Consider the following 72,089-nt stretch of genomic DNA (forward strand, 5'->3'; position numbering starts at 1 on the left):
TATTGCGACTGAAACAAAAATGGCCGCCGAACAAAACAAGATGGCGGCGGGGACAGGACGGTCACTCACGGGAGACTATGAGGGGCAATGGGAGGCTAGGAATGATCGGTGTGTGTGTGATAGTTACTTGATTCACAAATAAGCTTCTATGGGGATGGGTGAAGGACGCGTCATACCGAGGCAGCGGGACGATAAACACAGCAATATTGTGACTTAAACTAAGATGGCCACTGAGCAAAACAAGATGGCGGCGGGGACAGGACGGTCACTCACGGGAGACTATGAGGGGCAACGGGAGGCTAGGAATGATCGTGTGTGTGTGATAGTTACTCGATTCACAAATAAGCCTCTACGGGGATGGGTGAAGGACGGGGCATACCGAGGCAGTGGGACGATAAACACAGCAATATTGTGACTGAAACTAAAATGGCCGCCGAGCAAAACAAAACGGTACCGTATATGCATTGAAACCTCGCTACGCAAATCAGCGTCTAACACAGCAAACTGCAAAATGACCGTGAACCTTAACATAGCAAGCTACCGTACATACAGTACCAGCGAGTTGATACTGTAGGAAACAGCTGTAGAAGCTCAGGGTACAGCAACAAAGGTGACTCGGAAGTCAGGCAGAGTTGCAGAGGTAGATCATGGTAATGAGCAGCAACAACAGAAAAAAACAGAATGTTCCTGTTATACAAGTACAGTAGAGATAGAATTACAGTAGGGCCTGATTCAGATCCGCGCACAACCGGGTTGATTGTCCGGCAGTGCGTACGCGAGCCCCGGAGCAAGTGAGATGGGTCTTTGTAGTACGGAAGGGAGAGAGAGACACTGTGAAAGTAAAAAAAAGGAGTTCGATACAGTATAAGACAATGTATAGTAGTGTACGGTACAGTACTTACACAAAATGGACTGCCTCCTTTTCCACCCCTCTATGGGAGGCTGGTGCCCAACTGTTCCTTGCACTGTGGGTAAAAGAAAATTGTCATTTGGCATGAAAACAATATGGAAAAATGTCAATAATTCAGCCTGACAGTACTATTTCTACTGTTTTATTACACTTTAATGACAGTATCCACTTACTGTACAGTGTGGGACATGGGCATTAGACCAGGTACTATATACAGTTTATGAGGCAATATTGTTCGTCACAGTGCCGGCGTTGTCAAGTGTACCCTATGCACACTTGCTGATGCTGGCAGCAAAGAAAGACAAGAGGGTTGGAGGGTTAACAATATCCATAGATTGACCTGCATGTACAGCCCACTGTGGATATCGTTGATGCTTTGGGGGAGCGCGCACACGCATCCTTGGTGATTTACTGCATACAGTACACATTAGATTATATGAACAACACTGTATAATGTACTCTACTGTATCATTGAACAATATTGTTAGCATTCATCCAAATCATCTAGCATGTATGCACCTAAAGACAGGTCACCGAATCATACTGTACAGTACTGGAAAATAAGAAAAACACAAGGAGAGAAAAAAATAGCGTGTATTGAGAAGAGGTTGGAGATGCATGGAGAGAGAGAGAGAGACAGTAAGTATACAGTGGTAGAACAATGTAATGTACAGTACACTACTGTACTTACAGATCGGGGCAGGGCTGCTGCCTGCCTCCACGATATAGCAGTCATCTGTGTGTCAAAGAAAAACAAATGTTGACAAGTCAAAAACTTTCTGAAAACACACGAGAGAGAGAAAAAAAGAGAGGGAGAGACAGAGAGAGAGGGAGAGGGATGGAGAGAAAGAAAGAGAGGGATGGAGAGAAAGAAAGAGAGGGAGGGAGAGAAAGAAAGAGAGAGGGAGAAAGAGAGAGAGAAAGAGAGAAAAAAAGAGAGAAAAAGAGAGAGAGAGAGAGAAACAAAGGAGAGGTAGAGAGAGAGAAAGAGAAAGATAGAGGGGGAGAGAGGGATAGAGAAAGAGAGAAAGGGAGAGAGAGAGAGAAAGAGAGGGAGGGAGAGAAAGATAGAGAAAAAGAGAGAGAGAGGGGGGGAGAGGGAGGGAGAGAAAGAAAGAGAAACAAAGGAGAGGGAGAGAGAGAAAGAGAAAGATAGAGGGGGAGAGAGGGATGGAGAAAGAGAGAAAGAGAAAGAAAGGGAGAGAGAAAAAGAGGGAGAGAAAAAAAAGAGAGAAAGAGACAAAGAAAGAAAAAGAGATAGAGAAAAAGAGAAAGAAAGACAGAGATAAAGAGAGAGAGAGAGAGGGGAGAGGGAAGGAGAGAAAGAAAGAGGGAGAAAGAAAGAGAGAGAGAAAAAGAGAGAGAAAGAGACAGAGAAAGAAAAAGCGAGAGAGAGAGAGAAAAAGAGAGAGAGAACAATGTACTGTAGTGTACAGTACTGTACTTACGCAGACTCTCACTTGGGCCGGCTGGGGGTACGGTCTCTGGAACTGTGGGGAAAAAACATGTTAAGAGAGAGAAAGAGAGAGAGAGAGAAAAAGAGAGAGGGAAGGAGAGAGAGAGATAGAGGGGGAGAGAGAAAGAGAGAGAGAGGGAGAGAGAAAGAGAGAGAGACTAGGGAAATAAAGCAGAGAGATACAGTACTGTACTTACATGGCATTGGGAGGCCACTGGTTGGTGATGTTGTTGAAAAAAATGACAGTATGTTACAGAAAAGAGAAGACGTTGGAGATGTTTAAAAAGAGAGAGAGAAACAAAGGGAGACAGGGAGAGAGAGAAAGAGAGAGAGATAGGGGGAGAGGGCGAGAGAGAAAGACAGAGGGAGAGAGAAAGAGAGAGATAGAAAGAGAGAGAGAGAAAGAGAGAGAGAGAGAGAGAAAAAGAAAGAAAGGTTTACTGGATTCGCTGCTGTCCAGCTCCACTATCACTATATGGAGGTGTTCTGCATAAAGAAAATAATAATACACTCTTGAACAGTACTCAGTGGGAAAGTAGAGGGTAAACATACTCAACTGTAACATTACTACAGTATATACTGTACTGTATTACAGTATTAATCCAAAATGTCCTACAGTATAAAACTGTATACAGTAATTACTTGGCTGGGGAGGGGAGTCTGGGTCCTCCTCTTGCCCTGGGGAGGGCTGAGGCACTTCAATGTCTTCAACTAAAATACACAAGGACAGAAACAATTATTGTGTAAGGAGAAGATGTTGGAGATGTTTTAAGAGAGAGAGAGAGAAACAGAGGGAGACAGGGAGAGAAAGAGAGAGAGAGAGAAAAAGAAAGAGAGAAAAACAGGGAAAGAGAGCGAAAAAGAGAGAGAGGAAAATTAAAGAGAGAGAAAGATAAAGAGAAAGAGAGAGAGAGAGATAAAGAGAGAGAGAGAAAGAGAGAGAGAGAGAGAGAGAAAGAGAGAGAGAGCTAAAGAGAGAAAAAGAGAGAGAAAGAGAGAGAGAGAAAAACAGAGGGAGAGAGAGAGAGATCAAGAGAAAAAGAGAGAGAGAAAGAGAGAGAAAAACAGAGGGAGGGAGGGGGATAGAGAGAGAGAGAGAGAGAGAGATACAGTACTGTAGAAAAAAATGTGGTGTAGTGTACTTACGCGGCCAGATGAAGCCACTGGGCCCGGGAATGTAGGCTTCCGTTGGTGATACTGTTGAAAAAAAATAATGTTACTATTACACTAGTACAGAAAAGAGAGACACTGAGAAAGAGAGAGAGGGATAAAGAGAGAGAGAGAAAGAGATACAGTAGGTAGAGAGAGACTGACAAAGGAAGAAAAGGAGAGATATACAGTGCTGTAGAAAACAATGTGGTGTACTGTACTTACAGGGCAGGGGGCTTCCTGCAGCATCCTCATCAATGACAAGTCTGTCTGTGTGTACAGTATAAGTAAAAAAATATTATAGAAAAAATCAAAAAGGCAGTAGCATGACACTATTGTGGCCATACTGTAACTGTTGTAATCTTTACCACTGTCATTTGAGGAGGCTGCAGAAGGTGGTGGTGCTGGTGGTCGTGGAGGTAGGTCTGTGGAAAAAGAACACTGTACTGTCAGTTTCCCTCAAAACCATTTTTAAACAAATAAACTGTACAAATTTTTTGTACTGTATTCATTATTGTACAGTATACTGTAATTCATGTGATTATACAGCAATGCTGTACTTACTTCGAATTATTCGCCTCCGAATTCGCTCTAGGCGAGGCCTGTCCCTCCAAAGCAGGTCACTCCACCTGCGCTGCAATGAGCGAACTCTGCGCTGAACGCCATATAGGCAATATATTTCGGTGCTCGCGGCTCTGTAGGCGAGCTCTTTGTCTTGGTTAGTGGCGAACGCTTGGTCCCGCCACTTAACCAACACAAAGAGCTCGCCGGACGAGTAGCGTCTTGCCCTCATAGAAGCCATTTTGACTAGCCAGTGACGTACGTCGTACATCCCACGACGCACGACACACGTCGACACTAATTCACTCGTTACAGCAGACGTCTGTGGTGCACTGTAAAGTTGTCATAACCGTAGTGGCAAAGTAGTGTGGGCATCACGGGATTGAAAAGTTTCTAAAGTCATGAAATCACTATCACTACATTGTCACAAATTTGTGGTGTAATGCTATACACAGCACCGTCAGCCCTGTCTCTCATTCTAGACAGTAGATTCACTAGCAGTTTCTGCAGTTATGAAATCACTATTCTGTGGCACACTAGTTGTCCTAGCAGACGGGGGATGGTGTCCTTAGCAATGGTCACAATTCGTAGCATTTTTCAGGACACTAGGGCAGAGCTGACTGCTTACAGTAAATGGATTAACAAAGCTTCCTTTATTATGGTAAGGTGAGGCTCTTGCTTGCTTTGGGGGAAGGGACCTGATGCGCACTGTGTATGACTTTCGGCCCCACTGGGCATGCGCCAGAAATCCCATCGCAACCCTCCTACTGGGCATGCGCCCGCCAGAGATGGAAATTCAACAGCATACAGTACTGTACCAACTGCAGTAATACAGCCAACTGCACATGCTCAGTGATGGCATAGTGCTACATGGCATATGGCTTGGCGCCACAGATCCCATTGTACCCCCCTCCATTTCTAATCCATCGCAGATGGATGACAGCCACCATAGCGCCAAACGTGTAATACAGAGAGTTCTCTCTCATACAGATTCCACTACTACCGTACTTAGTGTGCAAGGTTGGAGCAGCATCACCAATGTCATAAATTTGCGATGCAATGCTATTTTGCGCTTCAAACGCACAGTCAGCTTTGAACACAGAGCGCTCTGTCACAGTCGGAAACCACACTCAGACACAGTCCAAGGGACGAAGCCATAGTGCGTAAGGCTGAGACCGCATCTACGTTGTCGCATGTTTGCGTTTTGGGCGCACAGTTTGTGATACAGAGCCCTGTCTCTCATTCTAGACAGTAGATTCACTAGCAGTTTCTGCAGTTATAAAATCACTATTCTGTGGTGCTAAATTCAACGGCACTGTCAGTTTTTAATATTCAGTACAGGCACATTCATAGTTGCACACTAGTTGTCCTAGCAGATGGGGGATGGTGTTCTTAGCAATGGTCACAATTCATAGCATTTTTCAGGACACTAGGGCAGAGCTGACTGCTTACAGTAAATGGATTAACAAAGCTTCCTTTATTATGGTAAGGTGAGGCTCTTGCTTGCTTTGGGGGAAGGGACCTGATGCGCACTGTGTATGACTCTCGGCCCCACTGGGCATGCACCAGAAATCCCATTGCAACCCTCCTACAGGGCATGCGCCCGCCAGAGATGGAAATTCAACAGCATACAGTACTGTACCGACTGTAGTAATACAGCCAACTGCGCATGCTCAGTGATGGCATAGCGCTACGTGGCATATGGCTTGGCACCACAGATCCCATTGTACCCCCCTCCATTTCTAATCCATCGTAGATGGCTGACAGCCACCATAGTGCCAAACGTGTAATACAGAAAGTTCTCTCTCATACAGATCCCACTACTACCGTACTTAGTGTGCAAGGTTGGAGCAGCATCACCAATGTCATAAGTTTGCGATGCAACGCTATTTTGTGCTTCAAACGCACAGTCAACTTTGAACACAGAGTGCTCTGTCACAGTCGGAAACCACTCTCAGACACAGTCCAAGGGACGTAGCCATAGTGCGTAAGGCTGAGACCGCATCTACGTTGTCGCATGTTTGCGTTTTGGGCGCACAGTTTGTGATACAGAGCCCTCTCTTGGCACTACAGATCCAATTGTAAACCCTCCACTGGGCATGCGCTTGAAACCCCATTGCAACCCCTCAAAGCATACAGCCACCACAGCGCAGACATTGACGAAAGTTTTGCACTATTTAAACACACAATAAGTTTGTAATGTCTTACTTTTAAGCAGCCTTTTAAACAACAACACGTACAGTACAACACTACTAAAGTAGTTTCACTATAGTGTCCAGAGCAGACAGTGACAATAAAAAAAAATATACGGTACGGTATATTCTTTTCCAGGGATCGAACCCGGGACCATAATTCTACCAAAGTGATCACCTAACCACTAGCCCACACAACAGCTACAGTGAACCGCACAGAGCGGCCTCATCCTTGTGCACTCCTCCCGCTGCTGTTTTTAATGAAAAAAATAAAAAATTTCATACTGTAATTCATCCCATCTCAGTGAAAGCTGTGCGTGCTTCTCATTAATCTACAGTGTTGGTTATACCGTGACAACAACTCGGGCAACTTCTCTACTATTCAGTTACTGCACCGTACCGTATGTACAATACAGTATGTGCAGTGATTTGCATCCTGTTATAAGATCTCACTGTACGGTACAGTACTGTATACTGTTTATGTATATTATGTGACATTAAAAATACAGTATGGGATGTGCGTACATGCAAATGCTGTGAATGTGATATTCATCCAATTTACTGTAAGTTTAACAGTATGGCATTCAGTACAAGGCATTCAGTACAACAGTGGAGCACTCGCCACCCAGTGGTTAAGCACTGTATTACATGCAATTACAAAAGTGGAGCATTCGCCACCCAGCGGTTAAGCACTGAATTACATGCCGTAGCATATCCTTCGTTGAAGAATACCACGGTATTCCACAAGTCCATGGCATGACTCAGAGGCCTGCACGCCACGCCACAAGTCCATGGCGTGACTCATGCCATGCCATGAGCAACAAAATAGCTGGGCAGATCTGTATACAGTATGTTGAACTGATGTTTGTATTTCTTCTATTTAAACTGCATTTTGTTAATGTTTTTATTGTTATATTATTTGTGACATGCAAGTACCATTAACATTGTCCCATCTATTTCTGCAATTGACTTTATTGATTTAGTCGTACAGGTATATTTATATAATTTGTGTTGCCTATCACTGTACAGTGTTATAGACATCTTGTGGCACTCTATAAATAAAAAAATAATACTAATAATTGCCATGGTGCCACAGGGTGATCTGTCTTCTGTGAGGAAAGATTAAGTTTCACTTGTTTATTATGTGATGTGCCTTCACTGAATGAGTAGTTGTTCAGTGTAGGCACATCAATCATCTGCTAACATGTTGTCATCAGGTTGACCAGCTTGTTTGCCCGATGTTAGATGGTCTAAAACGACCATCGGGCACGTGCATCACTGGTAATTTTAGTGAATGATCTTCAAATGATTAATGAACAATTGAATGATAACAGCATCGTTATCATTCAGTCATTCAATTTAATCGCCTAGGGGATTGTCACCTTGAGCCATGAATTGTAAATCTAAATTGGTCTACTGAGTCATAGTTCTGCAAAACCTCTGCAAGTTCTAGTGCAGTGAATTAGGCCTGGACATCAGACGTGTGTGCTTGCTGTACTGTACCTCTGCTTACTTTTCATGTGGTGCTGTGCATTCAGGTGAGTTACTACAACCTTTACTGTGTGATTCCTGCATGTCTGAGATATGCTTCTTCTTTCTGATTCCAATGTTTGGTGTTAGAAGTGGGATATAAATCCTAGTTACATATAAAGGATGCCAAGATGGAGACCCTTGTGCAATGGTTAATGATATTACAGGAAGAGCTTCAGCAGTTACAAATGGGGCATACTCTGTGTTGCAGCAGGCCTGATCTCATTCACAATGCTTTAGGAGTACAGGGTTTCACTAGAGGAGGAGCTGTGATAGCTTAGTGTTGAGTTCTGTATGGTAAAAAATTCTGGTTACAGTCAAGATCCTCAAAATGAAAGAGATGGGTCAGGTCATGGTCTTATCCTAGTGTCTTAATGATTGGCTCCAGCAAGGAGTACATATAGCTGTTAACATTGTCGGTGTCTTGGAACATGATACATTTACAAGGAGAGAAAAACACTGCTATTGATCAAAAGCTATCAGACTGAGGCAGTTGGCTCTTCATTCCAAAACTGCCTTCCATTTTTCAGCAGTTGGTTTAGCTTTAGAGCCTTTCACCTATCAAAGATCACATTTTAGAGTGACATGCAGAGGATAGCTAACCACAGATGTATTGTTTGTTTGTGGACATCTTTGCCAAATATTCTTTCATCCCATAACTAATAGTCTGAGTAGAAATCAAGGAAATAGTAATAAGAAGTTTAATCGATACATTGTGGACTTGTTTTGGCATATCTATAGGATATAAGTGATGGCGGGCAACTGGCAGGGATGGCTGCATTTTATAGTCTGTCATTTTTAATATTAACTGAAACACCTCTCTCAATGTGCACTGAACTTGATTTCACTCCCAAAATATGTGGATTATGGGCCTGATTCAGACCTGGACACTAAGAAGTGTTCGCTCATAGCTGCCAGGGCTGTCTTAACAGCAATGTGGGCCCTAGGCAAAACAATGCACTGGGGTCCCTGCCCACCCATTCACAAGAAAAAAATGAAGTGCCCCTTATACAGTGCTCCCAGTAGTGGTCCTCCCTGTGCAGTGCCCCTTGTGCCCCCAGTAGTAAGCCCCTTATATAGTGCCCCCAGTAGTAGTCCCCCTGATTCAGTGCCCCCAGTAGTGGTACCCCCTATGCAGTGCCCCCAATAGTGGTATCCCCTTATGCAGTTCCCTTTAAATAGTGTCCCCAGTTGTAGTCCCCCCTTCTGCAGTACCCCCAGTATTGCCCTTTATATAGAGCCCCCAATAGTGGTCCCGCAATGCATTTTTCAGAAGAATTACTCAAACACATACGTTCATATTTGGCCAACATGACATTAATACAGTGTTTGTGAAAATGGGTGCTGTCACACCCTGGGGTGCCACAGGGCACTTGCATAGGTGCTATGGGTTGGTGGTACAGTACACAAAATTGTATTCTAAAGTCAGTGTGATTGGCAAAATAGTGCTAATGACTGGCAATCCAAAAATATGTCTACAAAATGTAGGCCAGCCTTTTCAACCACCACATACCGGATGAGGACATAAGCTAAATTTTCAACATATCATTTATTTTTGAAAAATGTCATTACTAACATTTTGGCCCAGAGATGCCATGGATAAAATGCAGATACTTAAGTGCACCATGCTTCAGTGCGACAAACTGCATTGACTCTATTATTGTGTAAATTAAGAACCTGAATATTAAAAACTGGAAGATATAGGGGCCTATTCATCATCGATGGCTGTATGGGCTCCGATGATTAACTTGCTGCGAGTGATGATGAATGGCCCTGTAAATTAAATATGTGGAAAAATAGCGTTTCCGCATGGTTACTGGGCCATTTATGGTTTGATGAATAGGCCCCATAGAAATCAATAAATATATACATAATTCGTTTTATTATCTGCTCAATATCTAATATTTCACTATTGTTCAAATACTCCAGGAACGCTGATAATACAGTTACATTACATAAATGTAGAGATGTGCACTGACCCCCACGTTTTGGTCTTGGATCTGGATCTCCCCTGGTTTTGGATCTGGATTGGTTTTGCCAAAACCTCACCTCCATGTTTTGTTTTTTGGTTTTGGATCTGGATTTTTTCTTTAAAAAAATCATAAAAACCACTAAAATCACATAAAATGGGCCGTTTATTCCCTACAGTATTAACTTCAATAACATTTATTTCCACTCATTTCCAATCAATTTGACCCCCTCACAGCTCATTATATTGTTTTCATCCAGTTTAGGCCCAAAATTTGCACCAAGCTAGCTGGCTGACTAAACTAAGCGGCAGCAGTGGGTGGCACAAACACATGGCAGTTCGACTTCAAACATGGCACATCAGGAAACACTTTATTATTCAAGAGAGGCCTGAGGGAGTCTGAGTATGTATGTAGTTGAAGGCAGGGCAGGGACAGGAAGGGTTGATTGGTAGTAAATTTTATTTAATTTTTTGATTCTGAAAAAAAATTATGAGGGAGAAGGGGAGGGGAGGAGGCATTTACAAAAAAAATTATACATTCACATCAGTCCTTGCCACAGAATAATCCTTGAGCATGGCTGCTGCTGCTGGGAGTGGATTTTCTGATCCCAGAAGGGGACCAGGAAGACTTCTAGTAGTGCTTTCCACATGAAAAAGCATTTCCCAACCTGTACAGGGACATTAAAAAAAATAGAGTTAGATAGTGGCCTCAAGCGTAAGATCTATGATTTAAGGCAGGGGTAGCCAACCCTGAGAGCTACCAACAGTGCATGTTTTCCAGGTCTCCTCACAGAATAATAACTGTAATAATTAACTCCTCCTGTGGATCTTTCCAAATGTATTGATGAGTAATGAATACACCTGTGCACTAGCTAGGTGGTCTGGAAAACATGAACTGTTAGTAGCTCTCGAAGACCAAGGTTGGCTGCACTTGATTTATGCCTTACATTGTGTCTTTCTTGTGAATCCTGTGCCTGCTTCTGCGGCTAGGAGTGGATTTTCACCCCAGAAGGGGACCAGGAAGAGTGCTTTCCAAAAACAAAACAATTGACTTAAATAATCCTTTGCAAACCTTCTGTAAAAGGCATTTCCCAACCTGTGCAGGGACATTAAAAAGAACACAGTTAGTTAGTGGTCTTCAAACTGCCATTGTTCCCACTGTCCACTTAACCATATTACTTAGATATGTGAACAAACGGAACAGAGCATTAAATGCAACATTTCAGTTTAAGGTTTAAGTTTTAGGTTCTTTCTTGGGAATTCTTGAGCACCATGCTGCTTGCTGGGAGTGGATTCTCATCCCAGAAGGGATGAAGACATTGCTTTTTCTTCCCAATGGGCACAGATCTGAAGAGTAAAAGATACATGTAAATAACTACTGGCAGGATAAAGAGGCAATTTGGGGGTTATTTTAGTTTTACTATAGTCTCTAAAAATGAAAAGTGTTCATGTTGCCCATAGCAACCAATCACATTGTTGTTATCATTTCTCTATTGCATTCTACAAAATGATAGACAGGATCTGATTGGTTGCTATGGGCAACATGAACACTTATCATATTTAGAAACTTTAGTAGACTTTAGTAAATAAATATACCCCTTGAAGGTCCTTACACAAAAAACTGCCTTTGCATTACTAGAGCTGCCCACCTTCCAGTGTGTACTCAGAAAGAGTTTTTAGCACAGCCGGGAACCTCGTCATTTAACGGCCTGAGACTACTTTCCCAAAATGAGGAAAAGATGATGCCCATCAAAATGAAACAAATTCTATGAGAAAGACATTTACCGTCAATTACGTACAAAAATTACAGAGGTACCTGTAATGGTGGATTCCAGCAGGGAAAAATTAATATTGTGTGAAGAAGATGATGTATACATCACCCCAGATTAAACAATCACCCAAGCCAATATCGTCATCCCATCCTTTGTTGTGTGTAATTTACAGCTGCGCTCCACTTTAGTGGATGTGAGCTCCATTTTAGTCCATATCATCACCACACCGCCTACACATCTTCTGACCTGGGCTACAGGAGGAGCAGCTGCACTCTGTAATACAGTTGCATGGTGTTGCCCCTCACTGAAATTCAGGTAGAGGGGCCATGGGTCGGGACTGGGAGTAGAGACACTATAAAAAGAGTATGCATTTGTTGCTGCTTTATTCCATTTTTTAAACCATATCCTCTAATTTCACCTTTGAAAATGTTTATGTAAATCTGAGCAGTGGCATTTTGTGATACACGCACACACGCGCACACACACACATTGAATTAAGGGAGAGCACCCGAATGAGGCAGCAGCCTCTTGTTAAATGACACAGGCTACACAGCACCCCTGTGCAACTATGTTGCTGATAAATGTGGCTAAAGCGCACACACAAAAAAATTGTTTTTATTTTCACACTGGTAGTGTGGCAGGCTAACATGCACACACAAAAAAATTGATTTAATTTTTTTTTCACAATGAATGAGGCAGCAGCCTCTTGATAAATGAGACTCAGGCAGCACAGCACCCCTGCGCACCTAAGTTATTGATAAGTGTGACTAATAGGTGTGCACACACAGAAATAAAAATAAAAAACACTTTTTTTTTTCACACTGGGGGTTAATAGTACCCCTGATGGACAGAGCACCCCCTGGACAACACAGCAGTACAGCCAGCCCCTATAGACAACAGCTAGCCAGCCCCTATGGAGTAGACAGGACAGCCAGCCCCAGTATATGGATATAATGGACAACAGCCAGCCCCTATGCAGGGGACAGGACAACAGCAAGCCAGCCCCAGTATATGGACAACAGCCAGCCCCACCCCTATGGACAAAAGCAGCCAGCCCCTCACAACAGTAGCATAGCCAGCCCCTATGCACATATGGACATAAGCAGCCAGCCTCTGACACAACAGTAGCCAGCCACTATGCACAGCAGAACAAAACAGCACAGCACAGCACCCAGCTCCCTCGGCACAGCTCCCAGCTCCCTCCCTCTTCAATCTCCACAGCCAGAATGAAAAATGGCAGCGATCACAAGAACTTTTATACAATCCAAAACCAGCGAGAATCTGACAGCGGGGTGATGACGTTTTGCCTCGTTTTCAGATCACAGTCAGGCGGGAAAACCTGAGCCGACTCGGATCTGACTTGGATCCTCTAAGTTCGGGTTGGTCCAGATCTCTGAGATCCGAACTTGCTCATTTCTAGTTTATACTTGGATTTGAGTGAACATAGGTTCTATTTGTGTATAAAAATAGGTGAGTTTATGTATACACACATGTATGCGTATTGAGAAAACTACATCAGCAATACTTATATTACCAACCTATACCTACCTAAATTTGAGTAATATACCGGATATAAAGGATACACATAATAAGCCTGTTGCACTATATGGATACGTGGGTGACATACCTAAAATGTAAATATAAGACAGGCAATGATATGTAGCAGGTTCTTGAATAATATTGCTGTATATTTTCCAAGTAAAAGGAATATTGACACAGATAAAAATTATGGTGTTCAATTTGTTGTCCCAAGCCACACCAAAATCAAACTAATAAAATAATATGCAAAGAAAAGAGTCTATTTGCGCTGATAAGACACCATTAAGTTATAAAGTAGAATAGAATAATCAGGGGGTCTGATGTTCAATAAAAAAATATATATATTTAATGATATAGTCTATATGCAACATATATTTATCTATTCAAATTTCAGACTAGCATATGACAAGCCAAATTGCAAACATTTATATTTGAACATGTAACACATACATATGTACCAACAAATACTAAATATAAAAATACATAAAACTAATTAAACAACAATAGTGATCACAATGACTTCATGGAGATCTCAAAGTCTAATCTATAAATGACACTGCTATTAAAAGGACTCAGGGTCTCAATCAGACCCGGTCACAAGCGCCAATGCGCTCGCAACCAGGTCGATGCTTAGCCCTGCGCACGCGCAGTGGCTGCACAGTGCGTGCGCAAGCCCCGGAGCGAGAGAGAAACTGTCTCGCTCTGGAGCTCGCCACAATAGGGCTGGCTGTCGATGTTGGTCGACAGCTCGCCCCGTTTTGTAGGCAGGCCGGGAGGGTGGTTTAAAAAATGGAGGCGTTCCTTAATGCCTACCGTTTTATGGGTGGCTGTTTTATGGTGGCTGTTTTATGGGGAGCTTCCTGCTCAATCAGAACAGGAAGCTCCCTGGGGGTTGCGGTTGCCGAGACCCAACCTTAGGGTCTTGTCGCAAGCCCCGATGATTGCGATGGTGTTAACCATCGCAACCTGGTCTTTCTCTAAGCTGTGGGTGGTAACCCACAGCTTAGCTCGCGACCAGGAGGACGCACTAAAAAAAGGAAGCGGCCGTCCTCATTTAGAGAGAGCGATCGCTTCTTGCGATTGCCTCTGAATGAGGGCCTCACTCCATATATTCATAAAATATCGCTCCTGGTTTAAGCCACATATCAGATGTAGATGGAAACATGAAAACTTTTATAGTCACCACTCTCCACTAATGTTAGTAGCCAGCACTCCGTATGCTGTGCGGGATTAGGCAGTCCTGAATATCTCCTGTGTTGTAAAGAGTGGTGCAGTGGCTGCACTTGCACGCCGCCCGTATATCCACCTGCAGGGATCCGCCTGGGCCACAAATGCCGACGATAGAATTGGACGTCAGTACCCTCTATATTCCAGATGGTATGGAGGACAGCAACAACAATGGAAACTGTATGGCAACCAGTCCCAGCGATGGCAAAGGGGTTAATGCCCTAAGATAACGATTGTCCAGACGTGCATTCGCATAGGGCTTTGGATCCTCTAACCGGTTTTGCTTCTATATAGTGGGAGCTTTTTCAAAGAGTGATTTGCCATTGTCTATATGACCTTTTAAAGCCCATAGATAATTGATAAATTGAATTCCACAGTGTCCATCATTGATTAAACCTACACCTGTTCCTCAGATCAGTTGCTTTCATTTAAATACATACATATTACTATCACATAGAATAGAAATATATTGCAGTCACAATATAACAGCCACATATTAAAAAATCTGTATTCAATAATATGAAAAATCACTATAAATATAAATAAAGATGAAAATGAAACAAAAATCCACCTGCAACAGCCAAAAAACTGTATACAGATTATAACTCATGACCTTGTACATACCAAGCCATTTCTCTACCATTGCTTTACTAACTACACCAGGTTCTGACTGAAACCCTGCAGTAGATCTATATCTTACAAAACCTCAAACACATCAGAACAGGGGAGAAGGTACCAAAATGTATTTATTATGAAAAACTTTAAATTGATATAATAATGCTACAAAATGTCATGTTTTGTTGTGTTTTGAGAAAAAGATTCAAATTCAATGCACTCGTTCAACCCATGTGGACCCAGAGTGCTTAACTGAAACATCCAAAATGCTTCTCTCATACATAACATTTTAAAACTACCCCCCCTGGAAGTCTTAGTAATATGTTGTACACCTGTACATGTAATACCCACTGGATCACAATTATGCACCTCAGAAAAGTGATGTGACACACTATGCAGCTTATACCCCTTTAGGATGTTAAGACAATGATCTCTGAACCTATTTTTTAAGGGGTGAGTGGTTCTACCCACAGACTGTAGGCCACATGGGCACTGCAGTACGTAGATACAATAAGTGGTCTCACAGTTAATGAATTCCTTGATATCAAAACTCACATTAGATACATATGAACACACAGTGGGCCTGATTCAGAGACGCTCACTCTGAAAGAGTGCTCACTCTGAATCAGGGCTGGTCTTTTTTTTTTTTTGGATCGGCCTCTTGGCTGCTCACATAGCTGTGGGTGACCACCCACAGCTATTGTGAGCGGCCATGATGATGGTCGCGATGGTCAAGACCATCGTGACCATCGGGCTTGTGATGAGACCCTTGTAGTAGGGTCTAATTGCCGCAAGCCCCAGAGAGAGATTTTGGCTCTCACAGAGCCGGAATCTCTCCACTGACATCACTCGTGATGTCAGTGGGGCTGCCCCCAAAGGTAGGCGTTCTCATGGGAATGCCTCCATGTGGGCAGCCACTCCCCCATCCCACCCACCAAAGGGGGCGTGCTGTCACTCAACATCAACAGCACGCCCCTTTTGGTGCGAGACCCGGAGCGACGGAGTGCCCGTCGCTATCTGGGTCTCGCGCATGCGCACGACGGAGCCGGCTTCATCGTGCGCATGCGCTCTAGGCCACCATCGACCTGGTTGCATGTGCTCAGCACTTGCGACCGGGCCTGAATCATGCCCAGATTTACTTATATGACTGATATACTTACAAGTAATACATCTACTCCTACCACACCTAAAGCATTCACTAATAGGAGTAGACAGCCAACTCATGTCATTCTCATTTTTATTTTGTGTTGCTCTGGGTTTCTTCAACATACTAGGGCAATAATACTTTTTACACTTCTATTTTTCTTATACACCACTCTCACATCAGGTGCAACCGCTTTTTATAATACTGTATCCTGTATTACAAACGGAAAATTCTTCTTCAAGATTTTGTTAATATTGCTAGACTGATTGTTAAATCTAAATATAAAACACATTTGAGTATTTTCATAATCTATCTCTTGTTCTAAAGGTGTCCCCCCATAGTTTTTATTATTACATTTATTATTTTCCTTTAAATTCTTAATGCTTAGCAATTCAGTATGATCTTTAGATAACACTTTTTCATATGCAAAGGTAAGGGATATCCTCTCACTTTAAAGTCTATGAACATCTTTTCAGTTTGTATTTTAAATGTTTCAACCGAAGTACAGTTACGCCTCAAACGGCTGAATTGGTTATAAGGGATGTTGGTAAGCCAAGGCCTATAATGACCACTGGAAAAATGCTAGAAATTGTTCATGTCTACTTTCTTTTTGTAATTTTCAGTGATAATTTTACCGTCCTCGGCCTGGATGGTCAGATCCAAGAAATTAACAGTGTACTCCAAACAAAATGTGAACTTTAAATTAAAATCATTAGTGTTTAAAAAACTAACAAAATCAAGTGCTCTCTGTGTGTCCCCTTTCCAAATAATAAGCAAATCATCTATATAGAGGCCATAGTATACCCGGTCCACACCGTATGGGCCATCCCACACATGGGCCTGTTCAAAAACACCCATGTATAAGTTGGCCAAACTTGGCGCGAACCTACTGCCCATGGCCGTGCCCACCACCTGAAGGAAAAACTGACCTTCAAACATAAAATAATTGTGCTGTAAAGTAAAGGTGATAGCTTGAACTAAAAAGGAGTTTAGGCTCGGCACATACTCTCATCCTGATCTAAAAAGTTCTTAACAGCCCACATCCCTTCTTGTGTGGTATGTGGGTATACAATGCCTGTATATCCATGGACAAGAATATATAATTATCTTTCCACTCAATATTATTTAGTTTATTCAATAAGTCTGTAGTATGTTGGATGTACGACTTTAGGCCTATCACATATTTCTGAAGAAAAAAATCAATAAATTGAGATAAATTGGATGTGAGGGACCCCAAACCAGAAATAATAGGTCTCCCGGGAGGTGCACTAAGTGATTTATGAATTTTAGAAATGTGAAAAAATATAGGTGTAACTGGGTACTCAATAAACATAAAATTATATTCATCCTTGGAAATGACCATAATAAAATAATAAGACACATTATCCACTTACAAGTAAGTGTATAGCTCTTAAACAAATGAGGAACTAATTAAAGATAATTGAGAAATATCAGTTGCAGTGCAAGAACACCAATCAATCTTGGGATAAAAAAATATGGTCCTCATTTAGAACTACTTTCCATAAGATATATTATATAAGACTCTATCAGTAAACTTATTTTGTCATTGGCTATATTAATATTGGGCAAGTGTGCAATTTATCTGTATTTGTATAGAGACTGAACGAGAACAATCTGGATTTTTTCAGACAACAAATATAAGTGCTATATATTTGTACACTAACAATAGTCCTTCTACTAACTTTCCAACCACAGATCAATACAAAATAGAGGAGAAGAAAAACACCACCTCTCAAATAAATCTATCTGTATGACTATAAACTCAGAGCTTTTAGAAGTGGAGATGTTGCCCATAGCAACCAATCAGATTCTACTTAACATTTAAATAGCACATTCTAGAAGTTAATAGCTAGAATCTGATTGGTTGCTATGGGCAACATCTCCACTTCTAAAAACTCTCACTTTAGAAAATTTACCCCAGAGTGTCTTACCGAAGAGAATTACTTAACAAACATTTTGATATACTAACTAAAGTATGCAGTCGGGAAGCCGGCGGACCAAATCCCAACAGCCAGCTTCCCGACTGTCATATCCCGGCTAGGGTCTAAAGACAGGCGTCGATATGCCGACGCCTGTTATTAGACATTTACGCCCAGAGACCGGCGCCTGGCATCCCGATTGAAGGGATGCCGGGCACGAGGCATGGACAACCGCGGGGGCCGGGAGAGTTAGGTTTAAGGCTCCCGGGGAGGACTTAGGGTTAGGCACCCCCTTGGGAGGTTAGGTTTAGGCTAGGGAAAGGGGGGGTTAAGGGTTGGGCACCCACGGGGGAAGGTTAGGGTTAGGCACCCACCAGGAGATTTAGGTTTAGGCAGTGGGGAAGGGGGGGTTAGGTTTAGGCACTTAGAGGGGGGGATTAGGGTTAGGTACTGGGGGGAGGTTAGGGTTAGGCACCCCAAAGGAAGGGTTAGGGTTAGGGGGTAGAATTAGGTTAGTTAGTACTTACCTTAAGATGATCAGGATTTCCACTGCTGCCAGGTTGCTGGTGTCAGGATTCCAACTGCCAGACATGTGTCCAGCGGTAAAACATACCGATTCCGTAACTAATTATGTAGTGTTCCTTCTGAAACTCTTTAATAAAAGATACTACCTCATATTTTGCACACTTCTAATGTAATAGACACTTTGTTTCTAATACAAATAATATTCCTGAGAAGGCAATACTCGTTTCTTAAGATTATATTGACTCTCAAAATATGTGGATATAAAATCTGCGTAATAACTCTAAAAATTTTATCTTTAGAAAGGAAAACTCATACACGATCATTTTGTAAACAAAGTATTGAGATATTTACTGCAAGATCGTCCTGTGTTGGAAGACAGATAAAAGGAGTCATTTTCTCAAAATGTTGTTCATTAAATTTAGCATATAATAACTTATGCACATTTTCAATTAATTAATCTAATTATTTTTCTTTGTTTTATCCAAATCCATCTCTTTATTGCTCTATTTACATCTTTATTCTGTATAGCTCTAATAGCAAGCGATATCCACATAATTTTTGGGGACAAATAAACAGCAGTTCAACATACACTGTGGTAGGCTGCTATGTGATATATGGAATGGTTTTATGTCTTCCATATATAAAAACCAGCTTTGTGGTTTTATGTACTGCAATTTAATCTAAATCAGGATTGATGAGCGGTTCGATCCTTAGTAAATTACATGGTTTGCAAATCTCACTTCAAAATGTCAAAAGAATATGTGGTTTGGTATAACTGCTTCTTAGCATATCTCCCCTCAGGTAAAATCTCCCTTCTTTTATTTTCAACTAAACCTCCATCCAATAATGACTTGTACTTGTTTTATATCCTACAGGATGGTCAGATATTACATGCAGGATAGTCTGATGTTGGAAAACAGATAAAAGGAGTAATTTTGACAAAATGTTGTTTATTACTATTAGGATATAATAATTAATAAACATTTTCATTTATTCAAATTCATTATTTCTCTTATTTTTAACCAAATGCATCTCTTCATTGCTCTCTTTACATCTTTATTCTGTAGACTGTATATCAGGGGGTTTAACATGGGTGTAACTGTGGTGTAAAGTATAGTGAAGATCTTCTCCAGGACTCTGTAATGGGCTGATGATGGCATCATGAATACAGATATAGCTGTCCCATAAAATATGGTGAGGACCGTGAGGTGGGATGAGCAGGTGGAGAAGGCCTTTTTTCTACCATCTCTGGATTTAATCTTCAGGATGGCGCTAATTATTTTTATATAAGACAACAAACTGCAGTAGATCGGGCAGCAGCCAAATACCAATACTTCTATATACATCACTATAACAAACAGATCCTTGGTGGCACTTGCAATGTCCATGAGAGATTTGACATCACAGAAGTATTGGTGGATTATGTGTGAATCACAGAAAGACATATTTGAGGCTGATAATGTAATGATAATAGAATTTATACAACCAGATACCCATAGGGCAGCCGTGAGTTGTACACAAAGTTTCCTGTTGAATATACGGTGATAGTATAAAGGATTACATATAGCTACATACTGGTCATAGGCCATTGTGGACAAAAGGAGAATTTCTATGCCGGCAAATACATCATAAAAATACATCTGGGTAAAGCACTGTATGAAGGACACAGTGTAATTCCCAGACAGTAACATGTACAGCAGCTTAGGGACAGTGACTGTTGTGTAACATATATCTATTAAGGACAAATTACAGAGAAACAGATACATTGGGATTTGTAACTGCTTATCCATATATATGATCGTAATTATAACAGAATTTTCTATTAGACCCATCAGATATAAAATTAGAAACAAAGTGAAAACAAATGAATTATACGCTGATGTATTAGTAAAAGCAACAATATGGAATTCTGAAAAAGATGTGTCATTTTTCATTAGTTTTTTAATGATTTATGGAAAATAACTATTTTTTTGTATTTTTTTAGATAAGGTTTTAAAAAATGGATTAGAATGGAGTTATTAGCCAGGAGGAGATTCAGACATTGACTGATCAGAGTGTTCCGTGATTACTTTACAGATGACATCATCAGGGGAGTGCACGGGAACAAATAAGACATGACAGTGAGTAATGGATCTCTCAGTTATTAATGAAACAACATTTTTTATAGACATTTGCAATAAAGTAAATTAATTTATTTAACACTTTAACCACTGAAGAATTAACTAAAAATATCTTATTCAAGCATCTATTCCATAAACTTTACAACAACTTTCTAGAGCAATTTATCACTGTAAATGCTGTATAAATATGTAGAAAAAATATTATGGTGTAATATATATATATATATATATATATATATATATATATATATATATATATATAATACTTCTGTACTGTAATAATCAAATTAAAAATTATCTTTTAAAAAATTGAGAATAAGTTTGCCTTTCTAGGCCATGGCCCCTGGGAGCTAGCAATCAGTTTGTAGAATAGTGAGCTGCAGACCTAACCATCCAAGGTTTTATAGACAGGTAACTAGCAGAAGTATGCTAGGGATGGCCCTGATGATTTTTTTTATATTATATTAAAAAATATATATTTGTATACAATGGTCAGACTTATCTATCTTCAGACAAAGCTTATTCTACTTTATGTGGTATATAAAATAGCATAATCAGGGTCATTTGCCTTCTCCTTGCTTTTGGATTACTCAAAAAATATGCTGTGCAGAACCTTTGTCTTTTTCTGTGTTGCATTTATGGAGTAATCCAAAAGCAGGGTATGGAGATTTATCCAGGGCTAATACACCCAATGCCCATGTATCCCCATTCACTTGTGTAGAAATTTAACAGAGATATATTGCACTTTGTTTAATTTAATTGTTTGGGTAAGAATCTACTGATATCCTGCAAGCGAGTGACTGTGTATACACTGTGTAGAGTATAAATGCTGTGAGTGACTGTATGCACAGTGTGTACAGTATAAATGCTGTGAGTGACAGTTTGTACGGAGCATACAGTATAAATGCTGTGAATGACTGTGTGTACAGTATAAATGCTGCGAGTGACTATGTACAGTGTGTACAGTATAAATGCTGTGAGTGACTGTGAGTACGGAGTGGACAGTATAAATGCTGTGAGTGACTATATGTACAGTGTGTACAGTATAAATTCTGTGAGTGACTGTGTGTATGGTGTGTACAGTACAAACGCTGCAAGTGACTGTATGTACAGTGTGTACAGTAAAAATGCTGTGCGTGACTGTGTGTACAGTATTTACAGTATAAATGTTGTGAGTGACTGTATGTACAGCTTGTACAGTATAAATGCTGGGTGTGACTGTATGTACAGTTTGTACAGTAAAACTGCTGTGAGTGACTGTATGTACAGTGTGTACAGTATAAATGCTGTGAGTGACTGTATGTACAGTGTGTACCGTATAAATGCTGTGAGTGACTGTGTGTACAGTGTGTACAGTATAAATGCAGCGAGTTACTGTATGTACAGTGTGTACAGTATAAATGCTGTGAGTGACTGTGTGTACACTGTGTACAGTATAAATGCTGTGAGTGACTGTATGTACAGTGTGTACAGTATATATGCTGCGAGTGACTGTATGTACAGTGTGTACAGTATAAATGCTGTGAGTGACTGTATGTACAGTGTGTACAGTAGAAATGTTGCAAGTGACTGTGTACAGAACAAATGCTGTGAGTGACTGTGTGTACAGTGTGCATAGTATTAATGCTGCGAGTGACTGTGTGTACAGTGTAAATGCTGCGAGTGACTGTACTACAGTATGTACAATATCAATGCTGTGAGTGACTGTGTGGACAGTGTGTACAATATAAATGCTGTGAGTGACTGTATGTACAGTGTGTACAGTATAAATGCTGCGAGTGACTGTATGTACAGTGTGTACAGTATAAATGCTGTGAGTGACTGTGTACACTGTGTACAGTATAATTGCTGTGAATGTCTGTATGTACAGTGTGTACATTATAAATGCTGTGAGTGACCATATGTACAGTGTGTACAGTATAAATGCTGCGAGTGACTGTATGTACAGTGTGTACAGTATACATGCTGTGAGTGACTGTATGTACAGTGTGTACAGTATAAATGCTGCGCTTGACTGTATGTAAAGTGTGTACAGTATAAATGCTGTGAGTGACTGTGTGTACAGTGTGTACAGTATAAATGCTGTGAGTAACTGTATGTACAGTGTGTACAGTATAAATGCTGCGCTTGACTGTATGTAAAGTGTGTACAGTATAAATGCTGCGAGTGACTGTGTGTACAGTGTGTACAGTATAAATGCTGTGAGTAACTGTATGTACAGTGTGTACAGTATAAATGCTGCAAGTGACTATATGTACAGTGTGTACAGTATAAATGCTGTGAGTGACTGTATGTACTGTGTTTATGGTATAAATGCTGTGAGTGACTGTATGTACAGTGTGTACAGTATAATTGCTGTGAGTGACTGTGTGTACAGTGTGTACAGTATAAATGCTGTGAGTGACTGTGTGTACAGTATAAATGCTGTGAGTGACTGTGTGTACAGTGTGTACATTATAAATGCTGTGAGTGACCGTGTGGACAGTGTGTACAGTAGAGATGTTGCAAGTGACTATGTACAGTAGAAATGCTGTGAGTGACAGTGTGTACAGTGTGCATCATACAAATGCTGCGAGTGACTGTGTGTACAGTAGAAATGCTGCTAGTGACTGTACTGCAGTGTGTACAGTATCAGTGCTGCGAGTGACTGTGTGTACAGTGTTTACAATATAAATGCTGTGAGTGACTGTGTGTACAGGATAAATGATGCGAGTGACCGTGTGGACAGTGTGTACAGTAGAAATGTTGCAAGTGACTTTGTACAGTACAAATGCTGTGAGTGACTGTGTGTACAGTGTGCATAGTATTAATGCTGCGAGTGACTGTGTGTACAGTGTAAATGCTGCGAGTGACTGTACTACAGTGTGTGCAATATCAATGCTGCGAGTGACTATGTGGACTCTGAGTACAATATAAATGCTGTGACTGTATGTACAGTGTGTACAGTATAAATGCTGCAAGTGACTGTATGTAAAGTGTGTACAGTATAAATGCTGTGAGTGACTGTATGTAAAGTGTGTACAGTATAAATTCTGCGAGTGACTGTGTGTACAGTATAAATGCTGTGAGTAACTGTGTGTACAGTGTGTACAGTATAAATGCTGCAAGTGACTGTATGTACAGTGTGCACAGTATAAATGCTGTGAGTGACTGTATGTACAGTGTGTATGGTATAACTGCTGTGAGTGACTGTGTGTACAGTGTGTACAGTATAAATTCTGTGAGTGACTGTGTGTACAGTATAAATGCTGTGAGTGACTGTGTGTACAGTGTGTACAGTATAAATGCTGCGAGTGACCGTGTGTACAGTGTGTACAGTAGAAATATTGCAAGTGACTATGTACAGTAGAAATGCTGTGAGTGACTGTGTGTACAGTGTGCATCGTACAAATGCTGCGAGTGACTGTGTGTACAGTATAAATGCTGCGAGTGACTGTACTACAGTGTGTACAGTATCAATGCTGTGAGTGACTGTGTGTACAGTATTTACATTATAAATGCTGTGAGTGACTGTGTGTACAGTGTGTACAGTATAAATGATGCGAGTGACCGTGTGGACAGCGTGTACAGTAGAAATATTGCAAGTGACTGTGTACAGTACAAGTGCTGTGAGTGTCTGTGTGTACAGTGTGCATAGTATTAATGCTGTGAGTGACTGTGTGTACAATATCAATTCTGCGAGTGACTGTGTGGACAGTGTGTACAATATAAATGCTGTGAGTGACTGTACTATAATATATATAATATAAATGCTGTATATGACTGTGCTACAGTGTGTATAGTATAAATGCTGTATAACAGCCGAGTTGTACTGATGATGGACAGCTGTAATATACATTGACAGTATATATCAGTACATGATCTGATCAATATAATATTTGAAAGCCAGCTCTATCCTTACAATGCTCCACACTGATACACTCTGCACTGCATTGTGTTCTGCCTGCCATTATCTAATATATCTTTGAATAATCTGAATTTATGACTGAAACCAAATTGCACTGCAGGTGGGGTATTTACAGTAATGTGCCGAGTTAGATGTGAGAGGGATGTGTCTAACCTTAAATCTATGCTGCAGTGTAACAATAAAGCCATCCAGCATTTGTGGGCTATATGCAGAAGCAGCCAGTATTTACCCTGTATGCCCCCTTTGCATTGCACCATGGTTTGTTAAGGTACAAAGTTACTGCTTTTTTTTTCCCCTTTGCTCCTAACTCAGAATCAACCCCATAGTACACAACAATCGGCCATCTGCCTATGCTTTAGCATTTGCAATCCTTGCTGAATCAGGTCCTAAATGTAGTCGCAGTCAGTATTTACCCTGCATGCAAACATAACACATGTATTTGCACCCCCTTGCATTGTACCATGATTTGTCCAGGTGCAAAGGTACTTCCTTTATTTGCTTTGCTCCCAACTTAAAATCAGCCCCTTAGTAATTAGCTTTTTTTCTTCATGTATTAAGTATTTGCCCCCAATACTCAGTGTTGTAGAATGATACACAAAAGAGCAGGGCTTACCTTTGGTTTGTAGACAGGATAACTTCAAGTTCCAGCTTGTGTCACACTGAAGCAATGAAGGAAACTATATATAACATACACTATACCACTGAGGAACAGAAGATAGGTGATTATATCATTGGTCCCCTTTGCACTTAAGTGTCATTATATTATAATTCTGTGATTCCCTTTTCCATTAATTTGTTAAGATAGTTTGAGGTGTGTTGGGATTTTGGCTTCTAAACATTATGGCGTGAGCTAATATAACTTTATTTGCTAAGTATAACAAATAAACCTAAAGGTATCTAGCTTTAAAGTTAACAGTTAACAATCATCAAAATAAAATGTGCTCGTATGCTATACAGACCTAGATAGACTGTATATGGGACAGCTTTTTTAAAAAAAATTATTTTTTGAATGATTTTTTTGTTATATAATTTGTGACGCGCCAGTATCATTAACACTGTCCTATCTATTTAGTGTGAGATATAATATAACTATAACTGTCCCTTCACTCTGCATTTGGCTTTATTGTTTTAGTCGCACAGCTATATTTATATAAATTGTGTTGCTTATAAGTGTACAGTGATCTGGACATCTCCTGGCACCCTATAAATAAACAAATAATATATAAACAAATAATATAATAACTGCCATGGGGCAGGAGGGTGAAGATCTGTCTTCTGTGAGGAAAGGTTCAGTTTCTCATGGTGTTTCACATATCTGGGCATGTAAGCCATGAATTGTAAATCTAAATTGGTCTACTGTGTCACAGCTCTGCAAAACCTCTGCAAGTTCTAGTGCAATGGATTAGGCCTGGACATCAGATGTGTGTGCTTGCTGTACCTCTGCTTATCTTTCATGTGATGCTGTGCTCTCAGTTGACTTACAACCATTACTGTGTGATTCCAGCATGTTTGAGAATTAAAGTCATATGCTTGTTGTTTCCCTGCCTCCTCAATTATGATTCCAGTGTTGGTGTTAGAAGTGGGAAATAACTCCTATTTACATATAAGGGATGCCAAGATGGAGACCCTTGTGCAACGGTTAATGATATTAAAGGAAGAGTTTCAGCAGTTACAAATGGGGCATACTATGTGTTGCAGCAGGCCCAGAGCTCATTAACAATGCTTTAGGAATACAGGGTTTCACTATAGGATGAGCTTTGATAGCTCAGAGTCGAGTTATGTATGGTAGAAAATTCTGGTTACAGTCAAGATCCTCAAATGAATGAGATGGGTTAGGTCTTGGTCTTATTCCAGTGTCTTAATGATTGTATCAACGATTTGCTCCAGCAAGGAGTATATACAGCTGCTAATACTGTGGGTGTTTTGGAACGTGATACATTCTCCAGAGTCAAGGACAGATATACACAGCTGTTGATCAAAAGCCATCACACCAAGGCAGTTGTCTCCACATTCCAAAACTGCCTTTTTAATTTCATCAGTTGGTTTAGGTTTAGAGCCTGTCATCTTTCAGGGATCACATTTTAAAGTGACATGCAGAGAATAGCTAACCACAGATGTATTGTTTGTTTGTAGACATCTTTGCCAAAGATTATTTTTTCCAATAACTAAAAGTATGGGTAGAAATCAAGGAAATAGTTGTTAGAAGTTTAATAGATACTTTCCATGGGAACACCATAGTATTCTTTTATTGAATTTTGTAAAGATCCATATAGTTAAAAAGGAAAAGAAAAAAGAAGGAAGGACATTTGGAGCTACAGTTGATACTTCAACAAAAAATATAGTAGGAATATAAAATTGCCATCATACATATCTATTTGACAAAAGATAAGATATGTTAGTATGTCAAGAACAAAGATCAATAAATAGAGTTCATCGATCGAGGTGAGGAAACTTAAGAAAGAATTAAGAAAAAAACCTCATGATGTAGGTCATATATGGTCATATAATGCTCCAGTTCCTCTACACCTCTAATTACATTTTTGGAACTAAGCCATTTAACAGGGGTGGGGCAGATGTTGTATTGGGAATCCCTAGAGCCTCTATCTCATAGGAAGATTATACTTTAGCTATCATCTTACTAAGAGTAGGGGGCAGAGGATTTTCCCATTTTGGGGTATTGCACTTTTTGTTGCTATCAGTATTTGGCCTAATGCATCAAGAACTTGTTTTGGCATATCTATAGGATATAAGTGATGGAGGGTAACTGGCGAGGATGGCTGCATTTTATTATCTGTCATTTTAATATTAACTGAAACACCTCTCTCCACTTGCAATGAACTTGATTTCACTCCCAAAATATATGAAATATGTCCCCCAGAGCTAACAATTCCTCCAACAGTATTTAGATTGGGAAGACCTCATTTTGTGAAGTTTCACTGGAGTGAGATATAGACAATGCAATAGTTTAATTTGTACTTCATTATGGTTTGTACAATTAGTCAAGTAATGAGCATTGAGATAGATTGCTTTCCATTGTTTAACTGAAAATGATGTGTAAATCATAGCTTCCCATTGTAGTTGTAGTGTATATTTTTTTTAGGTCAAAACTTAAAAATGAAGGATACCAGAAAATGGTTGAGCCTTTAATAATGACTCTTGTGCGCCAAGCTCTTATATCTGATGGGAAATACCCAAGTGAGCCTTGCGTCTTGGTCATGCTAGAGATCCAGTGGTGAATACGCATATATGTGAAATATTCACCTTTAGAGAGATCAATTGGAGCCTGGAGTGTAGCAAACACTAAGACTGAAGTTGCTTGCATGGTATTGGTGATCTGGTGTATTCCCTATTAAGCCAAGAATTTTTATTAACTGTAAAGTTCCTGCAGGGACAGGTTGCATGATGGCAAAATTATTAACCCCTTGGTTAAAGAGACTAAATTATCCCATGCTTTAATAGAGTCAAAAATAGCTTGAGGAGTATTAACAGTTAAGGGGCATATTTGGCTGGGTGTCCATAAAAGGGTCAGTCAAATTATAGTGCAAGAAAATAGCTTTTTCTTGGTCTACCCATGGCTTATACCAGGGGGCAATATCCACTCTCTAATTAGGGCTACTAAACATGCATTGTGATAGACTAATGAACTTTCAACAGTTAGGCCACCATGTTTTTTAGACCATTTTGTTACCTTTACTTGAACTAGCCTCTATACTTCAACTTAGGTGATGGACCTCCTCCCCATGTTACATTTTTCCCATATATCCTTCTACTGTCTTTTTTCCCCTCTATTGTTCTTTTTTTAATATTTTATATATTATTTGGAAGCTTCTTGTTGTGCTGTTATTTCCAAGACTATTGTTCCTCTTACCAATGTACAATGTTATTTATCATTGTACAATGCTGTTTATTGGATATGTATCTCTGTATTCATATTCTTGCAATAAAAATAATTGTTTGATGAAAAAATAAAAATTAATATCTACTATCACGAGTATCCACTGTTATTAGTGTATTTCCACTATAAAAAAACTACACCATTCCAGCACTCAAGAACAAGAATGAACAATAAAACAGTTGTATACCACTTAAATATTCAAGACTTACTACTCGGGGCCCAATTTGCTGCAGTCTGTGGCAAACTGTATGAATTTGCATATAGCCTACTGTACAAATAAAAAACAGTCAAACCAAACAGCGCTAAAAGGAGCCACACATTGTAAGTCTGTTAATAAAATTACTAGTAAGAATCAGATATATTATAACACATTTTAATAATTTTTCTTTCAAACAATAAAAATCTTTGAATAATAAAAAAGATAAAAGGAAAATAAAATAAAAGTAAAACAAACTCACTGGAAGTGAGTTTCCTGTAGACAATACAACAGTGCAGAAGCCTTTGTAACAAGGTAATGAGATTAGTTGCAAAATGTTGCAATTGTACTAAAATGTATCAATAGCACAAATAAGATTTGTCAAGTGTGGGAAATGCTTAGAAATACTGTTCCTCCAAATTTTGACTAATTACCCATTAGATAATCAGTTCCTGTGGTCCAAAATATGTGAAAGGCTTTGAGATAAAACAGATATTTAGGAAACTATTATCATAGTTAACACACAGATCTCAAGTTGTAATATAAACTCCTAATCATTCCAAGTGCCAAGTAACATTATTACCCTGGAAAGATGTATTATCCACGATATGAAGATTATATATATAGTGACTATTCAGTAAGTAAAATAAACTGCACACTGAGGTGAAGTCCCTCTGGTGTTGGCAGGTGTCTAGCTGCCCCACTAGGCAGCCATCTCTTCTGCTTTGTCTATAATCCAGCACTGTATTTACTCTTTTATTCTCTTCTGAACAATCATAGAAATCCAGTTTCTTTGCTCTCTGAAAATGCTCTTCATCCTAGTGTCAGCCCAACTCTCTGTTCCATCTCTGCCCACAGGTTGTATGGAAAAGTCATTACACAAGGGCATTGCATTGGTTAGAGGCTGCAGCAGGGACAGTCTTAAGGTGCGTACACAGCTAAAGATTTTCTGTCCAACCATCCAACTAGTTGATTGGTTGGAATGACAATCTGGTAATTGGGAGTAACTAATGATCAGCAATTTGCTCCTCAATGCCAGAAAACAGATGAAAATGGTTGTCAGACAAGTTTGTTAAATGTTTGATATAAACAATTTGTTCAAACAACAGTTTTGTCCATATTCCGGCATTTGGGAGCAAATTGCTGATTGTCATTTGCTTTCACTCCTTACCAGATTTTCATTCCAGCCAATCCACTAGTCAGATAGGAAGAAATGGAGTGTATGCGTTTGACTAATTAGCTGCTTAAAATTAAAATAGTAATAGTGCAAAAAGTGTTTAAGCGCTTGTGGTGATCTGAGCGGACAAACAAAACAGACAAACAAATAACACATATATGTTTATGCTCTTTTGCTACTAATGAGAGTGGCAGCTTGCTGGTATCTTATCAGCATTGCTGTGGGTGGGAGTCCGTATGCCCGTTCCTCTCCTAACTGTCCCTTACTATGCCTCAGAGTGTCCGGTGATAGCGGCGGTCTTCTCCCTTGCACGGGGTGCCTTCTCACTCCGGAACACGACTTTGCTTGCAGCGCTGTAAGTGCAGCCGCAGCAGCCGGGTATCTGCAGGCTCTAGCGGTGAGGACTGTGCCACATGACTCCAAACTCTCCTGCTCCAACGCGTTTCGGACCTCGCTGGGTCCTTTGTCAAGGATAGGGATTGGGCTGCTCATTACCTCTATTAATACTGTTCTTTATTAAGTGCTAAGTTAAAACAGGAAGTCTGTACCTTGTGACTTCCTTCTTTTTTTGGTGGCAACCATGTGTTGTCAAAAAAATTGAAATAAAATCCACTTTAAAATCCATATATTCGTCATTTGTATTTCTTGCCGGTTCGCCGCTCATTCTATAAATACTATGTGTGTGTAAAATTATTAAAAGGATATTGTCATGTATGAAGATATATACTAGGAATTGTATATCATTTTTAAAATTTATAAAAAAGCTTTTAGTTCAATGTCTTTATTCAACCCATATGGGTCCAAAGTTCTCAACATATAGATCCATTTTGTTTCAGTTTTTTTCAATGGACAGAAAATCTTTAGGTGTGTACCCAGCCTTAGTCTGATGGCTGTGTGTTTGATCAATACACAAGGAGGATTAACATTAAGATGTAAACCCATGGTACGACTAATGGTTGATACTCACAACTTAGGGCTCACAGAATGGTGGAAATCATTGAAGTCACCAGAAAACACAAGAAGGAGACTTGAGTGATTTATCAATGCCAGCAATGATCAGTAGCATTGACCATGTAGTTTTAAAATGTTAAAATGTTCGCCGCTCCAACATATAGGAAATAAAGTGGGAGACTTGTTAAAGGTTGGAGAGAGATACAGTAAAGTGTAAAGAGATCAAGTACCAACTGTGCCAAATAGCCCCTCTTAGTGTTACGAATGTTGGGGATCCAACACCCATAAATCCCTGTGGGAGAGAGGAACAGACAGGGTGGAAAGAAATGTTAATTATTGTCCAAGACAACTGGCTGAATGCCACACAACACACAGCTAACTGCCGGCAGAAATAGCTGAGTAACTGAGCGAAGCGGCTTGAGGCTGATGTAGCGGCTACTGAGCCGATGTTGTGGCTGAGGCCAATGTTGCAGTTTAAGGTCGATGTTACAGCTGAGGCCGATGTTGCAGCTTGTGAGTCGATGGTGCAGCAAATTGCTAGATGTTTGGCTGAGTAGCTGAGTGGAGGGGCTTGAGGCCGGTGTAGTGGCTACTGAGCTGATGGTGCTACTCATGAGTCAATGATGTGGCAAGTTGCCAGAGGTTCAGCTGAGTAGCTGAGTGGAGTGGCTTGAGGCCAGTGTAGCGGCTACTGAGCCAATGGTGCGACTAGTGAGTCTATGGTGTGGCAAGTTGCTGGAGATTTGGCTGAGTAGCTGAGTGGAGTGGTAGGAGGCTGATGTAGTGGCTACTGAGCCGATGGTGTGACTCGTGAGTCGATGATGCAGGCTATGGGTCACGGCTGCTGGAATGGCTTGGATGCCGGGAGTGCAGACTGTAGAAAAACTGCTGGAGTCTGGGAAGCAGTCCATGGTGAAGTAGCTGGGAGGCAGGAGAAAAGCTGACCATGCAGCAGAGCCAAGCCCTGAAATAAATGCTATAGTTGGCAAGGCAGCAAAAGTCCAGTGTGCTTAAATAGAAGAACTTAGGTGACATGGTTGGAACCCAGCCCAGGTCTCAAATGTCCGGATCTCCAGGAGGCAGGTCCGGTGGGAACAGGATCAAGAGCAGTAGGATCTTGAGCCATGTACAAGTCCTGGACTGGACTTGTAACACTTAGTGCATTGAGCAATGAGTGATTTGAATAAGGACAAAAGGGATGACACAAGTTCAAGCCTAATGGACCCGATAGCTGAAGAAATTTTGAGTTTAGAAGAAAACAAACTTGAAGCAATACATGCATTGGAAGAACTTCAAAAAGAGGGTACCTATAGCATAGAGCATCAGAAGAGACCAGCATTTAATAAAAAATCAACATTCTTCCCCTCTGATTCCATCAGTCTAGAAATTACAATTTTCCAAGAATTGGTGTCTAAAGATCTAGATCAACTGCATATAAAAACCAAAGGCCAAATGCAGAATATGGGTAATCTTAACAAACAGGAAACCCAAGCACTTAAGAACATCAGACAATGGAAGGGGGTGGTCATCAAACCCTGTGATAAGGGTGGGAACATTGTCATTTGGCCTATTGACATGTACCAAAGGGAAGCAATACGACAACTTAAAGATGAAGAGTGTTACCAAAAGATTCTCTTTAATCTGACAGAAAATTTCACTACGCTATTTAACAACATGATAGATAAAGCCAGAAATGAGGGAATCATCCTGAAACAAGAACATGAGTGTTTGAGAGTACAAAATCCAAAAGTACCCACACTTTACTTACTTCCAAAAGTCCATAAGAACATCCAGGACCCTCCTGGGAGACCGATAGTCTCAGGTGTGGGAGGACTCTTTGAGAATGTAGATAGATTTATTGACCTTCACCTTCGTCATCATGTACTGGGTTTGACATCTTATATACAAGACACATCAGACATTCTCAGAAAGCTGCATAATGTCAGGATGGAGAAACAACATTTTCTTATTACCCTGGACGTGGTATCTTTATATACATGTATTAATCATGATCTGGGAATACAGGCAATAGCATACTTTCTTCATATGGAAGAACCTTGTCAATTCCATCAATTCTTACTAGATCTCCTGAAATTTATCCTGTCCAAGAATTATTTTACTTGTGGTGACTGCTTCTACCTGCAAATGAGGGGGATGGCAATGGGGGCTGCTTGTGCCCCCACTTATGCTAACCTCTTCATGGGCAGGTGGGAGCCGGAATTTGTCTTTGCAGAGAATTGGAGCAATATACCAAATATATTGGTGGTTGGTGGAGATACATTGACGATATTCTTATGATATGGGAAGGGGAAGAACAACTACTCCTTGAATTCATTCATGAGCTCAATAAGAATAATGACAACATTAAACTTACTCACCATTACAGTCAAGAACACATACCCTTTGTGGATCTGGAAATCCATAAGACAAGTGAGGGGATAATACATACTGAATTATATCGTAAAGAAACAGCTACTAACAGCCTGTTACATCAAACTAGCGAACATTTTCCTCCTACGGTTGAGAATCTTCCCAAAGGTGAGTTCTTACAGCTGAAACGTAACTGCTCAGACATATGTACATATCAATCCAAGAGTCTGGAATTAACAGACAGATTAATAGAAAGGGGATACAGTAAGAGGTGTATCAAACGAGCCCAAGCCAGCATCTCAGACATTCATAGAGACCAATTGATTTTCAGAGATGAAAAGCAAAAGAAAAATATAAGTAGGGATAAAGAAAGAAAATAAAGATAAAACAAGATTCATTGGTAATTTCTGCAGAGAATGGAGAGCGATTCAGAATATTATTCAACAACATTGGCCAGTTCTCCATTTAGACAATGACCTATCCCAAATATTGGGCAAAAAGGTAGCCATGGGATGGTGAAGAGTAATAAACCTCAGAAATAGTCTTGTTCAAAGCCATTATGTAAAACTTCCTAAGGGAGACAACAAAATACAAGGATCTCATGCATGCGGTACATGTAAAGTGTGTCAGTATATGATCAAATGTAATACCATACATGGGAAATATGGAACTGAATTTCAGATAAAGGACTTTATCAATTGCAACACCACATGTGTCATCTACTGTCTTACTTGCAGTTGTAACATCAAATACGTTGGGATGACCTCAAGGAATCTCAAACAATGTATTTTGGAGCATGTTGGGACCATTAGAAATGCACCATTGGATCGGGCTAAATTTAAGAAACTAACATCGGTAGCACGTCACTTCCATATTCATCATAACAATAATCCCAAGGAGTTGAGAGCTTTTGGATTGGAAAAAGTGAATTTGGGAATTCGGAGAGGTGACCTTACACAAGAGTTGATCAAACGAGAAAGCATGTAGACATTTAGATTAGGTGCCCTCAACCCACAGGGCATGAATGAATACATAAATTATGGGGTATTCCTTTAAACTATCAAATTATGCATAATATGACCTTGTTATTATCCATAGACATATTTATTTATGTCTTCCTTAGATTTAGGGATATAACTGATTTTTTGTTTATTTTATCATATGGCACCAATCTATACATTATTATTTTTTATTATTATTAATTTTTATTTGTATTTATTTTTACAATATTTATCACATTTTAGCATCCTTTATTGCATTTCATTACACTATCATCACATAGTTTAATCCCTAGTCCATAACATTTCACTAATTTCATATTTAATTGAAATTTTTTTTTTCACCTATATTAATTTCAAGCATTTATTATGAGAATCACTTTTATTCATTTTGAATTTAGTTTGTCATTTTTTTAACACTTTTTGGAATATATTGATCACCTTTTTCATGTACATTCACTTTATCAATAATATATGTTTATGTTTTTTTATCAGTTTTACATTAATAATGTCATATATTAAATACAATTATTATTATTATTATTATTTGTTATATATAGTAAATAATATATAAATATTATAATTTTTTTTGGTCCAATGAAGGTCACTCTTTCTAGTTTTTCATTATTAATTTTGATAATTTATGTTTAAGATATTCTGTATTTTATGATTATTTTTGGGAGTAATTTTGTTATGATTTATTGATCCAGATGCAAGACCCTAATATATTACTGACATCCCTTATAAACTAACTCGGGCTAGAGGTCACCAGTATAATGCATTAGGTATATAGAATGCCCTTACATGTGTCCATATGATATAAATGACCTTCTCTTTGTATTATATATTATCAACGACTCTTCTTTTGTATATATTTTCCGTTTCTAATTTTATTATATTTTTTCTCTCTTTAATAATGAATATTTTCAAGTCTTTTCTAATTTCTAATATTTAATTATTAATTTTTGATAGTCCCATGATTTGATACTGGACCAAGGTGCTGGATATTCAATTTTATCTTATTTTACACTGCAACTCACATAATGGTTGTAGTAATCCAATCATGTGATCAACACTTGATCTGTATGTGTCACTGACAATTACTCACTACCGAATTTCATTATGAATATTGGGATGTGGTTAAATGACCGATAGTGGGTATGGATGAGGTTATGTCACTACAATTAAGTATACTTTATTGACACACAATATCTAATAAAACTCACTAATAACAATGTGGTTAGGCTATGTAGTAAAACTACATTTACCAAGATGCATGGCAATTAAGTAACATGCTGTCAGCACTGTAAATATAATTCTACATTGAGTATCTATCTGCTAGCTTGATCAAGATATTACTAATGTTCCCCCTTCAACCATTCATCATTTATTTATTTTTCCTTTCTAATTATGGAATATACTGTGCCTATTACATCTCTGCAATCTTTAATGGATCACAGAGGTGTATTAAACTACATTTACCAGAATGCAATGTGTTTTACTCCCATGTGATTAAATGCTGGATCTGATCATGTGACTGTGGAAGAGGTGGGACTGTTTCTTTAGCAAACGCTAGTCATGCAATTATACACTGCACAATACAAGTGAGATCATTGGTATCTCTATAGCAACTATTCCATGGCAGTCAGCATGGATGAGGTGAGCAAGCCCTCATTCTGGCAAAACGCGCATCCTCCTGATACATACACACTGCATGGACATCCGATCAGTGCACAGGCTGGACTCCTAGCGATCTCACTGGAACTGGTATTGTATCAACTTACACACACACAGCAGGATCTCAGTTTCCAGGATTTGGGTAAACACACTGAGGAGTTCATGTTTCAGCACAGTGACACTCTGTTTACCTACCCTTGTTTTAGTGAAATTAACTCATAGCTAAGGCAGGGAGTAACTAAGGAGAGGCAGGGAGTAACTAAATTGGTGGAATTAACTCATAGCTAATCCTGCAGAAGCAGGGAGTGACTAAGTTGGTTAACCCTTTGTAACTCTCACTATTGCTTACTCTATATGGAACACCTGTTTAGCAGCCTTTGTTGAAGTGCATACATGTCAAGTGTACTCAATTTATAACTCTTGCAGAAGCAGGGAATTGTAATTTTTTTTTATCCAATTAGAATATATTAGTCAATTGTGACCCACAATTCTGTTATATTGGTATACTATTTACCATTCTTTACTTGATTGATTAATGATACTATATTTTGTTACATACTGTTCTGCAAAATTAGGATACTTTGTATTATGTTTTAAATGCGTTTTCAAGAACTGTGTATATAATGATCTGTATTTTTATTGTAAAAGGTCTAAATATACAGATATACTCTATATCACCTGTATATACAATCAGGTGACATTTTTGTTTTATTGAGTATCCATATGTAACAAAATAAGTTTGCTTATGCATTCCTTTTCTTGAATGTTGTTATTCTAATAAAATTGACTATATATTGAAATAGTCCTACATATCTATTGTTTTGACCAGATAATGGTGCAATTTTTCCCTATATTAATATACCTACAGCCATACATTACTTAATTTGCCCAATTACGTCTGATCTTGGAAGCCAAACAGTGATTGGCCAGGTTAGTACCAGGAAGGGTGACCTCCTGGGAATACCAGGTGCTGTAAGTCATAACAATAACTTGGGATTTTTCTGTGCACATGGACAAACATTAGACACAACTTAGTATTCATCTATATAGTATCAATAATTTATACTAAATTTACTTTGTGTGATGTATAATTTATCAATGTTTCGCCATTAGATTTCATTATGTTTATGAAGTCTGATTTTCACAGATGAAGGATTTATATCATTTGTTTATCATGTTCAAACTGTATGGTTCTATATCATTTTATTGATGTAAAATAAAAAATAAAAGCTATATTTTAACAAGAATATAATTATTTCACAAGAGTGCCCCAAATAATAGCCCTACTTTCTTCTCCTTTGTTGTCTAACATACGTACTATTGGGCTTTGGGAGCACTACCAACAATAAGAGATGATATAAATTATTTTACTAATGAAGATGGTTGGTGCATACCATTGAATTTATCTCTAGTTCTGTGCAGAATCTCTCTCTTTTCTTATGGTTGGAACCCAGCCCATGTCTCAGATGTCCGGATCTCCTGGAGGCAGGTCCAGGAGCAGGAGGATCTTGATCAGGAACAGGAGGATCTTGAGCCATGTACAAGTCCTGAACTGTACTTGTAACACTTAGTGCATTGAGTAATGAGTGACTTGGCTGTCCTGAGCGTTCTTTTCCTTCAAAATGTGTTTCTTATTTGCAGAAATAAAAGCACTGGGAGCAACAAAGCTCATTGCTAACATACACAAACCACTTTGGTTTGTGACTTTTGTACATCTGTGCATGACTAAATCTGAATATGTATGAAATGGGCTCCACCATCAGCAGTCAAGTTCCTTAGTGCTTTATCTATGACATTGTATGTGTGGGAAACCAATTCCTGTGTGCTTAAAGTTGCCACCTACAATATCTAGTACACTGTGAGCGTTTTTTCACTGAATCTGTGATGCAAATTATGCTGGCCATAAACGGTAAGATTTTCTGTCCAACCATCCAACTAGTTGGTTGGGTGGAATGAAAATCTGGTAACGTATGGGAGTAAATGATGATCAGCAATTTGCTCCTAAATGCCATAAAATAGATTAAAATGGTTGTTCAGATAAGTTTGTTAAATGTTTGCTCTAAACAATTTGATCAAACAACAGTTTTTTGTCCATTTTCCTGCATTTGGGAGCAAATTGCTGATTGTCATTTGCTTTCATACCTTACCAGACTTTCATTCCAACCAATCAACTAGTTGGATGGTTGGACAGAAAATCTTACTGTGTATGACCAGCATAAGATGCAAAATTTAAAGAAAAATATTGTAGGCTACTGTTCTGGGTCCACCCAGTTGTGCCGGGTGTCTCATGCCATATGTGGTATGTGCATTCAGTGTATGAAAACTACAGATTTACACAGACCATGTTTTGTTTTTGTTTTTGCCCAAACCACAGTCAAAGTGGTTTAGCCAAAACTATGATCAAGTATTTTGGTTTTATATCTGGATTTCTTTAAAAACAGCTTTAATCATGTAATTTGGGCCTGTTTTTGTTTTTACGGTATTGTTAACCTCAATAACATTATTTTCCAGTCAATTTTCTTCACCTTACAGCTCACAATATTGTTTTCAGTATTCACCCATATTGGCCACAGGCTACAGTGAGCTGACTAGCTAAACTAAGTGACAGAGCTGTGGCACAAACACATGGCAGTTTAGAAAAGAATATAGCACATCTAGGAAACATAGAATGTAAGCTCTCATGAGCAGGGACATCTTCCCTCATGTGCTTCTCCCTACACATTCTTCTACTCATTACTCCTCATAAGGACACCTAACACGTGACTGCCAACTCCCTGCTGCTTATTGTGAGTGTTTTAATCACTATTGCAGCAATGTATATAAACCATGTCCTTTACTGTAATGTACTGTAAGTTACTTGTTTCTTGTTCACTTATTAGTTTTATGTACTATGTAAGGTGCTGCTGAACATTTGTGGTGTAATATAAATAAAGGATAATAATAATAATAGTGGCACTGCAGTGGTGCACAGGATGGCAGTTTAATATAAACTATATGATGCTATATGATGTTTTCATAAAACAAAAACTAGATCAGAGGCCAGCAGCCAGCACAGGTAAGTGAAGGTGGAGTACTATTTTGTGGAAGCCAGGTAAAGCATTTCATGACTGATTAATTGATCGAATGATTACAGAATGTAACAATAAATAAAATTGATAAATTGAGCAAACCATTAAAAATAAGTATCCAAATGAGATTGATTGATTAAGTAATTGATTAGTGTTAATAATATAACTATAAAAAAATTAAATCAGAGAAATAAAAAAAAAAAAATTACCCAAAAACAAGCATCCAAAATCCGAGGTTGATGTATTGATTGATTGAATAATTACAGAATATAATTATAAATGAAAAATAAATTGATGAATGGAACAAATCATAAAAATACAAGAATCCAAATGAGATTGAGTACAAAATATAACTAAAAATAAAATAATTGATACATTGAACAAACCATTAAAAAATAGAAATCAAAATGAGATTGATTGATGGATTAATTAAGTAATTGATTGATTAGTGTTAATACTTTAACTATAAAACAAACAAACTGGAGAAATGAAATAAAAACCACTACAAATAAACAAGCATCCAAAATCCAAATCAGATTGATTAATTAGGATTTAAGGCAGAATAACAGCATAGTTAAATTGAACAATTAATTTATAATTATATGATTTGATGACAATAGTCTGTATCTGCTAAGAAGCTGCAGGAAAAGGGCCATATACAGCTGGATGGGAAGCTGGTTATGGATGGAAAAGATACAAATGAATATGAATGCCCAAGTAAAGTACAGTAATATACAGTATACTACCTGTCAAACACACACAATCTTGGCAAACCCATAATGAAAAGTAGTGAATGATGGAAATGTCCTTGGGCCCTCCCACTCACCCATCTTTATGTTGCATATTAAAAAGAACATGCAGAGCTTAACAAACCATGCACTTTAGGGACAGGGACTGCAAGTTTTGTGCCTGTAGTGCTTGATATGTTTGGGCCCCCACAAACAAGCTTAACAGTGTTGTTATTAATCATGTCTACAGTTGGATGATGTCATTATCATTCTGATCCTTATCCTTGCCCTTGTCAGTGTTGTTAATATCATCACACAATTTTAGCTCATCCCCACTAGAATCCACCATTATAGAAGTCTCTGTACTCTGTTTTAATTGGAGGCAAATATCTTCCTTCTAGCATTTGTAGATAATTTTTATGAATATCAATTTGTCTAGATTTTTAGGAAGTAGCCTCTTATGCCGATTGCTCTCAAGGTTCCCGGCTGTGCTAAACACTCTTTCTGAGTACACACTGGAGGGTGGGCAGCTTAAATAAACAAAGCTAGTTTATACAAGGGGCTCCAAATTACTTTTTTTCCTCCCAGTATTTAAAGGAACTATGCAATATGTTATTTTGTACATTGTCATTAAAATTTTGCTCCAGCATTCTACTGATGTATACTGTATCAGATTGAATAATGGTAGCAATGTCAATAATTTGGGGCAATTCTTTTAAGCCTGACCAGATGTCACAATGGTGTTTCACTTTGGTGTTCTGAGCTGAGCAGTGGGTCTCTTGGGAAAGATCAGTTTTTTCGTGGTAGCAGCATTTGCCAGAGAAACTGAAGCAGGAGACATCATCATGTTGTCTTTGTAAAAATTGTTATGGTGTGCAGATGATGGGGACAATTTTTTTTGCACTAAAGGCTTTGTTTTTAGACACAGACAACACTAGCAATTGTTTGCATGCACTTGGAGGAATTGTTTTGGGGTGCAGATTAAAAGCAGGACAGCACCATACACAATGTTGATACACTGGAAGGATAACACACAATTAATTTTATTTGGAAAACACTGGCAATTGCTTGCACACACATGTTGAAACAGGTCTCCATGGGAACTATTTTGGGGTGCCGATTAAGGGTGGGACAATACTGTATACACTGTCGCTTACACTGGAAGGATAACACACTATGCAAATTTTTTTGCTCTAATGGCGCTGTTTTATAGAAACAAGAAAAATGGTTTTGCCCTAATTGTGACTTATAATCATTATATAGACATTGGATATGGTAGAAATAAAAAAGAACAAGACACCAATTACAGTATATTAACACTTAATTTATATTGGATAATGGTTAATTGTGACTTATAATCATTATATAGGCATTGGATATGGTAGACATAAAAAAGAACAAGACACCAATTACAGTATATTAACGCATAATTTATATTGGATAAAAATATAACAATAAATTAATACCAATAAAACTGCACTTCACATGACTAAATTATACCATAATAGTAGCAACCTGATTTGATAGAAATGTAGATAGCTATATTGAGTGACCTAAACAGTCCATATCTGAACCATCAATGGTAAAATATTGAAATAGTAAAATACAGTCTGTGCAATTTGTGATCTCACCAAGACCAAGCACAGAGAAAATATAAATGTCCACTCATTCACTCACAGGTCACCAGATCTGCAGCAGTACGAGCCACCCTGGGCTGCAATAACACTGTGTGTGAATGACAGCTTTATGACTGGTTAACCCAGTGGCTCCACAGGCTATAATCAAGTCAGCTTGTGAAGGCCTCACATACTGCTGTCAGGTGAGCAATAAATGTGTTTGAAAGACCTCCGGTTAAGTCCATTGAAGGACATCACAAAAGGAAATATAAATCAGCAACAATCACAAAGCACTAGGGGTGCAGAGGATCTGCTATATTTATATGTCCATGGTGGCTGCTCTTCTCTACTCTAGAAGACTGAGGGCTTCTTGCTTTACATTTCACCAGTGGCTGCTCCTCTCTGCAGCTGATGGGGGTGGGTGGGTCTGTTGCTGCTGGGCCGTGATCAACTGCATGGCACACACTAGGGGAGCATACAATGTACATAGGGGCCAGGTTGTCCACCTGAGATTGGCAGCTGCTGGAAGATAATTTTTGACTGGTCACATCAGATGTAATCACATCAGGGAAGGCTCAGCCTGGCATGGTTGCAACTGATGCAACCACTCCAGGCAAGAGGTTAATAGGGCAATAGACTTAAAAATGTATAGATTTAACCTGATATAGATGAAAATTGGATGATCTTGGCCCGCTGGAATGGCCGTAACCCCCTTTGTTTAAATGGTGGATAGCGCTAGCAGCAAGAGATTTCCGCTGCCTCACCTGTTAAAACTTAAAATCTCATCTTTTTTGAGGGGCAAATAAACAGCAGTCCGACATACACTTTGGTAGATTGCCATCTCATACATGTAATAGTTTTATACCTTCCATATATTAAAAATCAGCATTGTGGTTGTATGTACTGAAATATAATCTAAATTAGATTTGATGAGTGGTTTGATCCTTTGTAAATTACATGGTTTGCAAATCTCACATCAAAATTTCAAAAGAGCATGTGGTTTGGTATAACTGCCCCTTAGCAAATCTCCCCTCAGGGCAAATCTCCCCTTTTTTATTTTCAACCAAACCTTCATCCAATAATGACTTGTACTTGTTTTATATCCAACAGCACAGGTTTTCAAATTCGGTCCTCAGGACCCCAAACAGTGCATGTTTTCCAGGTCTCCTCATAGAATCACAAGTTAAATAATTAGCTCCAACTGTGGATCATTTAAAATGTGTAGTGAGTAATGACTGTACCTGTGCACCTGCTGGGTGACCTGGAAAATGTGACCTGTGTGGGGTCCTGAGGACCGAGTTTGAGAACCTCTGTCCTACAGGATGGTCAGATATTACATGCTGGATAGTCCGGTGTTGGAAAACAGATAAAAGGAGCAATTTTGTCAAAATGTTGTTTATTACTATTAGGATATAGAAATTTCAATTATTCAAATTCATTATTTCTCTTATTTTCAACCAAATGCATCTCTTCATTGCATTCTTTACATCTTTATTCTGTAGACTGTATATCAGAGGGTTTAACATGGGTGTAACTACAGTGTACAGTACAGTGAAGATCATCTCCAGGACTCTGTAGGACACTGATGATGGCATCATAAAGACATAGGTAATCGTCCCATAAAATATGGTGAGGACCGTGAGGTGGGATGAGCAGGTGGAGAAGGCCTTTTTTCTGCCATCTCTGGATTTAATCTTTAGGATGGTGCTAATTATTTTTAAATAAGACAACAAACTACAGAAGAAAGGGCAGCAGCCAAATACCAATAATTCTATATATATCACTATAAAAAACAGCTCCTTGTTGGCACTTGCAATGTCCATGAAAGATTTGGCATCACAAAAGTATCGGTGGATTATATATGAATAATAGAAATACATATTTGAGACTGATAATGTAATAAGAATAGAATTTAAAAATCCAGAAACCCATATGGCAGCCGTGAGTTGTACACAAAGTTTCCTGTTGAATATACGGTGATAGTGTAAAGGATTACATATAGCTACATACCGGTCATAGGCCATTGTGGACAAAAGGAAAATTTCTGTGCTGGCAAATACACCAAAAAAATACATCTGGGTAAAACACTCCATGAAGGACATGGTGTAATTCCCAGACAGTAACATGTACAGCAGCTTAGGGACAGTGACTGTTGTGTAACATATATCTATTAATGACAAATTACCAAGAAATAGATACATTGGGGTGTGTAACTGCTTATCCATATATATGATCATAATTATAACAGCATTTGCTATTAGACCCATCAGATATAAAAAAAGAAACATAGTGAAAAAAAATGATTCATACAGTGATGTAGTAGAAAAAGCCACAATATGAAATTCTGGAAAAGATGTGTAATTATCCATTATTCATAGAAAATAACTTTTTTGTAGGATTTTTTTTCAGGATAAGGTTCCAAAAATGGATTAGAATGGAGTAGCCAGCCAGGAGAAGATTCAGGCATTGACTGACCAAAGTGTCCCATGATTCCTTGACGGATGACATCAATTTAAAAAGACATTAAAAACAATGGAGAATAATCTTGTCTGTCTAGGCCATAGTTCCTGGGACCTAGGAATCTGTCAGTAGAAGAGTGGGCCGTAACCTGACCAAGGCTTCATAGACAGGTAACACACAATGGTATCTTAGTAATGGCTCTGATGAGATCTTTTTTAATATATTATATTAAAAAAATAATTAATTTTATATAATCATCAGATTTATCTATCTCCAGACATAGCTTATTGTACTTTATGTGGTATATAAAATAGCTTCCACAGACACAAAAATATTATAGAATGAATATAGCTTTATGGGATAAGGTCTATACCTGTTTCTTCCTCTGTGTTGCATCTATGGAGTAATTCAAAAGTAAGGAGTAGAGGGATTATCCAGGGCTAATACACCCACTCCCCATGTATCCCAATTCACTTGGGTGGATATTAAACAGAGATATATTGCACTATGTTTATTTTTTGGGTAAGAATCTGCTACAATACTGCTGACTTCCTATATGGAAGTAAGTGACTGTGCTACAGTGTGTACAGTATAAATGCTGTGAGTGACTGTGCTACAGTGTGTACAGTATAAATGATGAGAGTGACTGTGCTACAGTGTGTACAGTATAAATGTTGAGAATGACTGTACTACAGTGTGTACAGTATAAATGCTGTGAGTGCCTGTGCCACAGTGTGTACAGTATAAATGCTGAGAGTGACTGTGCTAGTGTGTACAGTATAAATGCTGAGAGTGACTGTACTACAGTGTGTACAGTATAAATATTGTGAGTGCCTGTGCCACAGTGTGTACAGTATAAATGCTGTGAGTGACTTTGCTACTTTGTGTACAGTAGAAATGCGGTGAGTGACTATGCTGTGAGTGACTGTGCTACAGTGTGTACAGTATAAATGCTGCAAGTGCCTGTCTGTATATGTGTACAGTATAAATGCTGTGAGTGACTGTGCTACAGTGTGTACAGTATAAATGCTGAGTGACTGTGCTACAGTGTGTACAGTATAAATGCTGAGTGACTGTGCTACAGTGTGTACAGTATAAATGCTGTGAGTGACTGTGCTACAGTGTGTACAGTATAAATGCTGAGAGTAACTGTGCTACAGTGTGTACAGTATAAATGCTGTGAGTGACAGTGCTACAGTATGTACAGTAGAAATGCTGTGAGTGACTGTGCTACATTGTGTACAGTATAAATGCGGTGAGTGACTGTGCTACAGTGTGTACAGTAGAAATGCTGCAAATGCCTCTGTTACAGTGTGTACTGTTACCGCAGCTAGCTGGTAATCAATTGTAAAATTAAATATTTTTTAGGAATATGACATCTATATTTTAAAGTGAGAAATAGATTAAATAGGTTTGAATATACTGTATAAGTTGAATGTTTAGTAGCAGGTATTTAGATATGCTTTAATTGTAAGGTTTAGTAATTGTGGAAGAAACAAGTTTTCCTGCTTATGTCCTAAACAAGGAATGGGCACTGGTATGCACAGGCGTGTACTGTAGGTGACACACACATAATACAGATCGGAATCAAAATATAGCATATCTTGGGCAATTATAAACCAGCTCATCTATCCTCCAGGCCAAGGGCAATCTATCTACTATATCATCAAGAGGGCACATCTATTGATACTAGCACCTTAGGCAAAACAGATCTGTTTGCACATCAAATAATCAAAGGTAAATTGTTTGATGAACAAACGAATATCAAATTTTATGATCCCAAAACACATTCCCTGCTGCCCACCTAAGGGGTGAAATTGAGCTGACACTTTTACAACACTCCAGAATCACATTTAGGGAAACTCGTAAGTATCTGCCACATTGGAACAGAATGGCAGATTCAAAACTGTATTGAAGGATTTGGCATAAAAGACAGCACTGCTAGCTAGTTAGTCAGTTCAGAGGGACAGAGACAAAGGAAGGATCCGAAGACATTAAGCAGGTAGCTATGCATTGTTCCCTTACATATTCTTGCAAGTGTACAGTATGTGTATTAATTGTTTAAGTTTGTAACAGTTTGTGTTTTGTTATGTATGCATCATAATAATTATAATTGTGTTTTTCATATCTTGTATTTTGTATACCTATAATAAAGTGTTAGTGAAATAGAGCTGCTATTCCATGTTTCAAACTCATTTTTGGAATCTCTAAGATATACATGAAATCTGCATATATTATATAAGGCTCTGCAAGGTTGGACAGTATTTGCACTGCTAAAGCATATAAAGCATAGCAGTATATTTACAACTTGCATAGATGTATTGCCTGGACAGTTGCTGTTTGCAATAGAAATATCTATACCCACATAGTCAATGGGCCAGTATTATATAGCTCCGTAAAGTATATTAGACTTATTCTTGGACAGTAAAGCTATAACTCCTTGTAAGAAATGAGACACCTGATTTGTAAGCCTATTATAATACATGTGCAGATATAAGATATATAAGACATATATCAATATATGATATAATAAATATAGATATAAGATTCCACATTTCAATAATTGGCGACCACGAAGGGACATGGAATTATTCGTTATCTATTTTTACTAAATATAATAGTTATTTGGAGCAGCGTAAGGCTATAAGCTGGCTGGCAAACTATAAGATCACATGAAATAAGTTGTGTATGACTAGATAAGAATCTAAACAGGCCTATATAAAATAAAAAAACACGGGTGTTAGAGTTTAACTTATCAGGCTAGCGAACAGATAAGGGAGGATACCACGTGTAAAACATAGAAAAATATAATTCCCCCAAAAATAAATATTTGTGATTCTTAGCGATAGAATACACATAAAGAAAGGGAATAAAACTGTAAAATGGCTACAATGTCAAATATAGACAGTTTTGTAGTGAAATACATCACAAAGCAAAAGTGTACAGACTTTGCTTGTGATGCTAAATTAAAGGAGAATCCATGAAGCTATGTCCAGGGATTGTTTGATGATGAAATTAAATCATCAAAGAAAAACAATAGCAAACAGAAAGGAATGGCCATTGCAGGCCTATATGCAGCCTGTCTGGCTATGAATACAAAATTAAGTACTTTAGCTGAAACCCTACAAAAATGTAAAGGAGAATTTAACTTAAAAGAAATAGAAGCAGGGAAAGAGTAGAACAGCTAATTGTCCAAGTTAAAACTTTAACATCACTTAATGACATGGGTAAAATCTCCCAGAACAAAGTCATACAGAAACATAAAAATGCTCAAAAAGAAGCCACAGAATGTTGGAGAGCTTTAACTGAGGTTACAACAGAGAGAGATGAGATCATAAGTGCATATAAAGTTATGCAGGGACAGCTCACAGAGTGTATGAAAGGGAAAGCAATTGACCATACCCCTTGTATGGCCAGGGAGCTGCAGCTTATGCAAGAGATATCTGTCCTTAAAGGGCATATTGCTGCAAACACTAAGATAAGGAATGCAGCCACTGTCCCATACCCTGTCTATGCATATGAAAGAAAACAATGGGACCCAAATCATGAAGAGAGAGAGAACTGCTGGGAAGAGGGGAATTCTACTGAATCTACCCTCAGGGCGCCCATAGCAATGGGAGAGTTTGCAGAATCAGCAGCAAATAGAGAGTGCTCTATATTATTAGGCCCAGATAGCTGTGATGAGGAACAGATAGAGATAGAGACACTTATGCCTAATAGACAGCCAGCATTCTGCACTGAGAGTAGGAACACCTTACTGGGATTCAATAGTGAAGGTGAGGCCATTCACTCCAGGGCCCTTAGTGCCAATCACCCCCCATAACCCATAAAAACACTTATGGGAGTGGCAGATATGATTGGTAAAATGAGTTCAGGAGAACACATCCCATCCCATGCAGCCAATGTCCAACAGAGGTGTGAACTTCTAGGAATTAGAAATCTCACTGATCAGGTTAAGGTATTGCAATTAACAATTCCATTATCTGCATGGAGTGCTTTACCAGATTTGATTAAGGAAGGCAATGGTACATATGAGGAAACTGTAGAGGAGCTTCAAAAGATAATTAACCCTTCAGTAGCAGGTACAATGGTAGCATATGAAATAAAACAGCAAAGTGAAGAGAACCCATTAATATATACAAATAGATTGTGGGCAGCGTACGGTGCATGGAACAGCAAAAATGGCAATAAAAACAGCAAAGATTTCAAAAACTTGTTGGTGCATAACTCACACCCCACAATTAAAGCTAAGTGTGAACACTTAATAGATACCACAAAGCACAGTTACGATAAAATAATGGGATTAATGTAGCGGTGTTTTCAAGCAGTACAAGTGTAGTACTCAAGTAAGCAGGATCGTCAACACAGAAATATTGCAATATCTAATAACGTTCACCACAATAATGTTTTATACAATTTATTTAACTGGAAATTTGACTGGCTAGACTTGTTTTGCTTTCTAATATTACACTTATGCGGTTATATTATCCCTATAATAAAACACTTCTATAGCAAAACAAACTTCTTATACTTACAAGTTACAACCAATTTAAAGCATTACTCAATAACAGATCACAGTGTCAACAATATTTTACATAGAATAAGGCAGTTAATATATTAACTTTAACCTTGGGGCCCCATAAAGTGAGATAAATCAGTTCAGTATGATGGAGCTCGGTGGTGCACTCGCCAGAACGTATTTCCTCCTTCTAGACTCTTTATCAGAGTTATGGAGCCTGCGATTTATATATGTTATTCAGCACATACTGTGTTTGCTAAACTGTGCTGAAGTAAGGACTAACGTGTCTTCGTTTTGCATAGAAATAGTTATAACACACTGATGTAATCTCAGTTGTTACTTTGTAAACATCCCAGCATTAGCAACAAAGTTTCATTAGTACTGTGCTCCAGGAAGTCTCTCTGAGAATATTATTACTGGAAAGTTTGATGGCTCAAAATATGTTAATAAGATTCTGGTGCTGTTCCTTGGTAAGGTCCGAACACTATACCCTCTCTGTACTGACTGACTGGGTACTTTCATTACACTGCCCAGTCCTGGCTCCTCCTATAAGGCGGAGCTATTAGCTCTGTGCGATCAGCTGACTGACTCTCTATAGTCTTTTCTGGCCCTCTCAGAGGAACTGTCTGTTACATTATGGCAGTAACTCCTCACTCAGTGGTATTAACAGCACTGTTCTGGGAAGCGGTCAATAGTTGGGACTATGCTTTGTTCAGCTAAAGGGTTATACTGTCTCTGGCGTTGTCCCTCTCTAATATGGACTTGGGCTGTGTGTGGATAGTAATGCAGACTACCGACCTGTACCATACACTAACGCTGGCTCCAGTTGATAACTGAGGGCTGACAAGATGTCCTCTTTATCTCTAGCCATTGCTCTCCCCAACTGATTGGATACCTTCTTCTACAGCCCACTAGAGTGCCTGTTAAGGGAGAAGCCCTCCGGTCACTGGGAAATACCACTGGGAATCATGTGAAACAAATACAACGTGCAGCTTTGCCATCACTGGCAGTTACTTCACCACAGCGCAGCCACCAACTGCCGTTTTCTCTAGTTCAAATCCTTGAGCCAGCCACAGTACTCACTGGTCCCCTAACGTCCACCACCACTGAAGGGGCAGTGCAAAAAGTCCCTGAACCTTAATGAAACCAGTTAAATCATGCCCTATATTAGACAATGGCAGGAGTCACATTAATACTTTACATTTTCAAAAGGGCACATCAGCATGGGTAGGAACACAGGGTATTGGTGAGGTGCCACACAAGCCAGTAAGCAACGCAAGATATTAGAAAAGAATTAAAAATGTATTGTAAAGAGGGTTGCAGCATTACAGCTGGAGGGGAAAACAAAAATGATCGAGGGGCCTCACATCCCAGGAGAGATAAATACACCTTTTAACCCACAATGGTACAGAGGGTCACAAAGAAGAGGGGGAACTTTTAAAGGAAGGCCCATTTTTAGAGGTGGAGGTAGAGGATACCAAGGGCATTCAAATGATGGCGCTTGGAACAGACACATGGGTTACTTGCAACACTATGAGAACAGAGGAAAGGACACAGAGTTTAAACACCAGGGTCCCACTTACACCCAGGATCCCACTTACACAGAGCTAAGACACCTGCTACAGGCCATGAAAGAGAAGTATGAGGATTTAGAAAAATAAAACAAAGAAAGAGAAAATTTGACAGTCAGTGGCCCCAAGGATAGTTGCACCAATCACTTTAAATAGGTGCATGCGCCCTCAAGTCTCAGTTCTGGTCAGGGGCCACCAACACACAATGTTACTAGACACTGGTGCCGCAATATCTATCCTACATGATGACCAACAACAACACTCTCCTCTGTCAGCAGGAAAAGCAATACATCTTCAAAGCTTTGCAGGGAATAAGGTGGATACAGTGTTATCAAAACCGCTCCCAATACAAGTAGGAGATGTATCTGCTATTCACACATTTGCATTAGCCTCACTGCCTAGTGAAACTAATTTGTTAGGTTCTGACTTTATGATCCCTAATAGCTGTATATTGGATCTGACTAACCGCTTACTCCTACAAAGTCCTCTTAATGCAATACCTGAGATTGTAGTTATACCAGATTCCCATGTAATTGCAGCAGTAAAACCCAACAATGCAAAATATGATGTGCTTAATGCTAATAATGACCACCCAGACAAAGATTTGGTATTGCCATTACTTGGAAAATTTCAGGATGCCTTTGCTAAACACAAACATGACTGCGGCAAGGTAAACAAAGTGATTGAAGTCAGTGGTCCTGATCCTCCCCCACAGAAACAGTACAATTTCCCACATTAGGCCATAAGCTTCATCCAAGAAACAATTGACTCCCTGTTAGAGCAGCGTGTAATTAGACCATGTGTATCCACTAACAATGCACCAATATGGCCAGTATGGAAACCGGATGGTTCCTGGTGGCTCATAATTGACTACCGTAAACTCAATGGCCTTACACATAGCTACGCACCCACAGCTGCATCAGTGCCAGACATTCTGAAAATGCTAAGCCCAGAGCATAAATGATTCACAGTCTTAGACATTTCAAATGTTTTTTGGTCACTGCCTCTATCTGAAGAGTGTCAATACAAATTTGCCTATACATTTCTTGGAAAACAATACACATTTACGTCTCTACCCCAGGGCTTCCATAACGCTCCATCATTTTTCCATACCACAATGAGAGATATCTTAACTGATTTTTCTACCCAAAAGAATTTGTTACAGTACGTAGAGGACCTCTTACTAACGACAGAGACAAAGGAAGAGCATCTTCAGTTACTGGGAGAACTCCTGGGCATTCTCACAGATGCAGGTTTGAAGTGTAACCCATCTAAAGCTCAAATTCTACGTGAATCTGTTTCCTTCCTGGGGATCAATGTTATGTCTGGTGGTAGAACAATATTGACAGATAAGGTAAAAACCATCCTTCATCTACCTCTTCCTGTCAGCAGACCAACACTGAGATCCTTCTTGGGCTTGGTAAATTACTCTAGGGCTTTCATTTCTGATTTTGCACAAACATCTGCACCTCTCTATTCTATTCTCAAAAAGGATGCAAAATGGGAATGGCCCCCCAGTTACACAAAGGCAGTAGAAACATGAAAGGAAGCATTAGCTAGTGCCCCTGCCCTCACTAATCCAGTTCCTCAGTTACCCTTTCACTTAGAAACAGCAGCCACAGAAACAGCCATGTCTGGAGTCCTATCACAGGAAATACATACACAACAAAGGCCCATAGCCTACGCATCAAAGTTGCTGACACCAGTGGAATTAAAATACTCTGCATGTGAGAAACACCTTCTTGCCACATTCTGGGCAGTAAAACTGTTCACATACATGATAGGCCTGAACCCTATCATCTTGCATTCCACTCATACACCAACAAGATTCCTCCTCACAGACAGAATTAAAGATGGAAATGTCTCTAATACCAGGTTAGCACATTGGTCCCTTCTGTTGCAGGATAGGGATATAAAAGTAAAAGCCACTACCAGCCCATCCCCGTGTGCATATGGGCTCATATACCAGGGACTACCACACACATGTGATTTACCCCCAGCTGACCATTCAAAAAATTTCTTTAGAGCAATGCCACAGGAGGCTACAGCCCCTGAACAAACGACCCAGATCTTTACAGATGGCTCATGTTTTTATGTACAAGGCTCACCCCATGCAGGCTTTGGTTTGTACATAATGCATCCTCAAACTGCACCACAATCTGTGTTTCGGTCTTGTGATATAAAGTCTGCACAGTATGCTTCACTGGCAGCAGTAGCACATGCCCTTGAGCTATTCCAAGACCACATAGATGAAATAGCATTGTATTCAGACTCAGCATGGGTATGTAATGCCCTTACTGAATTTTTGCCCTTTTGGCACACCCATCAGTATACCTCATCTGATGGAAGCCCTCTGAAATACGCAGACCTTCTGCAGTACATGGTCTCCTTGACACAGAACCTAACACACATCCCCAGGGTCTGTAAAGTCAAAGGCCATTCCCTTGCATCACAACACCATGAACAAAATGAAATATCTGACCTTTTAGCCAAACAAGGGGCACAAGAGGGGGAGTTGTGGCAGATACCAAAAAGGCCAGAGATGGTCAGGGCACCAGACACTTCAGAAATCCAAATGCAGGACCCTGAAATTAAAGAAGTTATACAGAAGTTTAGGAATGAGGAGTTGAACTTAACAGAAGGAAACACATTGGTGAAATACATACACAACCTAACACTGAGCAAGGACAAGGAAATACTTATTTACAATGGGGAAGATGCAATATGGGTGGTCCCAAAAGAGTACAGACATGAAATGATATATCTTCTACATGACCTCCCCACAGGTGGATACCAGGGTATAGAAGAGACACAGCAGAGACTTAAGACAGTAGGTTGGTGGCCAGATATGGGAAAAGATATACAGCAATACAGTGAGAACTGTGTGGTATGTGCCCAAGTTAACTCAGCACCTAGGAAGATAAATGCTCCCCTAAGAATCCAATGAAGGGAAGGCCCCTGGAATGCTTTACAAATTGACTACATGGGTCCTTTGCCTGTCACAACTAAAAGTAACAAATATGTGTTGGTTGTGACTGACCTATTTTCAAAATGGGTAGAAATTTTTCCCACTAAAAATAACACAGCTCTGGGCACAGCAAAGATCTTGGTGGATCAGATATTCACACGGTGGGGTCTCCCAGCATCAGTTGAATCAGATCAAGGCTCACATTTCACAGGTAATGTGATGCAAGAATGCCTAAAGATGCTGGGAATAAAGCAAAGCTTTCACATTGCTTATCACCCTGAATCTTCAGGACAGGTGGAATGTGCCAACAGACAGATCAAGACTATGTTAAGGAAGTTTGTTGACATAAATGGTAAGAATTGGGATAATTTGTTACCCCTTGTGGCAATGGCAAAAAGGGCCACTCCTTCATCAGCCACCAGATTGACTCCCTTTGAGTTAATGACAGGCAGACAAATGAGATTGCCAGAGCATCTTTGTATAGATCTGCACACCCCTACCATTGATAGACTGTCATTGGACCAGTACCTTACAAAACTGGGAAAAGCACTCACTGAGGTCCATCTGTTTGCAGCACAACATTTAGGGAAAGCACAGAGAAAAGCAAATGCCCATTTTGACAAAGGTGTCCGAGAAAATTGTTGGGAAGTGGGAGATCAAGTCATGCTTTTAGAACTCCGCCTCACAGACCATAGGCTGGGCAAGAAATGGAGAGGTCCATTTTTAATAGTGGATAGACTGAGCCCCTCAGGATACAAAATAAGAATCAAAGATGCAAAGAAAGTGCAAGACAAATGGGTTCATGCCAACCAAATGAAACTGTACAAAGGAGAGTGGTCGTCTGGGTAACTCTTCTCTTTTTACCTCATTATGATATTTATTTTACAGGAAAATGAGGATCTATCCTTATTGGTGAGCCTCCAGATCCAGGGTACCAATGAGATCAATATTTCGATCAGAGTGGAAGCCAATCCAATCCACTGTAAAGAAGGAGAATCTATCCTCCTTCCAGTGTCCGTGCAAGGCACAACTGGGGAACAAGTATCCTGGTGGGGCCCAGCAGAAAAAAAAATTAAAGCTTGGGATAATGGGAATGCTGGAAACTCACCACAATACAGGGTAGAGTACATGCTTTCCCAAATGGATCCTTATTGATCAACCACACAAAACTTATTGACACAGGAACCTGGATATATGGTTTTATCATACCCATTCCCATGTATGGAAATCCACCCATAGTGAAAAGAACTTATGTTTCTGGAAGTATCACACTGAATGTATCCCAGGAAATAGCCCCTACTCCATCAGTTACCACAACAAAGGGGAAACTATTGCAAGTTACTACACCAATTGAATGCCCACATACCAGTGAAGGACCCACCAGTGGTCTCACTGCCACCTCCATTCCTGGTTCTCTTGTACAATATATACATGTGCCAGTAGTCCTGAACCTATCAAAGTGGAATATGGCAGAATTTGGTTACTGTGTAAATAGTAATGTTTTTTTGTTTTACGCTTCCTTATTATTAGGCATTGTTACTTCTCACCAGAGCAGAACTCAAGACCCATACACAGGACAGGCTACCCCTCACCATAAAAGGTATTTTTAGATCCAGAAAATTGCAAAATTTAGATGGGATCATTGGATCCACTCCTGGACTATTTGGTTCCGGGATGTCAATTTGGAATAGGGCTGATTTGGAAGTTATCCGCAGACACATAGGGAATTTTGAACAGAAAGAGGGGCAATATGTTTTGAAGCCTGTCCTGCAGGGTATTGAGGGTCTAGCCAGTGAAGAAAAATGTACTGTTTATAACATGCATGATATAGCGAGATTGTTTTCAGAGACCCAAGCCAAGATAAATGAAATAATTGAGCTCAACAACAGAGAAGCCAAACAAAATCATGTTGGTAAGGAAATAATATGCACTGCATATGGTAATTATGTCCTCAACACAATCACACATGTAATTAGAGACATACAATCTGGTAGATTACCTGACATTTTAAGAGATAATGACCTGACCAATTGGTATTGCTCACAGTCCAACAATGGGCATGGGGGTAATACCCCAGGAGATGGTTGCAGACCTCTTCCTATCTCCACAATTAGGAATTTAGGTGCTGTGACCCCACACCCAAACAGAGGTTCACCCCATTGTCACAACAAGCAGAAACCTTGTGCAGTCAACAATATCCTGTATGTATCCTTTACCATCTCTCTACCCATGTTCGACCCAAGCAGGTCGTTCTTTGATAAACTGTCTACAGTCCACTCCATTGGATACCTGGAAAAGGACATTTACAAAGAGCACTCGGGCCTACCAGAACTACTGGTTCAAGTCAATGACTCCTTGAAGGTGAAACATACTGCTTGCTGTGCGGTCAAGGGAAATCAGTACTTGTGCCGCTGTAATGTTTTTGAAATGGAGACGCCATTCTGCGGTCTGGAATCAAGTGAAACAAGTACCTTGGACATGGACATAAATGAACTTGGCAACATTCACAGCAAAGCTGTGGGAAGACCGAAATATAGTGCAAAGCTAAACGCATCAACCAGCTTGGCACCCAGAGACATTGCATGCCCAGTACAACTGACAAAATGGAGAACTCCAGCGGTGAAGGTTACGTACAACATGAATGGACAGTACTGCATAGTCACAAATTATGGGGAGTTCTTGTATGGGGGGAAGTCGTGTCCAGTGCCAAACCCAAATTTGTGCTTCAGCCCACATGAGTATACCACTATTGGTCAGGCAGTTATCACCCCAATTCCTGTTTATGAAGAGGACATAAATATAGATAGTGAACCAGAAATCTCTAACTTTGGAGAATACATACCTGTGTTCAACATACACATAGATCAGTTAAACCTAAATTTAGAGAAACTCCTGTATAGGAAAGACACACACATATTCCAAATTAATAACATGGTTGAAAATGCAGATGCCACACTAAATGAATTACTGCATGATGGAGATTTTGAAATAACCATGACCAACACTTGGCTTGAGATTGGTTTAAAGGGCTTGTTGATCGGACAAACAATCTTGCTAATCATTTTTATATCAATGATATTATGGCTTAAGCATCTTATGAGACAAGAACGTAGGAAGCTAGAAAAACTGGCAGATTCTAGATATAAACAATTGTTATGATAATGTGTGTGTGGCCATCTTCATCAATTCTCATGGCCACAAGGGGGGAACTGTTACCGCAGCTAGCTGGTAATCAATTGTAAAATTAAATATATTTTAGGAATATGACATATTTATATTTTAAAGTGAGAAACAGATTAAATAGGTTTGAATATACTGTATAAGTTAAATGTTTAGTAGCAGGTATTTAGAGATATGCTTTAATTGTAAGGTTTAGTAATTGTGGAAGAAACAAGTTTTCCTGCTTATGTCATAAAACAAAGGAATGGACACTGGGATGCACATTGTGTTTTTCATATCTTGTATTTTGTATACCTATAATAAAGTGTTAGTGAAATAGAGTGATATTCCATGTTCCAAATTCATTTTTGGAATCTCAAAGATATACATGAAATCTGCATATATTATATAAGGCTCTGCAAGGTTGGACAGTATTAGTACTGCTAAAGCATAGAATTTATATGTAAAAGGGGCCAGGAGAATACATCCCTGCATAAAGTATATTTACAACTTGCATAGATGTATTGCCTGGACAGTCACATAAGACATATATCAATATATAATATAATAAATATAGACATAAGATTCCACATTTCAATAGTACAGTTTAAATGCTGCGAGTGACTGTGCTACAGTGTGTACAGTATAAATGCTGTGAGTGCCTGTATTACAGTGTGTACAGTATAAATGCTGTGAGTGCCTGTGCTACATTGTGTACAGTATAAATGCTGTGAGTGCCTGTGCTACATTGTGTACAGTATAAATTCTGTGAGTGCCTGTGTTACATTGTGTACAGTATAAATGCTTTGAGTGACTGTGCTACAGTGTGTACAGTATAAATGCTTTGAGTGACTGTGCTAAAGTGTGTACAGTATAAATTCTGTGAGTGCCTGTGTTACATTGTGTACAGTATAAATGCTTTGAGTGACTGTGCTAAAGTGTGTACAGTATAAATGCTTTGAGTGACTGTGCTAAAGTGTGTACAGTAGAAATGCTTTGAGTGACTGTGCTAAAGTGTGTACAGTAGAAATGCTGAGTGCCTGTGCTACAGTGTGTACAGTATAAATGCTGCGAGTGCCTGTGCTACAGTGTGTGCAGTATAAATGCTGTGAGTGCCTGTGCTACAGTGTGTACAGTATAAATGCTGCGAGTGCCTGTGCTACAGTGTGTGCAGTATAAATGCTGTGAGTGCCTGTGCTACAGTGTGTACAGTATAAATACTGCGAGTGCTTGTGCTACATTGTGTACAGTATAAATACTGTGAGTGACTGTGCTACATTGTGCACAGTATAAATGCTTTGAGTGACTTCTTTGCTAAAGTGTGTACAGTATAAATGATGCGAGTGACTGTGTATAGTGTTTACAGTATAAATGCTGAGATCGACTGTGCTACGGTGTGTACAGTTTAAATGCTGTGAGTGACTGTGTACAGTATATACGCTGCGAGTGACTGTGTACAGCATTTACAGTATAATGCTACAAGTGAATGTGCTACAGTGTATACAGTATAAATGCTGTTTAACAGCTGACATGTACTGAGGATGGACAGCTGTAATATATTGTACATGAACAGGATATAGCAGGGCTGCAGATATGATCAGATCAATTTATCTTTGAAAGCAATCTCTCCCCTGCATGCTGTACATTGTGCACTGCATTGTGTTCTGGTTGCCATTACAGTATATCATACCGTATTTCTTTGAAGGATCTGAATTTATGACTGTACCTGTATTGCACTGCAGGTGGGATATATAATATGCAGAGAGATTTAGATGTGAGAGGGACGTGTCTAAACTGAAATCCAAACTGTAGTGTGAGAATAAAGCTGTCCAGCATTTGTAGGCTAAGGGCCTGATTCAGATTTGATCGCAATGCTGCGTTCGCATGCATCCGGCCAATGTTTGCAATCTGCGCATGCGTATAAGACGCAGTTTGAATGCGCGAACCAGGTGCTGCAATCGGGAACTCAATCGCAGGGACCATGCAGAAGCATTACTCAGTGATTGACAGGAAGTGCCTTTTGTGGATGGTGACCGGGTAGGGGTGTGTGTCGTGCGGATGCAGGTGTGTAAGTGCATTCGACCGCCATTGCAGGGGCGTGCATAAATTATACACAGTGAACCCATATGGAGCCTGAGGACTCTCTGCGTGCAGGAAGTTTAGCAACTTCTGCGGCAGAGTCATGTCAACCACAAGTGTGTGTGCAGCTACGATGTTACTCGATGTTACCGATGATTTCACATAGATTAGTATGGATGTGTAAAGAGGGTAGGGGGTGGCATTATGTAGTGCTGGGCATCTGCATTTTGCGCTGCGACCGCAGTGTGAATGCATTCATTAGCATATTTTCGCATTGGTCGATTGCGTGTGAACTGAATCAGGACCTAAATGCAGTAGCAGTCAGTATTTACCCTGCATGCAAACATAGTACATGTATTTGGTCCCCCTTGCATTGTACCATGATTTGTCCAGGTGCAAAATTACTTCCTTTATTTGCTTTCCTCCCAACTTAGAATCAGCCCCATAGTAATTAGCTCTTTTCTTCATGTATTAAATATTAGCCCCCAATACTCAGTGCTGTAGAATGATATAGGGAAGAGCAGGACTTACCATTGGAATTGCAGACAGGATAACTCCAAGTTCCAGCTTATGTTACACTGAGGCAATGAAGGAATTTATATATAACATAAACTATACCACTGAGGAACTGGAGATAGGTGATTATGTCATTGGTCCCTTTGCACTTAAGTGTGATTATATTATAATACTGCAAATCCCTTTTCCATTAATTTGTTAAGGTATATTAAGGTGTGTTGGGATTTTGGCTTCTAAACATTATGGTGTGAGCTAATATAACTTTATTTGCTAATGTAAGAAATAATTCTAAAAGTATCTATCTTTAAAGTTAACAGATAACAATAATTATAAAATGTGTTCATATGTTATGCATAACTAGATATATATGGAACTGATGTTTGTATTTTTTTATTTTAATTGTATTTTATTAATTCATTTATTTGCTTTATTATTTGTGATATACTGTACAAGTATCATTAATGCTGTCCCATCTATTTAGAATAGTATCAGATATCTTATAACCAGGGCAGCCATTAGAGAGTGACTGCCAGGACTGGAGTCCCAGGCTCACAAAGAAATGGGGGTACACCCTTGGCACCTACCCCTGATCCCTTGAGAGCTGCACAGTGGCAGAGCTCCCAAAAGCCATGGAAACATTGGTCTCCAGAGCCAGCTGTCAGTGGGGCACAGAGTGATCCATCTATAACTGCTGCCCACACCCTGCTGATCACTGCAGCATTGCAAGCAGTGGTTATAGATGGATTAATCCTCTCTATTATTGCTGGCGGCTGTCTGGTACAATAAAGTTTTTTTCTTTAAGACAAGGTGCAAGTGATGGCATGTCGTCATGTGCTCCTCACCACTGACAGAGGAACCGGCCATAGCATTAAGAAGAACAACCAGAAGGCAAAAGATAAGATAAATATCTGTGTGCTACAGCGGCCTGGATGTGAGGGCTGGCTGGAGAGACAGAAGGGTTGCTGGCTGTAGTGTCAGAAGGGGTGTTGGCTGGAGACACAAAAAGTGTGCTGGCTGGAGAGACTCAAGGGGTGCTGGCTGGAGAGACAAAAGGTGTGCTGGCTGGTGATACAGAAGGAGAGAGAAGGGGTGCTGGAGAGACAAAAGAGGGTCTGGAGAGACAGAAGGAGGCTGGCTAGAGCTGGAGAGACACTGTGGGACAGGAGTTGCAGATTTTCTGGTGGATGAGGCTGTAAAAAACTGGAGGAAAGTGGCTGAAGACTTTTCATAACTGGCAGGATTACTGGCTCATCACTTCCTCCTTTGCCCTCCATCTGTGCTAGTGTGCATGATCTAATGGAAAGGAGGGGGCTATATTGTTTCAGTCCCAAGCCCCGCAATTTCTAATGGCAGCTCTGCTTATAATTAAAACAATCCTTTCACTCTGCCTTTGGCTCTATAGATTTATCTATATATTAATATAAATTGTGATGCTTATCACCGTACACTGCTGTGAACATCTTGTGGCATCCTATAAATAAAAAAGAATACTAATAATTGTCTGTAATTTTTATTGACAAAAAAAATAGCAGTTGAAGTTTAGAGGTGAATGAAACCCGGGCTAGGCTCTCATATACTGTATGTATTCCTGTAAAGTCTTTAATTCTAGTTCCACCAAAGTATATTTACTTCCAAAAGGAATTTGTGCTTTGAGAAAGAATATCAATTGGGCAATCAAATATTTGGTTGGGGGCGCAGTATCAAGTTGTTTTTATTGAATACATCAGATTATCAGGATAGTGACATGGTAAATAATTTTTACATTAGGTTTCAAAGTTAGAGGACTTAGAAATTAACTTCAGTTGGACTCAGGTTTCACTCTTTCTGAAAAAGAGAGTTCTTTCCATCTATTAGTTCTGTTTATGCAACCAAGCCATACCAAGAACCAAGGAAAATGTAGTAGTATACACAACATCCAGGACCAGAACTTTATGATACCAATTAATGTTTTCAAGACATAAGGTTTTAATTTCTTGACTGACTGTGTTTCATAGAATGAGAAAGAAATTCTTGTAGCTTTTTTAATGATGTGTAGAGTATTAATGCACAAGATTGATATCAATATAATTCCCCATGACCCAAAGTCAATCAAAATTACTGTAGAAAATGTAACATTGTTATAATGTATCAAACAATTTAAAGAAAGGAACAGTCAGATAACTTTGTAATATATCTGGTGGATCTTATATTAAGAGAGATTTTGCTAGACTGGCCCCACTCCACCCGCTTCATGGAGATAGGGCACTGGCCATTTCCTGACACCTTGTTTCCTTTTGTTCTTAACAGGCAATTTGTTAGAATATGGTTATGACTTGTATAACAGCCTTAGGGCAACTGTGATGGCTAGAAATGGTGTTCTATTGCTGGAGGGGATGAACAGTGGACAAACTCTGCTCTCTTCTTTCTAAAACCTTTTAGTGTGCCAATTTGTAGGGTCTCATTTCTATCCCTACAGAGCAGAGAGGCAAGATGACTCCCAACCCACACATTAATGGACCCATTCAATAAAGCTACACTCACTTCATTTTACTGGAACTCTTCTACATCCTGGTTATATTCTGCCAAGCTTTATCACAACCAGGGTAATATTAAATTTAGTACAACTTATTACCTTTTGTTTGCAATATAAATGAGATACTGACTCTCTTAAAGGTTAAAATAAATATAACTTTCACAAAAAAATATATTTACACTAGTTATTACAACAAGATAACTTATAGTTTACATTGGTTGATTACCATTAATATCAGTACAGTATATTTTATAACTTGGGTCCTAAATCATCCAACTGAGCTTTGATGGTATCAATGGATACTAGACTACAATATTAACTAGGACTGGTATTTCCACTAAAAATATTTTAAAAGATCTTGTATAGAAAATTCCAAAACTGAAGTTACCATTAAAACAGTGGTGCACTTTGATATTATAATGAATTCTGTTTTAAAACATCCTTCTGCCTATTTGAATCAACACCAGGGGTGTCTGTTGCAATCTGTGTTTACTGGCTGTTGACTATGCAGCTCTTAGTCACTCTCTTTTTCTGAGTCTCAAACCAGCTTTATGATTCCTAATAAAAAGATAAAGTAGAATTACTCAGATCTGCAACATTTCGTTTGCTGCACTTGAAGTAGTGCATATGTATGTAATTAGGTGTCAGAGTTCAGCCGGGGATCGGCCGTCCCTTACCATCCCGCCGGCTTCCTCTGACTTCCCGGGCAGTCGGGTGGCTGGTGCGGCGACGTGGGAGGTGCTGAGCATTCTCCCTGATGCTGGTGTCTCAGGCGGCCTGGTGCGCGGGGATCAGAGTTCCTGTCATGGGCGCCGCCATGACACTTCCTTCTCTGACTATCCTTCCTTCCCTGACAGTCTGGCCAGTCAGCTGACGCTGTGGACCAATCAGTGGGCTTCCAGGGGTATATATCCGGCTCCTGTGTATCAGGTAGTTGCCTGAACAACCATTGTTGCTGCTAGTGTTACTAGTGGTCACTCGTTCCAGGTTCCCTTGCTTCCAGTGATCTATTCCTGTGTGCAGCTATATCATCCATCTCACCAGTGCTTTACCACCTCAGCCTGTGTGCAGCTATATCATTCATCTCATCAGTGCTTTACCATCTTAGCTTGTGTACAGCTATATCATTCATCTCACCAGTGCTTTATCACCTCAGCCTGTGTGCAGCTATATCATTCATCTCATCAGTGCGTTACCACCTTGCCTGTGTGCAGTATACCTCCATTCCACCAGTGCGTTACCACCGCCGCCTGTGTGCAGTATACTATCCATTTCACCAGTGCTTTACCATCACAGCCTGAGTGTAGTTATACATACCCACCTCTCCAGCGTCATAATCTCTGGCTGGCTCCAGTACCACTATCCACCTCGTTACTGGACTCTGTGGTCCCCACCCATGTGTTACAGTATTGCACCATGGTGCACTCTTTCTAACCGGCAACCCGGTAGAGTGTGTCCGCAGTGCACACTTCCTTGTACCTCAAGTACAGTGTCCCTACGTGCCCCTTACTAGCACAGACCCTTTGGGCCACGAGTGTTTGTCTCTCCTTTTTCCCGCAGGCTTTGGTCACCTAGTCAAAGGACCGTGACCTGCTTACAAGGTGCAGCTCAAGCCCATATCCCGATTGGTGGAGTCACTGGTGAACACCATCTCATGGGTTAGATTCTGCACCTTTGACTAGGTCTCGCCAACGACCAAGACCCGTGGATGCGGAGGTCGTACATTCAGGCCCCTCGCCTCCGTTTCCTCCTGCAGCCTCAGGCCTCAGGTTCCAGAAAACCGCCTCCCAGCATGAGACTTGGGTTGGGAATTCATCTTTCAGGTAGTTGGATGTAGTAGTTTGGTCAAGAGGTTGCATGGAAATGATACCCTTGTAGGGATAATTTTTATGAAAACTAATCTTCTTTAATGTCACTCCAATGCACATACCCTATAGTGTTTGCTACTAAAAGTGTATCAAGGAAAGTTATATACAGTATGTCACTTTATATCAATATCTTATGTCTGTCCATTCTCTATGTACTTTGTATGTATACTTTCATTTTTGTACCTGCATCTGTTTTAATTGTAGCTGCTACTGCATGACTCTCATGTGGTCATGTATGTGCTATTATTCTTTATGATATTTTTGAATGTAATGTTTGCTTATTATATACAGGTAAGTCATACCTGAGTATTTGGTTACCTGGTGCCACAGAATTAGCAGTGTGTTATAAATAAAAAAATACATGTTGATGATGATTATAAACAGTATCTGTTGTGTATTTGTCTAAACCATTCTATACTATTATTTCTCCAGTCAGTGCTTTATGGAATGTACTATATTGTACAGTTATGGTGCGTACACACTACACGATATGCTCCCTGAGCGATATCATGTAGTGTATCCCCGGCAGGCTGTGCTCAATGTCGTTCATGACATTGAGCACATCCACTGAACGATATCATTAATGATATCGTTCAGCGCCGGGCTCTCTCCCCCATTCCCCGACATGCAGCAACCTGATGAGGTCGTCAGGTTGTGCTGCATGTTCAGGCGATGGACAATGTCGGAAACGACCAGCGGGAGTGCGCATCGCTGGTCGTTTCCGAAATAAAAGTGCACGATTTGTGCACGATTACTGAGCGACTGCACGATTACGATGTCGTAATCGTGCAGCCGCTCAGTAATATCGCCCAGTGTGTACCCACCGTTACTGTGCTTGTTTGGTTGATTTGTATATCAGAACCACTTACAAAAGTTGTGTTCTTTCATCTGAGAAGTCAAAATGGGTTAATTTTTCTACCATGTAATGTATATGAATGCTGTAAAAAAAAAAAAAACCTTGTAAATAATTAGACAATTTATTTTTAGATTTAACCATTTTACCAGAGCCAGATTAAGACCCCATGGGGTACTAGGCAAGATACCAGTTTAAGCTCCCACCTCCCCAAAATACACCATTATCACAATACCTATATGCATATAAATATATATAAGTAGATACTATAAATACTATTACAAGTATCCACTGTTAATAATGTAATTTCAACTAAAAACGACACATTTCCAGTGCTCAAGAACAAGAATCAATAAAATAAAAGCTATTGTATAAAAAGAAACACATATTTCACAGCGCTTTATAGATAATGTTAGGTCATTCACATTAGTCCCTACCCCAGTGGAGCTTACAATATATATTCCCTATCACACATACTGTACACACTTGGGTTAATTGTTGGGAGCCAATTAACCTACCAATATATTTTTGGAGTGAAGGGAGGAAACCGGAGTACCTGGAGGAAACCCACGCAAGCACGGGAAGAATATACAAACTCCATACAGTAAGGGCCATAGTGAGAAATGAACCCACAACCTCAGTGCTGTGAGGCAGTAATACTAACCATTACACCTTTCAAGACTGACTACTCAGGGCCCAATTTGCTGCAGTCTGTGGCAAACTCGGGGTGAATTTGCATATAGCATATTTAAAATAAAAAAAAATTCAAACCATACAGTGCTAATTGGAGCCACACTTTGTCAGTCTGTTAATAATATTAATAGTAGGAGTCAGATGTATTATAACAATTTCTAAAATTCTACATATAAAACAATAAGAAACTTTGAATAATAACAAAGGAAAATAAAACAAGAATAAAAATAAACTCACAGGGAGCAATTCCATTGCTTTTAGGGTGGGGAAAGCATATCAATTGTTTTGGGCGCCCATTAATTATCACGCTTCTCATGCCCTTAAATGCTGGGTTTAGCCTCAGGATGCTGCAATGTGGGCAGCTGTGGCACTTGTGCTTGATCAGAGCAACAAATAAATTGCTCCATCAAGTTCCCATTAATAACAATCACAATAAAAACAATTGAATTTCCCCAACAGAGATTGAGTTTTATATAGACAATAAAATGTGTTACTTCGTAACAAGGTAACGAGATTAGTTGTAAAATGTGTCACTAGCACTTAGAAGATTTTGTCAAGTGTGGGAAATGCTTAGTAATACTGTTCCTTCAAAGTGTCAACATTTACCAATTAGATAATCAGTTCCATTTGGTCCAATATAATTAAAAGGCTTTGAGATAAAACAGACGTATAGGAAACTTTTATCCTGGTTAACAAACTGAAAATAAAGCGCTCCTCCACCAGGAGGGAAATGGTTAAAAATATATAAATACTTTAAGTGAACAGATTGTCACTTTAATGTATACTGAATTCTGTAAGATACTTAGTCCAAATCAATAAGCCTCCCTTTTTAGACCACAAACGCATTTCAACATTACTGTCTTTTTCAAGGTGTATCTGTGCCTTACTGGGGTTTAAATAGATCTCATCTTGGCCACTCCCCCTAATTTCACTTAATTACTGGGAGAGCCAGTTAACCCTTAATGAAATGATCAGTTGTCCTTAAAAATGCTCTAAATGGTGAGAGATATGATAGTGAAAAATCGTATTTTCCTGGTTAACCCACAGACCTTACAGTACGTTGTAATACTGTATATACTCCAGGTAAATCCAAGTGGTCCACAGCCAAGTGACACTATAATCCTGGAATTATGGATTTTCCACGATATGGAGATGATATTTTTAGCAACTATTCAGTATGGGTGTGCACCAGCCACTTTTCGTGTTTTGGTTTTGGATCTGGATCTTTCTTCATGTTTTGGATCTGGATTGGTTTTGCCAAAACCACCCTTCTGTGTTTTGGGTTCTGGGTTTTGTGTTTTGGATCTGTATTTTTTTGAAAAAAAGCATAAAAACAGCTAAAATCACAGAATTTGTAGGTTTTTCTGCTCCTATGCTATTATTTACCTCAATAACATTAATTTCCACTCATTTCCAGTCTATTCTGAACACCTCACACCTCACAATATTATTTTTAGGTCAAAAGGTTGCACCAAGGTAGCTGGATGACTATGCTAAGTGACACAAGTGGGCGGCACAAACACGTGGCCCATCTAGGAGTGACACTGCAGTGGCAGACAGGATGGCAGTTTGAAAAACTAGGCCCCAAACAGTACATGATGCAAGATGGAATTGTCCTTGGGCCCTCCCACCCACCCTTATGTTGTATAAACAGGACATGCACACTTTAACAAACCAATCATTTCAGCGCCAAGGTCTGCCACATGACTGTGGCTGAAATGATTGGTTCGTTTGGGCCCCCACAAAACAAGCTGGCAATTAATCTGTCCCTGCAAAAACTGGCTCTATGGAGGCAAGATGTCATCCTCATCCTCCTCATCCACCGATTCCTCACCCTCTTCAGTGTTGTGTACATCCTCACCCTCACAGAGTATTAATTTGTCTCCATGGAATCTACCACCACAGGTCTCTCTGTATTTTCAGGAGGCTGGTCTCCCTGGAAGAATTGATAATTCATTTTGATGAACATCATCTTCTCCACATTTTGTGGAAGCAACCTCCTAGGCCTTTTGCTGACAAGGTTCTCGGCTGCACTAAACACTCTTTTGGAGTACACACTGGAGGTGGGACAAATTAGGTAAAATAGAGCCAGTTTGTACAGGGGCCTCCAAATTGCCTCTTTTTCTTGCCAGTACAGGTATGGACTGTCTGACATGTATACTTGGATGCTGTCACCGATGTAATCCTCCACCATTCTGTCAATGGTGATAGCATCATATGCAGTGATAGTAGACATGTCAGAAATTGATGCCAGGTGCTCTAGTCCGGACCAGATGTCCAAACTAGGTCCTATCTGCCATGCATCACTGCCAGCGGGTTGCTTAGGATATCTAAGTTTTTTCCTGGCAGCCCCAGTTGCCGGAGAAAATGAAGATGGAGCTGTTGACGTGTCACGTTCTGCTTCAGCTTACAGTGTTTTCACCAGCAGGTCTTTGCACCTCTGCAAGCTTGTGTCAGCCGGAAAGAGAGACACATGTAGGCTTTACACCTAGGATTGAGCATGGTGGCCAAAATGTAGTGGTCTGATTTTAATAGATTGACCACCCTCGTATCCTGGAAAAGCGAATGAAGGGCTTCATGCACAAGTCCCACAGACCAAGCGGAATCGCTCAGTCTTAGCTCCTCCTCCTTCACTTTCTCCAGCTGCTTCTGCAAAAGCCTGATGAGGGGAATGACCTGACTCAAGCTGGCAGTGTCTGAACTGCCTTCACATGTGGCAAGTTCGAAGGGCTGGAGAACCTTGCACAACACGGAAATCATTCTCCACTGTGCTTGAGTCAGGTGCATACCCCCTCCTTTGCCTATGTCATAGGTGGATGTATAGGCTTGAATGGCCTTTTGCTGCTCCTCCATCCTCTGAAGCATATAGAGGGTTGAGTTCCACCGAATCACAACCTCATGCTTCAGGTGTTGGCAGGGCAGGTTCAAGAGTGTTTGCTGGTGCTCCAGTCTTTGGCATGCAGTCACTGAATGGCAATAGTGGCCAGAAATTTTTCGGGCCACCCAAAGAGTCTCCTGCACCCCCTGTCGTTTTTCAGAAAATTCTGCACCACCAAATTTATTCTGTGAGCAAAACATGGGACATGCTGGAATTTGCTCAGATGTAATGCCCGCACAATATTGGTGGCGTTGTCAGATATCACAAATCCCCAGCAGAGTCTAAGTAGGGTAAGCCATTGGGTGATGATTTTCCTCAGTTTCTCTAAGAGGTTGTCGGCGGTGTGCCTCTTACTGAAACTGGTGATACGCAGCGTGGAACTGGCGTTTCTGAGATGCTGCTACTAGTGATGCTGCTGTTGGTGCTGCATAAGGCGATACATCTACCCAGTGTGCTGTCATATGGTCCTTAGTCTACCCTGTTCCACTTGTCCACATGTCTGTGGTTAAGTGGACATTGGGTACTAAAGCATTTTTTAGGACACTGAGGACACTTTTTCTGACGTCTCTGTACATTCTCGGTATCGCCTGCCTAGTGAAGTGAAATCTAAATGGGATTTGGTACTGGAGACACACTACCTCCATCAATTGTCTAATTCCCACTGCACTAATGGTGGATTCCGGATGCACGTCTAACACCAACATAGCTGTCAAGACCTTAGTTATCCGCTTTGCTTCAGGATGACTGCTGTCTGCTGTCGTACTTCATCCTCCTCGCTAAGGACTGTTGGAGGGTCAATTGCTTAGTAAAAGAAGTAGTGGTGTTCCTACTTTCTCTCTGGGATGATGAACGACTCCCAGCAGCAACAGCAGCAGCGGCAGCAGTTGGCATTGCAATGCAGGATCCTCCAGAGGAATCCCGGATAGGAGAGTCAGTCATGCCAGTGACATGGCCTGCAGGACTACTTCTGATCCTGACTGAGGAGGAATTTGATGAGGAAGGAGCTGACAGTGTGGTTTGCAGGCGCTTGGATATAACAGGAAAAAGGGATTTAGGTGTCCCTGGACTGCTAATGGTCTTAGCCACAGTTTCTGAACTTGACAGTAACTTATTTTGAACGTGCTGCAGGTGATATATAAGGGAGGATGTTCCTAGGTGGTTAATGTTCCTACCCCTACTTATTCCACCTTTACATATGGCACATAGGGCAAAACAGTTGTTGTCCGGATTTGGATATAAACATTGCCAGACCAAAGAGGTGGAATGTTTGGTCTTCTGTCCAGGCATGACCATGATGGGCTTTTTCATCCAACGGACAACAACTGTCTCCCCGGTGCCTGATTTAAACAAACCTCACCATCAGAATCCTCCTCGTCAACTTCCTCCTCATCGCCAGTTACACCAATATCCTCATCCTGTTGTACTTCAACAGTGACATCTTCAATTTGAATATCAGCAAGTGGACTGTGGGTGCTCCTTCCAGCACTTGCAGAGGGCGTGCAAATGGTGGAAGGAGCCACCTCTTCCCATCCAGTGTTGGGAAGGTCAGGCAACGCAACCGTCGCCACACTTGGACTCTCCATGGGGATTTGTGATACCTTCTTAGAATTAGAAAGCACAGGCCCTGATTCAGACCCACTCGCAAGCGGGCGCACGTACGTTAGGCGTACGTACAAAAATATTTAAATTCAATGGCTCGCTCGTATTTTCGTTCGCATCTAAAATTCCTCCCTAAACTCTGACGACCCCTCCTCTAACTAACGAGCGTACGAAATAGCGAGCGTACATCCCCGAAATGGCTTGAAAGGAACGCACGCACAAGTATAAACAGGAAGTGGCCTTGTCAGATGTCGATTACCTGCTCCTTTATTCTGCCTACCTCCATCAATCGTATCATGCCAATCAATGTATCAATTAGCTTAATTGTTTGTTTTTTTTCAACACAATGCAAGAAACTTTACTCTTGTCCGTGTTTGTGTTTACCCGCAGAATACGTACAGATGAAACATTCGCTTTTATTGTTCAAAAAACATGTGAACCACAATTAAACAATTGTTCTATTGCTGTGGATCCCCGCATATTTCCCTGGGTTCATTTCTTTATTTAAATTTGCTTACGCATGTCACTGAATCAAGCCTATCATAACTCTCCAGAGATTTCTGGCCCTGTCGAACACATGACTCATACACTAACCAATAAAATTGCTCCTGTTAATTTCCAAAATACATTAGCCAATCAGAAAATTTTTACACACTTTATCAAAAATGATTTTTAAGAAAAACACCATTGCCATCATGAGAGCCTCGGCATTCACCAGGTGCGAGCTGCTGGTGCTTACGGAGGTCATGGATCGCCGGATCACCAGCCAGCCTCCACCCATCACCAACCGGCAGAAGCGCTCCGCGTATGCGGAGGCACGGTCCCGCCTGCGGTCCTTCGGCTCACGCCGCAACATCGGGCAGCTGGAGCGCAGGTGGTCCGACCTGCAACGGCGAACACCCCGCTTGCTGGCATGCTTTCGCATGCAGATCGAGGAAAGTAAGTGTTATGTATTGTGGTTTTAATGTTTGTGTTTGTGGGGCAAACTGCGTGTGCATGTTTTCCTGTCTGTCCTATTTATTATTTGTACTCATATCTGCGTGTGCATGTTTTCCTGTCTGTCCTATTTATTATTTGTACTCATATCTGCGTGTGCATGTTTTCCTGTCTGTCCTATTTATTATTTGTACTCATATCTGCGTGTGCATGTTTTCCTGTCTGTCCTATTTATTATTTGTACTCATATCTGCGTGTGCATGTTTTCCCTCTATTTCTGATTTATTCATTCTACTCCTATTTGGCTTATTTTTTGGGTTGTGTTTTTTTTTTAGTTTTGGTCCCCGGATTTGTCCATAAACTAACCGCAATTTCTTTGACATATTTTAGGGGGACAGCCAAGACTCCGCCGTCACCGTCCGTCCAGACGGCGTTCCCGGCCACTATCCCCAACCCCCAGCCAACACTCCACCCCAAATCTTTCCCCTATTCCCCACTCCTCCCCATCCTTCCCAGACCCTCTCCCGGAAATGTCGGGCCTCCTTCCCCTCCGTCCCACTTCCCCCTCTCCTCCACCCACCCCTCTTCCAATTACCCCCTCCCCGGAGTCCATCATAACTCCTCCCCATTCTTTGGGGAATGACGGATCCTCCGAGGAGGATCATGGAGGCATTTCCGGAGCTCCCGTTTTGGCTCCCGGTATGTTTTTATTTTGTTTTTTTTAAAGAACAAACTGTTTGTATGTAATCATGTGTCGTGCCTTTCTTCGTGTTTTTGTGGCTTGACTTTTGGTGATTTAGCAGTTTGCCTTTACCTCTTCCTGGTGATTTCAACATACACATATCACACCTGTGGGAATTTGTACATAGGCCTTGTATTTTTGGCAGCACCCCCTTTTTTATTTTTTTTTTAGGTTTAGGAGTGATTTCGTTGTGTTTTTGTTTTTTTAATGTGGATTCCCTATTGTTGTATTAACCCACACACTTTTCTCACCCACAGAGGAACAGAGGCGTCGGCAAGAGGTGGCGGATTGTGTTGGCCAGATGCGCCAACATGTAATTGGCATTCTTGTGGCCCTCGACCGGCAGTCTGGCCTCCTTCGCCAGTAGTTTTTTTTTTTTTGTTAACTTTTCAAAATAAATTTTTTCATACAAATATACGTTCTGGCTCATTTTTTAAATCCAAAACCAAGATAGTTTAGCCTGACATAAGTAGACTGTTCCTGCAAGGATTTCCCTTTTTTAAAAGTTAGATTGTGATTGTCAAACAGACACAAGAAACACATAACAGTAACAATGTCATTTCCCTTTTTGGGTGTAGTGTCAATTACATATTTCTACATTTTACAGGTTCCTAGTTGGTGCGCAAGCTGCTTAGGCCAATCTTACAAATCCCAAGGTTGGGCCAGGCTTCCTTTTGGTGTGGGTTGGGAAGCTGAAAACATATTTCAGTTTAGCTCAACTGGCGTCAGTACTGGATTACCCCTTAGTCAAATGTAACTTGTGTTAACCTGGTTACACTTGCTGTTAACGTCCCAAAAAAGGAAGACCATTTCACTCTCCAAACATTTATTCACAACATAACAGAGAAAACAAAGTGGTCACTCCCAAAAAAAGAACACAGTGATAAATTCAACTACAACACATACCAAGAAATAATTAAATAAAAACAAAAAATCAAGAACTGGTTGACGAAGGACCATGCCAACATGATTCCACAAACATGGCGTTGCGATATGGGTTCCAGAATATATGCCCAAAAAGACCAGATCCAGGTTTGGTAAGGGTAGCAGGAAGTAGTGAGCGTTGGAGTGCCAAAGATTATGTGAACAAACAGAAGATGGTGAGAAAAAAAACACAAAATTAGATGTTCGCAAACAAACACAAACACATTAGGTATAAACACTGTAGTTTTGTTACAACTTACCTAAAAAATCTGGCCACAACATCATCGCGTATGGCCCCCCCACATACTGACCTCTGACCAACCTCGGGGGGGCCATCCTCAGGTAAGGCATCCTCTGGCTGCATTGGGACACCACTCCTTATGGCAATGTTGTGCAATATCCCACACAGGACCACAATTTTAGACACCATATCCGGCACATACATGAGCTCGCCACCAGAGCGGTGGAGGCATCTGAATCGGCCTTTTAAAAGGCCGATACAGCGCTCCACCACTTGCCTGGTGGCTGTAAGTGCGGAATTATATGCACTTTGTGGCCCTGGTGTGGGAGCCAAATAAGG

The 72,089-nt window shown here is 40.0% G+C and overlaps 4 protein-coding genes and 1 pseudogene across 4 annotated transcripts; 3 read left to right on the forward strand and 2 right to left on the reverse strand.

The window, feature by feature from the left end:
• Window positions 1-19,515: 19,515 nt before the first annotated feature.
• Window positions 19,516-20,463, reverse strand: LOC148534951 (olfactory receptor 1M1-like). Its single transcript, XM_088464834.1, has one exon. The coding sequence runs from the start codon at window positions 20,461-20,463 to the stop codon at window positions 19,516-19,518; it is 948 nt and encodes a 315-aa protein (XP_088320960.1).
• A 16,217-nt stretch (window positions 20,464-36,680) lies between these two features.
• Window positions 36,681-36,799, forward strand: LOC148534952 (5S ribosomal RNA; annotated as a pseudogene).
• A 5,854-nt stretch (window positions 36,800-42,653) lies between these two features.
• LOC148534953 (olfactory receptor 1G1-like) lies at window positions 42,654-43,601 on the reverse strand. The gene has a single exon (XM_088464835.1). The coding sequence runs from the start codon at window positions 43,599-43,601 to the stop codon at window positions 42,654-42,656; it is 948 nt and encodes a 315-aa protein (XP_088320961.1).
• Window positions 43,602-52,765: 9,164 nt separating this feature from the next.
• Window positions 52,766-53,599, forward strand: LOC148534954 (protein NYNRIN-like). Its single transcript, XM_088464837.1, has one exon. The coding sequence runs from the start codon at window positions 52,766-52,768 to the stop codon at window positions 53,597-53,599; it is 834 nt and encodes a 277-aa protein (XP_088320963.1).
• Window positions 53,600-53,656: 57 nt separating this feature from the next.
• LOC148534955 (uncharacterized) lies at window positions 53,657-55,909 on the forward strand. Its single transcript, XM_088464891.1, has one exon. It carries the CDS (start codon window positions 54,425-54,427, stop codon window positions 55,907-55,909), a length of 1,485 nt encoding a protein of 494 aa, XP_088321017.1. The 5' UTR covers window positions 53,657-54,424.
• Window positions 55,910-72,089: the final 16,180 nt, after the last annotated feature.

Source organism: Taudactylus pleione, unplaced genomic scaffold (genome assembly GCF_031769625.1).
Source record: "Taudactylus pleione unplaced genomic scaffold, aTauple2 ptg000061l, whole genome shotgun sequence".
In the NCBI taxonomy this organism is placed as follows: Eukaryota; Metazoa; Chordata; class Amphibia; order Anura; family Myobatrachidae; genus Taudactylus; species Taudactylus pleione.

Excerpts from the sequence above, each read along its gene's own strand:
- LOC148534951 (XM_088464834.1), bottom strand. The coding sequence starts at position 20,463 with ATGAAAAATGACACATCTTTTTCAGAATTCCATATTGTTGCTTTTACT.
- LOC148534953 (XM_088464835.1), bottom strand. The coding sequence starts at position 43,601 with ATGGATAATTACACATCTTTTCCAGAATTTCATATTGTGGCTTTTTCT.
- LOC148534954 (XM_088464837.1), top strand. The coding sequence starts at position 52,766 with ATGGGTCCTTTGCCTGTCACAACTAAAAGTAACAAATATGTGTTGGTT.
- LOC148534955 (XM_088464891.1), top strand. The coding sequence starts at position 54,425 with ATGTCAATTTGGAATAGGGCTGATTTGGAAGTTATCCGCAGACACATA.